Genomic DNA, 72,089 nt, shown 5'->3' with positions numbered 1-72,089 from the left:
GCAAACAACCAGCTCCGAGGTCTCAGGTCTTTGCTTTTTGCCAAGTAGGAATGATCCTGAATTACTGAAACAGGCCCAGAATTCTAATGCCATGCAAGAGTCCTTCTCCTAGGGCAGGAAATTAACCCATCCATAAAGTATCTCCAATCACTCACCGTCTTACCGGATGGTAAACACTCTCGCATTTTCCACCATTCAGCCCCAGCTCACAGTTTAGTCAAGGTGCCCTGTCGGAGGGCCAGAAGGAAGGACCCTGGACTGGGGATATACAGGTGTGTGCCCTTGGGGAAGACCCTCCACTTCTCTCTGTCTCAGAGAGAGCTCCAGGACACAGTAAACTTAGACCGCAGCTAGGATCAAAAAGATCAACCAAAGAGCAGAACCTCCTTTCAGGAATCTTTGCAAGGCTTTAGTTAACCAGCATCTAGTGATTCGCTCCAGCCCATCAGCATTGCTTTGGTAACAGTTTGCTCAGAAGACTTATGGAACAGCCAGCCCCTATCGAAGGGCCAAAGACCTAGACACCACTTTCAGCTGCACCTGACCCAATAAAAGCAAAATGGCCAGTGGAGAAATCTCAAATCATCAGGGAAACTCATGCTGAAAGACTGCAGAACCTCTAGAATCGGGCTGACACCTCAGCAGGGGCCCGGAATTTGCCACCCTCAGTACTTGAACGCCCGAAATTCTAAACGTCTTGTTATTAGTTTATTAGGTATTCGTTACCATTATCCCACTCATAGTGAATTCATTCAGGATGAATTTTGACGTCATATATGCTGTACTTTCATAAGAATTCACATATTAATTAATATACCATTAATTAATCATCTTCATTAACCTGTTATTAATTAATCTATCTTTAAAGTGAAATGTTAACAATCAATTCATAGTACTTGGATCCTTAAGCCACTGGAAGAGCCTTTATTATAATAATTTATGAACTGTGCAAGGTATTTTCAAATACATGTATTCACAGGTTTCTCCCTGTCCCCTATCTATACATCACTGCTGCCTTGCCAAATAGCTTTGTCTAATCAATACCTCAGTGTCCTTATCTTTAAAGATGTCACCTTGTGTTTGCAGCTGTTAGCCCATCAATACACATAAAGATTTCTGAGCTGCCTCTGTAGTGGTGAAATGGATCATACATTCATTTACACCACATTCATCTCAAGGACCATCCAGATAGGAAAAACACCAGGATCTTTTCTATTAAACCATGAAAATACTCTCTTGATTGCTTAACACACCTTATCTCTGAGTGGTCAATTCACCAATAAACAAAATCATATTTTAAAATGTGAGCCTTAGACTCAGATTACTGTGAAGGAAATGATATGTTAAGTCCTAGGACTTCGTATGAGCCTATTTAGTATATCACCTCAAATACCCTGATGACAAGTGAAAAATGAAAAACAATGCAGGTATTTGTCATATTCTTACCAGACAACGGATACTGTAAATATACATAGCCCACCAGCTCTCTGGCGCAAATGGTGGAGAGAGAAGCAACACACCAATGCTGGAGAAAGAGATTCAGAAAGGAAACCCAAAATGGTAAATCACTGGAGTGCTGACACTTCTTGAACTTGACTTTAAAGATCTCAACAGCAGAAGAGAGTTGTTTTTAAATGGGTCAAACTATAAACTTAATTTATGTGGGGTCTTGAGTTATGGACCCAAAGCAAAGGTGACATACATATATAATTATGAGTTAGATGACTCATTTTATTCATTTTATTAAGTCCACTTCAATTTCGGACATTTGATTAGCCCTCTCTGTATTTAATTCCCAAATCCCAAGAGCAAATGCCTAACATCTACTGAATTCTTTCTTATTCCATAGTGAGCGTATGTGTGTGTGTGTGTGTGTGTGTGTGTGTGTGTGTGTGTGTAGAACACAACCTAACGTCGGGTAGTGAATAGTTTACTATAAAGTACAGGATCCATATTAATGCACATCGTCGTTGACTTTTATCAGGAAGACAGTGTGAGTCTCCTTGAGATATTGTTTGTCTCACTCATGGGTGTGACAGCATGATATATACGATCTATCATGCTCATTTCCTTCATATGTTCTTTGCCCTACTGGAACAGGCACGAGATGATGGCAATCTCATGAAAATGCAACATGATTTGTTTATTACTGAAGGTTTATTTAAGGCTGTCACCATGACCTGTATCCATTAGTAACCTTACAGGTTCTTAAAGTGACACTAATAACAATACCTGATTTTTTTAAATTCTACTGAGCTTTCGGAAAAGCCCATGCAAAAGGCGTTTCTTTGCTCTACATCTCCCCTGCCTTCCCATCCCTTTTGAGACTCATTTTGAGTTTTATCCACTTTTCCACAAAAAGGCTTCAGGACTGTATAAGCCAGGGTTACATAGTGAGGCACACTAAAGGAAATAAAAATAAAAATGCTCTTCAGTTGGGCGCCTGGGTGGCTCAGATGGTTAAGCAACTGCCTTCGGCTCAGGTCATGATCCCGAGGTCCTGGGATCGAGTCCCGCATCGGGCTCCCTGCTCCTTGGGAGCCTGCTTCTCCCTCTGCTTCTCTCTCTCTCTCTCTCCCCCCCCCGTCTCTCATGAATAAATAAATAAAATCTTTAAAAAAAAAAAATGCTCTTCAGTCTTTTTCAGGGAGACAGAATTCTTGTGATTCAACTTGGTTTTGAAATGTTTTTTCACTAACATGGAAAAAAAAATAACCCCACAAATCCAGCTGAAAGTTGTTTTCTTGTTTTTTCATGTCTACTAAACCAAATCCACTGCATGTACCAGAGCAGTTGCTGCGTTTCCTGTGTCCCCCAGATTGCAACGAGTATAGTTTCTGGGGCCGTATGGGATAAACTCAATGCCCATGGCATCCAGCAAAGAATGAAGCGTTTGACCAATGGCTCCCTGGGAAAAACAGCTGTAGCTGCATGAATGAGAAGATGAACCAGGCAAGGCCTTAAAAAGCATTTATGGATGAAGGATGCCTCACTTTTCGGGGCACAAGCCAAAAGCTCTTACCTGAGCCGTCTGTCCGGCTGACATAGACAGGTGCATCAGTACCCGGGGATTGAATTTGCAGGCCCACAGAGTTTAACTCTGTTCAAAATCCTGTTAAGGGTCTGCAAAAGAGACACATTAAGCACTGTGTTCTTAAAGTGTTTTCATTTCAGCCTGAAAGTGTTTATTGTGTTCAGACATATGAAGCCAAATAGAAGACAGTTACATCCATTGTTAACCAGGGTTTACACATGGCAATAATGCTCCACAGACTTTAGTTCTACCTTATGATTTCCCCAGGATTCAGCAGTTAAGTGAAGATCAGGCCGGAGACCTCCAAGGGCCTCATTTTGTGTACCGTGGAGTCCTACCACCGAGCAACACACCAATTCTCCTGCAAGGGAAGACGAGCCTGAGGCTTTTCCAAATCACGGAAGTCATTCTGGAATACCAAACTACACTGACGACTGAATGAATTTTCTCACCTTCTATATGAGTTTGCAAGGGCTGCTGTAACAAAGGATCACAGACCAGGTGGCTTAAACAGTAGCAGAAATTTATCATCTCACCGTTCTGGAGGCAAGAGGTACAAGGTCAAGGTGTGGGCAGAATCGGTTCCTTCTGAGGACTCTGAAGGAAGGACCTCTCTCTGTGGCGTGTAAATAATGCCCATCTTCTTGGTGTTCTCACATGGTCTTCTCTCTGTGCATGACTGTGTCCTAACCTCCTGTTCCACCACTCCAATTGGATTAGGGCCCACCCTAATGACCTCACTTACCTTAATTACCTCTGTAAAGACCTTGTCTCCAAATACGGCCACATTCTGAGGTACCAGGGGTTAGGACTTCAACAAGTGAATTTGGTGGGGGGACACAATTCGGCCCATAACACCTTCCTGAAGGTATTTCGATGTCAGATAGCACAACCTTTTAGACGCTTTGTTTCTGGGTTTCTCCATAAAAGAATAAGACAAACAAATTAACAACTGGGTTTGGGGAAACTAGTCCATGCCTGTGTTTCTTTACCAACTCTTTTAAACTCAGTAGAGTTTTTAAAAACCCACCAAATACTGTATTTGACCAGCACTAGAAAACCACAGGACTAAGGGGGGATAGACCCAGGGGCAGGTGCTAAGTGCAGGACAGGGTTCCTGGAACCATGCGCTGGCTGCTTGGCCAAGACTTGCAGAACCTGGCACGAAAGCAGGACCACTCCCACAGGGACCTAGCCATGAAAGCCATCTTAATGATAATAATACCAACAAGACATGAACTACAGGGCCGGATATTCAGAAGAGCTTGCCTTCGGTTACCAGATAAAAGAAAGATGGCTCCACCTGGAAAGTGAACAACCTGACAAAAGCGTCTTTGGTTGTTCCTCATGCTGCTGACTGGCAAGGGGGAAGGCTCTTAGGCAGTCTTCAAGAACAGGATTTTCTGCATTAAATGCAAGCTCAGTAATGAGACCATCTAGCACCCCTCAGTCTGCTTTTCTTGAATCAAAGGAACAATATTACTTAGGTCTGACTCTTTCTCAGAAGATAAAGTGGTCTTCTAATCTTCAGAGATTTGTAACCTAGCCCACACAAAAGAGATATAAATTATGTGCTTTTGTTCCCAATCTGGTGAATTTTTCCCTTACACTTCTTCTCTGTACCCAGATCTGAAGAACATGCTTAGAAGCGATGGGGAATAGTGCTACAAGGGAGGCACAGAGGTTTCCTGTTAAGGGGAGAAAGGAGACTTCCTTCCGAAGATGGAGATAACACCTTACCACTGTTTGATCCATGGGACCCGGTGAAGTAAGCTCAATTTTTAAAAGAAGGATCTAATATCTCATTTGAATTTATTAATAGCAGAGTGGATTGACTGTTGAGATCTTCCTGAAAAAAAGCACAAAATAGACCATCCCAAACTCAGCAAAAAGCCTAAAACACCATCTGTTGCTATGTTGAACCGTTTTACTGGCGGGGGTGGGGTGGAGGGAGAGGAGACCGCTGACAAATTGGGAGGCGCTCTCAGACACCCAAATACCCACTCTGAGTCCTCTGCTTTGGGAACCTACCAGAGAAAAGGAACTTCCTAGATGCCTAGTCAGGATGCCTGGATCTTAAAAATGTGTGAAAGCGTGTGAATGGCACCCTTCCACAACTTTACCAAAGCAAGAGAGATTAAACAAAGGTGTCAGAAAAGTTTGGAATGAGGAAGATTTCAATACTGCTTTGAAAGGATTTTTCCCTCCTGAAACACACACAGTTGATTAGTTATGCAACTATTAAATGGAAAGTACATTTAAACCAGCCTCTAAAACAACGTATGGCTTGCGGTTGCCCCAGCCATGTCAGAATTCAACTCCACTGCAGAAGTGTTGGGGGGGCGCGGGGGAGGGGGGGAGATTTGCCTCCAAATAAAATACTTTCTTAAACTGCAACACATGGCAAAATTCAGCATTTTAAAGAAAATGGGGACTTGGCACCAGCCGCCACTGTCTCTCAACATCAGTGTCCTCTTCAAACAGGAACATGCATGAGCCCAGAATGGCTTTCGGTAATGAAGGAATGGCCTCCCAGATCCGTCGGGTAAACAGCCGTCTGCTTAGATCATCTGGCTTTTAATAAGGAAGAATGGGAGCCGCAGAACACCACCAGGCCCGAAAACACTTCTCCAGCCTCAACAGCAAATCTCTCTGGGTTGTCCCCGCGACTTCAAGTTGACCCACAACGACAAAGCCTAAGAGAGCCGTTAGCACTCTCGCTGAGAGCATCGTCCTGCCTGTGATTTTTACCGTGACTTGAGTGCCGTGGCCACACTGGGAACTGGTGGGAAGTCCGGGGCCGGCCGCTGTGTGCGAATGCGCCGGCAGGTGGCGCGCCAAGCTACCGACTCCTCCTAGCCAGCCGCCAGCAGCTTGGACCGGCGAGGCAGGCAAGGATTTTGATTCATAAAAAACATAAATTCTACTTGATGAACAATAATAATAAAGGAAATGGAGTACTGGGCACCATAGAGATGAAATTTTAGAGCCCCGAAATCAAGTTATTTGAGATTATTTAATTTAATTTACTAAATTTGAATAACTGTGTGATGTAATGATGCATGGCAGGGCATTTAGGTTTTATAGCTTCTAAATGCTTCTCTTTAGGGTGATTGCTCTCAGTTGCACGGTCGCCAGAGAACTCTGTCCCCATCTCCAAGCTGTGTAAACAAATTGAGGAGAGAATAATTACACATTGGGAGAAAGGCAAAGAGACTCTGTTGAGGGGTAGAGAGAGGAGAGCCCCAGCTACAACATTTCCCCCCTTTTTCAGGTTAATAAACTACCTCAGAAGAACTCAAAGACCAATGGTAAAGATTTTATTAATCTCAGCACAACAGCTAAGCCTAAGCTAAGCACTGTCCAGGTGCTTCTTGAAGTAAAATCCTCATTTCGTGATAAAACAATTAAGATCCATAACAATCTTTATATTCACATCTCAATGTTTTAAGTCGGTAAATGTACACCTCTAATAGCTTCTCAACCAACAAATTGGGACACTGCAAAATCTAGGAATTCTGTTCATCCCTTGATCCATGAACATTTTCTGCAAGCAGATGTAAAAAGTCCTTTGATAAAAATGCAGCCCCACATTCTCGTCAGCGTAGTTCCAGTGCACACACTCTTGTGTTTGCAAAATGTGCGTGTATATCTGCATAAACAGAGGGAGTTGCACACCCACAAGTATTAATTCAAATCTCTGTGAGTGTGTGCACATATATGGGTATATAAATGTTGTCTGTGCACCACTCTTCTCTATTGTTTTCAGCATAACTGATTTTGGCACCCGCTCTTTAGCACTTTGGAAGGGCCTTCATTAGCACTGGGATAGTATCCAAAAAGAATCCAGAAAAATCAACACATAGCTGCTCTTGTTCTCACGATAAATGACAGCTTTGGTGGAAAACAACAACAGTCAAGAAGCAAAACAAAAACCAAAAAGCAACAAGAGTAGCAATAACATGAATAGAGGAAGTCAGACATCACTAACTCAGATTTTTTTTTATTTTAATTTATTTATTTATTCCATTTTTACAACTTTCTTCCTTTGATACTAAGCCTCTGGGTACTTCCACGCAATTAAAAATATAAATAGGGAAAGTATCTTAAGGACCCTAGGGGGAAAATAAAAAAAACAACCATGCAGGCCTATGTCTCTTCATTGATACAGACATGCTTATTATAATCTTAAAAATATGTGAAAGCATGTTAAGTGGTAGATTTATGTAATTTTACTAATATGGTATGGCAAAGGCTGACCATTAAACTACCCCAGCCCCTAAACTGAACGCTGTCCCCTGAAACGTCTGCACCGATAAGCCACAATTCTTTGGAAACAGAGTTCTGAAGAGATGAGCCTTTCTTAGAAAACAGAATCTCCCTAATTACCTGAAAGTCTTAATCTCAGAATCACGAATAGGAACTCTTGGGTCATTCAGATGCCATGAGAATGTGTAGGGAAAGCAGTAATTTCTCAACTAGTCAACAACTCCATACTATCCAATGTCAGTGTATGTGAATATACCCTCACACGATACCTTCATAGGTAGATAATAAGTCACGCTTTAAAGAAAAGCAGTCATCGAGGCGCCTGGGTGGCTCAGTCGTTAAGCGTCTGCCTTCGGCTCAGGTCGTGATCCCAGGGTCCTGGGATCAAGCCCCGCATCGGGCTCCCTGCTCCACGGGAAGCCTGCTTCTCCCTCTCCCACTCCCCGTGCTTGTATTCCTTCTCTCGCTGTGTCTCTCTGTCAAATAAATAAATAAAATCTTAAAAAAAAAAAAAAGCAGTCGTCAAACTATAGAAGACTTTGATTCAAAGAGTTAATTCCTTTGCACTTCAGCTGTCAAAACAATAGTGGAAAACTGAAGTGTGCATTGCCCTTTAAGCCTAGTGGCTCTGCCCCGGAGACCAGACCTCCGTGGGTCTTCAGAAAAGAGAGGTTATGGTGCTATTCATTCCTCCATTAGCTCCTTGCCTTCTCTTTCCTCAGTTTCTCCAATTTTGTGAGCTGTTTATACTGGAGGGTTGCGAAATTTTTCAAGGAAAAGAGGAAAGTGGTGAAATGATACGAAGAAGAAGAAGGAGGAGGTGGAGGAGAAGGGGGGGAGGAGGGGGAGGAGGGGAAGGGGAAAGGGAAGAGGAAGAGGAGGAGCCCTGCACAATGCTGGTGGTGAGGGTCCAATGGAGGAAAAAGCTGTACAGGAGTAGATAGCAAGAGGAGTACCCAAAAGAGCCAAATCTTAAGCCTAAGACATCCTGGAAGTGTGGCTCTGGAGTAAGTCAAAACACAGGAATAGCCAGAGATCGTAGATCCCAGCAGACAGGAAGCAAAGCTCTCCAAATTAATCCATTCATTCCACAAATATTTATTAAGTGCCTCCGATGTGACTGGCACTGTGTTAAGCACTAGGCATATAAGGTAAACAAGATATTTCTTCTCGATGCCTTTCTTATGTAGAAGCACCACCACCATTTTGTCTGACTTTTAGCTGTGCAGTGCACGAATTCCTCTAATTCCGAAGGCAGAGGTTGAAAACCTTGTCTGTGCACAGAGAGGAAACTGAGCCCCAGAGCGCCAGAGTGGTGTGTGCTTGGCAGCACCTTCAACCGTCTTCCCTTCTCCCCCTGATCACTGCACGCCGAACACAGACCCTCTCAGGGGCTCAGTAGTTGTTCCGTATGTAGCCTAAGTATCTGTCGACAACAGTCATCCCTAGAAGCAGCTCCATTTCACCCTATTGCTGATAATTATTATGAATAAGCTAACACAATCTCATGTTTGACAGAATTGTCTCACTCCCCAAGAAGGGCCAGAAAGTCGATTGAAAGGTTTCCAAAAGGAGGAAAGATTCCAAGTAGAACGGAGGCTACTTCTCAGTAGCCTATTCAATAACCCTTCTCTCTTTCGTCTCCCCCAAGATGAGGAGAGAAGCAGCCTGGCGTTTGGCAGGGAGACCAGTGTCAACACTCTATATTTACTTATTTATTGGCAGTTTGGAAGGCAGCCACCATTTATGGTCCTTCATTCCCAAATAGAGGGAGCAATGATTCCTGCCAACAATGTCTCCACGCCACCTGACTGCCCTCGCTCTACACAAGCCAAGAGGGGAATGGGTCCAGGATGTTCACTGTTGGCCGCCATATTTATAACACTTATAATGCTGCCTGTACTCTAAAAGACCCCAACTAGAGAAGATAGTGGGCTGCAACTCCCTAACATGGTTTAGCTCTCACAGAAGCAAGGTTTAGATAGGCAGAACCCGACTCTATCCATACCCAGACACACAACCCCAATATTGATATTCTCTTTGGAAGTGTGATGTAAAGACCTTGGAGAGAGTCCCAGAGAGTTTCATGTACACCTGGATGATGATATGTTTGGGAAATTGTCCTTCTGAGAAAAGACCAAATAAATTGGGATTTGTTTGGGGAGCAAAAAGAGACAGCTAAGATGGGGGTGGAAGAACTAAAACAGTCTTTAGAACGATATTGGGAGAGTGAGATTGTCTTTGAATGAGAGCAAACAGAGGTTTTCAACTTCTACCACAGCTAGAACAAGAGAAATCAGAAAACAAAAAACCAGATGGGCCGTTAGCCGTTATCTGGTCTGACCTCTTCATTTAACAGATGATGCAGTTTATTCTTTAGGAAAAGACTCTGGACTAGATGTAGTTCCCCTAAGTCTAAATGCAGTGCTGGATTCTCACAACTGACTGACACCCACACCAGAAGGATGAGTTTAGACATTACTAAAAGCACAGACACATGTCACCAAAGGCACTCAAGCCACAAGTTAAATTCTAGACCAAAGTAAGCAAGTTTGTTCAATCAGGAGCACAGAACACCCTGGGGCCAGGAGCCCAGAGACCTCCTGAGATCTTTATGACAGATAAGGCAGCTCTTAGTGGACTGCCTCTATTACTGCTTTTGAAAGCAACCTGACTATGGCAATAGGAGGCAGGGCAAGTTCGACAAGTCGAGGACCTAGGAGAATGTGATTTTATTCATCGTTGGATCAAGACTAGTTAGGAAATCCAGGGACCCTCCTAGACAAGCAGCTCAGCTGTGGCTTCCCAGGTTGTCCACACTTATGGGCAATTTCATGGGAAGCAGGTTGTGGACACACGCGTAAGCTACGAAACCTCAGAAGGGCTCCACCACGGCTGCAGCATGAAATTTCCCGTTTGCGCCACAACCTCTGAATTCAAAGCGAAATTGCCACCAGCTGTGCTTTCAGCTTTCTCCTTTGCAAGTGAAGAGCAAAACATCTTTGATGATAATGTGGGTGGAAGGAGATTTAGGGAACCCTTCCTCTGCTGAGAGTTAGTCAAGGTTGACCAAAGTCAAAGTCAACCATACCACTGGAGTTGTCATCTGCTCTCCAAGATGACATCCTATGGAGTCTGATAAAGATGGAATGGTGAGACTGGACCGGAGGTCAAAAAAGATTGGAGGTCTTATCTTTCCGTTAAGACAGTATCCAATCAAGATATAAGTGTGGCCACAGGAGAAACGTGATCCGGACACTGTCAGCAGTTTAGACATTAATTAGTGTGGCAGAAATGAGGTAGGTGACAGACTTCCGGCTTCTGAAACACTTCGCTCTCCTTTTCACCCTGTGTCTTGTGCACACCATTCCCTCTGCCGTTTCCAACCCATTTTCCAACCCCACTTGGTCAACTCCTGCTCATCCTTTAAAAGCTGACACAAATATCTTCTCAGCGACATCCCCCAGCATCTCCAAAGCAGAATGAGGCACTCTGTCCTCCGTGATTCCAGATAAAAAATATTATGTATTCTACGTATATTTTTAACACTGATCACATGAAACTCTAAGAAATAGTAAGGAGGGAAGATAACTGAGCTCTGGGGCCAGGGGTAAGAAACTCTACACCCCAACTCTTCTATCAACAAGCTCTGTGTCCTTGAGCAAAGTATCCAATCTTCCTGATCCTTAGGGTAAGTCTATCTATACAATGGGGACAATAATGCCAACTTTGGAATGTTCTTGTGAAGATGACATGAGATTGGCAAATAAAGCCCCTAGCACTGGGCCAGTCTCACAGTCAATACTCTATAAATTAGTCCCCTTACCTCCCTCCTCCCTCCAAAGGCAAAAACATGCCTTTCATCGTGTGTCCTCAGTGTTGAGCACGGAACATACTAGAACATTCTAGGGACGTAATACATGCAATCATCAGTGAATATGAGAACTAAGGACAAGTAGGGGCCAGTTTTTAATCATAAAATGTCAAGCTTAGAAATGGCCCTAAACCAATAGCCTTTGACCCAATGATCACTGCAGAGGAAGCTCAGAAAGGGCAAGCAGTGGGGCCAGAATGAGCCCCCCTCCTCTCCTAGTCCCAGGTCAGGGCTCTCCCACTCTTTCCCGCTGCCAGCTCAAACTCACCTGCTTCTAGGTGACGCGGACCAGAAGCTGCGTGGGCCTTCCCGGGACAAGTTACAGCCGGCCTCTCCGCCCATAGACCTGGAGACCGGGGCCAGCCTTGGTGGCTGTTTGAATATGAATCCCCTCCAGCTATTCACGGTTAAAGGCAATTTCTCATCATCCACACTAACATGGCTTCATTCAAATTGGAAATGATAGATGATTAACAGGCATGAGAAACCGTGTTGTGCTACATTCAGAAAGGATGCAAATGACAAAAACATGTTGCCTTCTGGATAGGCAGGGAAATGGCGTATAGCAGAACGCACCCGGCTCCTTGCACCTCCATGTCTGGCTAGACGGTTTTATGGCATTTAGCAGCGCTGCGCGAAGGCACCCACAGCATACCATAACTCTCACAAAACAGCGTTTTCATGTGCTAATGGCAGCTGAATCAGAAACACATGGATTTAATTTCCTTCAAAATACCCCCGGGTATAAAAATCAATGCAGGCGAGCCATTTGGCTAACTGTACTGGGGGCTTTTCTGAGCCCAAAAATGGCGAGAAATTGTCGAAGATGGCTGGTGAGCCCCAAATCCCACCAGGCTCAGCCCTCCCCAAGCACAGCCCTGGCCCTAATGCGCTGTGAAGCCCAGGCTGTCTTTTTTGGAGAGAGGCAGGTGCTTGCTGCGTGGTACCTTGCCGGCTGCCATCTCTGCACATTTCCTACTTTCCGCTGTTAGTTCATTTGCTCAGCCTCTCCCGCCACACAGCCATCAGGGAGATCTCATTTTGGCAGCAGATCGGGATCCCTGCCTGAAAGTTGATAGAGGTTGAGCTATTTGCAGAAATAATGCTTTCCAGACGTACTAAACAGTACCCCTCTTTCCAGATGGAGTGGCATTAGTGTTGCTTCCAGCCATTTCCTCACCTTCTGGTATACTTGTCAGTTCTCCCATATGCACCACAAGCCTTCCGTATTCTGGGGAATCTCAGAAAACTGCTCAGACCCTCAGCTTCTCATCACTTGCACATACAAGCAAGCGCGTGCACGCACACACACACACACATTTACACAGGCTCGGCTTTTATGTATGCACATACAGTTTTCTCCCCCTCACCCACCCACCTCCTGGGAGTCAACGTAGATTTTCAAGAGAGCTAATCACTAAATGTGATAGTTGAGCAGCCCAGGGAATTAGACAGGCATGAATCGGTGGGACATCCAAAAAGTCCCTTGGCTTTCGGGGGGGCGGGTTTCCACCAGCACTAGTCATCAATGTCGATGTTATTCACATTGCCTTTTGGTGGCCTCTAGTTTTGAATGTCGGGGGGGGCGCCTTGGTGAAAAGGCTCCTCCCTAGAGAGGAGCCCAGAGGCTTTTTCCCCAAGATAAATCTGTTGAGAGTTGGATTAAGCCTCTTTGTGTGATGGCCGATACATAAGTCACTTTGTTTGGACTGTGGGACCCCAGAATATCAACCCCATGTGCATTTCCTTACTGAGAAATTGTCCTGCCTGCCATATTGTATTAGCTCTGGGTGGTTTAAACACGCCCAGGCCAGAAATCAGGTTACTTCAAACAGGCCGTATATCGAGCTCCTTCCCGGCTCTGAGATCTGATGCTCTCAGGAGTCTGGACGTGACTTTCACGCACTCGCATCTTCAGTCCGGTGGTCCGATGGAACTTTGCTCTGCACGGGTGGCAGCGCCGTATGGAAACCATCCTCATTTTTCTACATTTTGCCATTCTGCTTCCTTTTCTCCTTCTCTCCTGAAACTGAGCTTTCTTTTTCAAGGGGGAAAGCAGAGAGCGGAAGGGAATGGAATGTTTTACACACATGCAGAGTTTCCCTCTCCCATTGCTCTCTTTTCTCAATTTGGCTGACTTTGGTTCCTGAGTGTGTTCAGGATGGATATGCTCTCCCCCACAATCTAAGATCTGCTCTGTTTCCATTCTCACAGAGTAAAGACCCATGCATCCTGGAGTGGGTGAAGGATCAGGGTTAGCTTCTCAGAAGAGCCTGACATTGGAAGCTCTCAAAGCTACTACATATCATGAAAGTCAGGTTGAACAGCCAAGGCCAATTACTAAACATGACAAAGACAAGATACAACAGATAATGCATTAAAGCAAAATACAAATCATTAGATATAACTGATACCTTCCTCCTCAACTCTTCAATTATTACAGAGTCAGTATATCCTGTGTGACCTTGGGCAAGTTACTTAACCTCTCTATGCCTTGGATTCCTCGCCTGTAAAACACTAGTTAACACTAGTAAATCCCTCACAGGTTTGTTGTGAGGATTAAATGAGATAAGGCATATAATTTGCTGAGAACGAGGTTGGAGGGTAGTGAGTGGTCTCTAAGTGTAGGCTCACAACCAAACCATAAATTTTCTTTCTACCTCCAGGACACCTTCCTTCCTATCACCTTCCATGCTTTTTGAAACTGAAAAAACCTTGGCTGTCAACCTGGCAATTGCCACCGGTAGATTTGGTATTTATCACACTTCTTGGGTCATTGTCATTGATGCTCTTGTCTTTGTATGAGTTGAGTTACTCATGGTTAGGCTTGTTCCCGAGAAATACGGTCCTCAATGATGAGCTACTTCTAGAAGGGCACTGTCCTGGCCATCTCAAGAAAGATGGCACACAAAAGCAACAACAAAAAGCTTTTTACGAGTTACAGTAATTTTTCTTAACATTTCATTGCTTTTAGAGATTTTATTTATTCATTTGAGAGAGAGAGATACAGAGAGGGAGAACATGAGCAGGGGGAGAGGCAGAGGGAGAGGGAGAAGCAGGGTCCCTGCTGAGCCAAGAGCCTGATGCGGGGCTCCATCCCGGGACCCCAGGATCATGATCTGAGCTGAAGGCAGACGCCCAACCATCTGAGCCACCCAGGCGCCCCTTTCTTAACATTTCAAAATGCATCTTATTGCTTAACTGGTGCATCTGTACAGTTTACCAGTACAAGTCAACTAGTCCATGTTCATTTTCTTCATGCCCACACTCTTTCATTTTTGGAAGTCCCCAAAAGCAAAATATTGCCTTCTCTGATTCTTTTTACTACTGCTATTGATAAAAGGCAATGAAATGTATTAGTCACCACCCCTCAAGCCAGGCTTCTGATTACATTACGAGCCTTGCTCATTAATGCAGGGATGGGATGCAGAGCAGAAAGGAGGGGTATCCATTCAGCCTGCCATGGGAGTAACCAGTTGATCGGCAAGACACACCAGCTCCACGAAGGGGAATACCTTCAACAATTCCATCAACATTGATTTACTTTAACCAGGTGATATTTTAATGAGCCAACCGCAGCGCTCCCTGGATGACACGACTTCTCACACTAAGAGAGCACACCGCCTTTAAAAGAAAAAAAAAATCACGAAAAAAAGCCAGAGAGTTGACACTTGCAGATGAGTCTAATTCCCTTTGTCCTGTGGACATGCGCTGTGTTGGGAGAGCTCCAAGAGCATCGAGCTGATTTTTGCTGTCATCAGAACTGACCCTCAGGCCCCCAGGGGGCCCTCAGCCTGTCGGCTACAGTGACAGGGAAGGGAGCCAAGCTTCAACTTGGGGTCCTCAGATGTGTAGCACAACAGGCTACGTCCAACCCTGATGAGGGCAGCTGGATCACATGAATTTTTAAAGTAAAACAACTGATTTTGTTGGGGGGGGGAGTGGGGGTAGCGGGGCTTGCTTTTTCCCCCTGTGAATCCCCACAGAAGAAATGCACAGACCCAGCATGTTGATTTTGGCATCGGCACACACGGTCCCTCTGTTCTGAAGATGAGCTGACACGTGCAGATTTGCAGATCAGCCATTTCAAAAGGTTAATTAAATATTACCATTGTTTTCCGAGCTATTAATGTATGTTCTTTCTTCATGTGAAAGGCTTCTCCCCACTCAAAAATCAGAGTTTGGATTTGCTTCCCAATCCCTTCCCCTTTTAAAATCTGGAAAGAGAGTGACTGAGGGGCCTAGAGAGAGAGAGAGAGAGATCCCAGGCCAGAGGCAAAATACAGTTGGAGCTGAGGAAGGAGTGACTATGGCTGGCATTATCTGAAACAGAGCCCTTGAAACACATTCTCAGCTGCAGCTGGGGATTAGAATTATGTCATTCGAGGAAGGTTCTAGAAAGGGGCCAGGAAGGAACCCCTGCTCTTTCCACCTTTATTTATTTGCCGACAGAATTGACCACACTGGAGCTCAGGAACGTGGCAAGCTTTGGTCTTCGGTGTTTCTGGGGGAGGGTCAGCAGGTGCATCGGCCACAGGGCCAGTGAGGACCGAGGCAGGGACGCATCCCACTTCGCAACGTCTGTGTTTCCCCTGCCACCTCCAAATGATGTGGCTCTCTCTCTGCCTGAGGCATCCAGAGGTTGGCAGGACAAGGCCTTCGTGTGGACGGGAGAGGGATTCCAAGATGGACGACAAGGGATAATAAGACAGAGGTCAGGGAGAGGACAAGGTTTCTCTCCGGCAGGAAGTGCCACCCTCTGTGACTGCAGTTTACAAGAACCCCCGCGCCAGGATGAGCACAGCAGTCTGCAGGAAATCTCTCCAGACAACCCATCTTCCAGGGCAAGCGGGACATGTTTTGTTTGCAAAGTAATAATGCCTCCCTAGATGTGGGGAGGAGACAGCTAACCTAACAGTGTAATGAATGGAAAACAAAGGGGCAGAATGAAGGCAGGTGACGGAGGGATGCTGCAGGCAGGTGGGGCCTGGCACAGATGGAAAGAGGAAGGGAGACCGCCAGTCCCAAGTCTGGTCATGGATAAAGCTGGAAGCGTGTCTGCACAGTCACGCCTACCCCGAATATCGGTCCACCCGTCCATCCGTATACACACCATGCGGGCTGAAATTTTATCAGCAGAGGGCTACCTGGCGGTATAACGCGGTGCTTACGAATGCAGACTCTGCAGTCAGAAGACCTGGGTTAAAAGCCCATCTCCATCACTCTCTGGCTGGGTTTCCTTAAGGTTTTTCATTCCCTAATGTTTCCCTTTTTTAAGTACAAATTGCTATACTGCAGGGTTGTTAAAACGATAAAATGAACAAAAAGAAAAGAGTAGGGAGGGGGTCCAGTGTCCGATAAACGCTCTTGAAATAGGAGGAAAGAACGGGAGAGCAAATCCCGGACAAGCAGAGGGCAGAGGAGGAGAGCACCAGAGGAAGAGGAGGAGCACAGAAGGGGAGGACCTACATACCATTGCCCTTCTGGAACCATCTGTTAGCCAGCCGTCCCAGGGTGTCGTGGGTGCAGCTTCCCTGGATGAGCTCATTCGGATCTCCTGCAGTCTTAACCCAATGTCCTGCCCATTGCATCTGCCCCACGTGGTCTCCCTTGCTGGTAAGATCACCTTGACTCGCTACCCACACCCAGAGCTGAGCCCCTGCACACGTGCGAGGCTTGATGGTAACCAGGCAGGCTGGGATGGAAGGCACAAAGGGGAACGCACACTTGCATGGGCTGAAGCCATCAAAGAGGAAGGACAAGCACACAGGTCCTCGGCATGTTTAAGTGCTGCCGAGAGGCAGCCTCCAGAGAACAATGCTAGATCTCCTGGAAGATTGGTGCTTGGGGGACAGGTGTGAAAGGAAAACCATGTCACAGATAGGGGGATTTGGGGCTGTATTTGTTCCAACCAGGTACGTACTGGGACCTAACTCATGCTAGACTCTTAATAAAATGTCAGAACGCATTGGAGAAGCCCCTGACCTGATTCTGCTCCTCGTGGAGCTTTTATCACAACACAAAGGAACAGAGACTGTGAATCACAGGGCACTGTGCTGGAGGGTAGGGGATGTGATCAGGTGCTTAGTGCCAGGGAAGAAATCCAGCAGAAAGCCTGTTCCAGGCAGAAGAACAGCTAGTCCAAATAGGCAGGCATGGTGGATGCCTTCAGAGTTGTCTGCTCAGCCTAGTAACCACCCCCATCCCCATCCATGAGCAAGTGAGCAGCAGTGAGGACACAGTCTAGCCCACTGGCCACCACTAACTGATGTGAAGGTGGACAGAACCCCAATTCCCTGGCTCTGGGCCAATTGGTCTAGAAGCAGACTCCTGACCAGGGTTGCCATTAACTAATAAAAATATAGGATATCCAGTTACACTTGAATTAGTGTAAGTATATCTCATGTAACTTTTGGGAGATACTTATAACTTAAAAATGATTAATTGTTTCTCTGAAATTCTAATGTCTTTGGGCAAGCCCATATTTTATCTGGCAGCCCTACTCCTGACCCAACTGGGATCCTCAAGAGAGTGTCTTCTGTAGGATGCAATTAAAAGAGAACTGAGTCAGCCTCTCTCCAGCAGCTGAAAGTACAAGATGTTTTCTGCCATATGAGGAAAGCCAACCTACCAAAGGAGAGAATCAAATGAAGTCAGAAGTCAGTGAGAAGCAGAGACAAAGGGAGCAAGGATACTGGTGGCATTTGAGGCCAGATTCCAGTCTACTCCCTGCCCTTCCTACAGCTTGGTATTCTGCTCTATTTGGTGGACCCTATTCCCCACCCACCTCACCCTCACTCCCAGCTCCTATAGACAGGGAAGAAAGCAGAGGCATTTTAATTCATCAGCTCAAAGGTTATAAAGTTAAGCAAACGCACCTTTAGCACAATAAGGCCAGGGTTACCATGTTAAATGGTACGTGGTCAAAGCCATATTACAAGAAGAAATACCATTTCTTATATAGATAAGATGGGGTGTTCTTCAAAAGGAAATTAAATGAATTATCCTTGATTTCCAAATTTAAGGAAAACACAAACCAGAGTTGAAACACACACTTCTCCCCACCCCACCTTGTCTACAGAGCCCAAAGTTCTCCTGCAAACCAAGCAGAAAAACTCACTGACAGAGCATGGATACATAAAGAGCCTAAAATTTGTAAGACAAATTATTTGCCATAAATCATAGACCCTGGGTGTATATCCTATAAAGAGGTCCTACAAACCAGTAAGAAAAACATGATGGGCACCTCCCTCCAAAAATAGGCAAGGGGGTATTTGCAAAAGAAATATGAATTTTTAATAAAAATATGAAAAAAAATTCAGACTCATTAAGCAAATAAATATAAACAAAAACATCAAAATTCCCTTTTAGACTATTATATTGGCAAATTAAGTAAATTAGTTCTACTGAAAGCTAGCCAGGGTGTGATAGGGTGAGCACTCTTTTGCACTAGCGGTAAATCCCTAATATACAGTATACCAGTGGTATATCCCTAATGTGCAGTATACTCACAGTATATCCCTAATATGCAGTATACCAGTGGTGTATCCCTAATGTGCAGTATACTAACAGGACATCCTTAAGGTGCCATTTACTAACAGTATATCCCTAATATACAGTATACCGGGGGTATATCCCTAATATGCAGTATACTAACAGCATATTCCTAATATACAAAGGACTTCTGCAAAATAATAAATGACAAAGACCCCAATAGAAAAATGGGCAAAGGGTTTGAACAGGCAATTCATAGAAGAGATGCAAGTGGTCAGAGTAGCTTAGATAGAGACATACATTTCCATTTAGAGGGAATTGGATTTAGATAAGCGTTCCTCCTCACAGTCCAGGAAGGTCAAGATGAAATGAGATACCAGTTCTTGGCCTCTGATATCATAAGTACTGATAACTTCTATTTCTGGGAAGGGCTTTGGGGAATAGCCAGTCTCGCACAGGCTATTGGTAAGGGGCATAAATATTCCTACACCATTTTTAAAGGATAATTTAGCAATATCTATTTAAAGCACCTGAAATCTCTGACATCTCTCTGTTTCTTCTTTAAAGATAGAAAATGGCTGTTTACCCTCTGCCTCGTGAAAGGAAATTCCCAATTCTTACTATCTCGGGAAATAATTGTTACCCTGTGGTCCCCTCTTCTCTAATTTAAGAAACACGTTTTAAAATTTTGCAAACCATGGCGTTATTTTCCATTTTCTGTGTTTTGATCCATTTTATCTATATTCCGGGCAGTCTTTGATGAATCATCTCTCCTTTTTTTAACACTCCATTAAGAATGTGGGGACCAATGTTGGCACAATGTTATTCTAAAAAACAAAGCTTAAATGCCAAAGACCATACCAGAGTAACAGCGTTTTCAACAAAGATGGGGAAATAGCGATTGCACTCAAGTGGAAGCGGTTGTCCGACATCCTGGGCATGCAAGTAGCCCTGCTACTACATGGCCCTTTCCTCCTCTTCCTTCCTTGGAATTTTTCCCACTGCCCCTTCAACTAAGCACCATATTCCCTCCTTCAAGGTTTCCTTCGTTCCTGGGCAGGACGCCCTGTGCCTGGAATCCTGCCCCATCCCATCTCCGCAAGCTGTCTCCTGCAATCATTCTACCAGCTCCTGAGATCCTGCTTCCTCCACAAAGCCCTCCCCAGCTGAGAGCCAAGTGATTCTCCTCCAGCTTCCCACCTGTTCTGAGCCACTGCACACTCCATCTCTCTTCCTCCCATTGTTTGTACTGAATAGCAGTGGGCTCGGTGATGTCCTGTCCATGAAATGGCTGCAGTGTTCTGCTTATCATTTCCTATGCCCATCTGCATCTGTGACTGGCCGAGGCCGAGTTTATAAATGTGCCTTGCTCGGATCAGCAATGCGAGAAGCTGTGGAGTGACGGTTGGTGTTCTCCCGAGATCACCTTGCACAGCATCCCCAAGGATCAAAGTTCTGTGGCTTGGTAAACCCGGACTCACGTTTAGGATCAAGTGTGCCCCCTGTGAGACTTACTTCAACCTTTCTGGGTCTGGCTCAAGTGTCCTTGGAACAGAGTAATGCTGGCTTAAGCTGGCAAGCTCTGAAAATTAAACTAATGATTGAGAGTTTAGTGGAATGGAAGAATGGCTTTTTTTTAAGTGGTTAAAAATATCACTAACAACTGAATCTAAATATTAGAATCCTTCTTCCCTCAATTATATTTTCCTCTTTCATGATTCAGCATCATTTTAATTGAACTGGATCCCTCAAGACTAAAAATCTGGTATCTAGGACTATAACACCTTCAGTTGGTAAAATAGGTGGGAAGTTTGCTTTTAAATCCTTTTTTAGATTTTTGTCTCTACCCACCATTAAAATTAATTTCACACCCATTTTTCCCCTTGTACCTTTGGGAAAGAAGCTTGTTTTTATAGCTTTCTCCTAATGTCAAAACAAAACCTCCCTTATACTGCTTAGAATCTCGAGATCTTTTTCCAACAAAGAGAAAAACAAATGTGCTCGAATTAAGGCAACTGAGGACGTTACTGGATCACTGCAGAATACAGAACCAACCCTCTTCAACTTGTATGAACTGGTAGCTCCAACATTAAGGGACAACATGAGAGCGGAGAATGCCAGGAATCACACAATTTTCTCACTCACTTATTTTTAATTTTTTCCTAAAGTGTTGTATGGGTTTTTGTAAGCCACAGTTTGAATGATTTGCAGCTTAGAGTGAGACACAAAGATCTTTTTACAATATCATATCAAATTTAATTCTGTAGTCAACGATGCGGTGAAGAGCAAGGGATTTTTGTTTCCTTCCCCACACCCCCACCCCACCTCCTTTAAGGAAACAAGAGAAACAGAACAAGCTGTGGGTCCAGATCTCTGGGCCATGTGAGTAATGTTTTCTTATTTTATAGAAGCTCTGACAAAAAAACTCCAAGGAGGACAAACAATAATATATAATAAACTATAGGTGCTGGAAAACTGAAGGACATTATGCTTCAGCATTTCTGCCTTCTAATAAGCCAGTGGGATGAGATGCCCTTCTTCATCTGTCTGCTTGCAGAGCGTTTGTTCATTCACACCCACTGTGTCGTGGGTCACCTGCACAGGACCTCGGCAGACAGACTGTAAAAGGTGAGTGGCCGCTGACTGCTGAACCCTGCCTCCCTCCTCCTCGGGCCATCTGATTTGGTCCAAGGGCATCCTTGAGAGTGGGGACAGATGAGCGATGATTCTCCTCTCCGTTGCAAGGAGGGGCCGTGGAGACCCACGGGTCCCAGTCTCTGCAGAACCTTTGTCGGCATCAAGGTCTCAGTCCCTCCCACACCAAGCTGACAATCCCGTCCCCAAATCCAGAAGATCAGCAATAATTGATTTGGCTTCTGGCCCATACCCTTCTGGTGCAATAGCAACAGCACAGTTCACTAGCTCTTTGCGATTCCTCCCTGCCCTCCCTTAAAGGGAACTCTCATGTCTGATTAAAATCGGTAATGCGCTGGTCCTGGAGTGAAGAGGTGCTATTTATTTCTGTCAAGTTCTGCTTGGAAGGCTTGAGGCTTCCTCCTACCAGACATTTTACTAGTAAACAGAAAAGTTACCCATATTGTCATGCTTGCCCTGACCTGCAAGCTCGTGAACAATAAATCTTAATTACAGTTAAATGCCAAAATCTGCAAAGAATGAGACAGCACTAGTCAACTGTGAATTGGTCCGACTCCTGCCTCGGCTGGGGTGCAGCTGCAGGAATACATAAATTAGTTTGTGATTTGTTTGTGCTGGAACAATCAGTCGAGGCTGTTTCTTAAGAGGGTTTCCAGTATCAGTGGACGTACTGGCATTCATCCTGCTGCCATGTCAGATGCAGGTGGCATCTGGGAAGTTTTATTTTAAAGGACTTTCAGCATTATGCTTGGGTTAATAAGAAAGCGCTATTTCTAAATATCTCGGCAGTTTTCCAAAATAGGGCTCAGTCTCCTGACATCTGCTCTGTCCATACTTGGTACCTTTGGGTTTATTCGGGGAACAGCTGAATAACCTTTTGTTAGTAATCTCCTTTTTGCACCGTACTGGGCCACTAGAGCACGAGGCAGGCAACCCATACAGGAGCTTTTTAATTTTTTTTTCCCCCTGCTGCTGGAAAGCTCATGAGCTCCTTGGTATTCAAGTGTTTGCTTGTCATAATGCTAAATAAAGCCACCCTGTTGTCCCCTTGCCTGGGTCCTCTTGACATATTGGCACCTATATGCAAGAATTAGAAAGGTGATTGCAGACATAACTCTGTTCAATGGCTCCAGGCTGTTCTATCAATTCTGAGACTGACAGGAGATAGGAGATGGAACTGGGAAGAAAGAATGGAGTTTGGGCTGCTGGGTGCTTTGTCCCATGAATCAATCTGCAATTTACTCATTATTTTAGATGCAGATCCTGTTCTCATTGGGAGTCAGTCATCTGCTAGATGCCCTTACCAACCGTTTTCTAAATAATAAGGCAGGCCCTGCTTTCCTGGGACTCTGGAAGCAGCGCAGGGTAATGGCAAGGCCTCGCGATGAGGTGCTATTTCACTAATTAGGAGGTGCTGTGTAAGTGGGTAAGACGGAAGTAGAAAAACCCTTTCTCAACCGAGGTGGGCGGGGGGGAGGGTTACAAAAGAGGCAGAAATAGGTTCTTTCTGTTGTGTTTTTAAAAGAGAATGAAGGGGGGGCATTCCTGAGGACTGAAATGGCCATGTCGGTTTCACTTGGGAGCCCCGCTTTCCTGCCAGAGGGTCCTGCCCCCCCACCCCCACCCCCACCCCCACCCCCACCCCCACCACCCGGCCCCTCCGCGCGCCGGGCTCTTCCCGGCTCTCGCAGGGCCCCATCCTGCCACCAGCGGTCCTGCTTCCTGTTTGTGTTGCCGCTTTGTTGCTTCCTGGTGGTCAGCCGGAGCCGCCCTTCTGCTGAGCCTCCACCCTGGGACTGGCTCTCTTCCCAGCCCTCTCTTGCGCTGGCAAATCTGTCTCTGGCTCCACCGAAGCGCACGGTTGTTGTTGGTGTTTTTTTTTTTTTTTTTAAGATTTTATTTATTCATTTGAGACACAGAGATACAGAGAGAGAGAGCATGAGCAGGGAGAGAGGCAGAGGGAGAGGGAGAAGCAGGCTCCCCACTGAGCCAGGAGCCCGATGTGGGGATCGATGTGGGGCTCGATCCCAGGACCCTGGGATCATGACCTGAGCCGAAGGCAGACGCTTAACCATCTGAGCCACCCAGGCGCCCCGGTTTTGTTTTTTTTTTAAAGGCCCCGTCCTAGCACAGGAGTCCTGGCCCCCAGGCGCCCATCCCATCCCCGGGGCGAGGCCCCTCCTCTCACTCGCGCTACGGATCCTCTGTGGCCCTTTTCTCGGAGGAGCGGGTGCAAAGCATGATTGCATTTGCGACCCCTCACCTGCCCTTTGGCAGGCCTTTGAGGAGGGCGCAAGTGTTGTTGCCCCTTTTCACTGAATGAGAAAGAGACCCGGGGAGACTGAAGGGGAAGAGTGGGAGGCGCACCCAATCTGTTCACCCAGACTGCATGCGGGGGGCATCCATGCTCGCTGCTAGCACCCACCCCACACCCGGTCTCCACCGCGTGCCAAGCCTCCACATGCCTTATTGCATTTAATCTACACGAGCGTTTTGTCAAGTAGGTGTTAGTTTTATTTTAAACCAGGGAAAGGGAGGTTCGCAGAAGTTATCATCCCGCCCAGGGTCATGCCACTGGCACACCTGTCTGATTCAACTCTGCTCCACGCACAGACCGCGGAGCTTCCCCGGGTCACACCCTTATTTCCATCCTGGTTTCTGCTCCCGTGCCACCCCCTCGCATGAAGCTGCCTTAGATAGAGGGCTCTGTCTCACACAGCTTTCTGTTGCCGGCCGTCCCCTCACCCACCTTTAACTTCCTTTGGAGCATTTATCACTACCCCATATTATGTATATTTACTTGTCTGGCTGTTGCTAGCATATGCATGAAGTGAGGGACTTCGACTGTTTTGCTCACTGCTAGATACTCCTGGCGCAGGGCAAGTACTTGATAAATGTTTGTTGGAAGGAGGAGAGGGGACAGAAGGAAGGAAGGAGCGGAGGGAGGGAAGGAAGGAAGGAAGGAAGGGGAGGGGAGGGAGGGAGGAAGTGAGGGAGGGAGGGAGGATGGAAGGAAGGATGGAAGGAAGGAAGGAAGGAAGGGGAGGGGAGGGAGGGAGGAAGTGAGGGAGGGAGGGAGGATGGAAGGAAGGCAGGAAGGATGGATGGAAGGAAGGATGGAAGGAAGGAAGGATGGAAGGAAGGAAGGAAGGATGGATGGATGGAAGGAAGGAAGGAAGGAAGGAAGGAAGGAAGGATGGGAGGGAGGGGACTGCATTTCTCTCCAACTTGAAGCTGAAACAGTCATAATGTCTGGCCAAGTTGCCAGAAATGACAGGCAAACAGTCCCATCTACAGATGGAAACCTCAAGCTCAAGGTGGACTTGCTCAAGATTCTATAGTAAACCCCTGGCAGATCTAGGACTAAGCCATCAAACTCTAACAGACTAAGTCATTGCTAGTTACCCCTGCAGTGGCTTCCTATACCCTGCAGATTCCTTCCTCCACCCTGTAGCTGGGAGCTACTTTATTAAGCTTCTCAAAGTTTTCTTCTTGCTTTCCTTCCTTCCTTCCTTCCTTTCTTCTGGCAAACTCTTGCCTGCACATCACGAACCTGACCAACAACACTTTGGTGGCTCCCGGGAAGCAGAGGGCGGCAAGCCTGTTGAGCTGACCCCTGTGTCTTCCAGACAGAACAGGGGTACTTTTATTAAAAGTCAAAGAATTTAATTCCTGTGTTTGTCTGGATCCTCAGAAGTCAGGGCCTCCAGTGTTTCATACCCCTCATACTTAGAAGATCCAAGAGGGGGCGCCTGGGTGGCTCAGTTGGTTGAGCGACTGCCTTCGGCTCAGGTCATGATCCTGGACCCCGGGATCGAGTCCCGCATCGGGCTCCCTGCTCAGCAGAGAGTCTGCTTCTCCCTCTGACCCAACCCCCTCTCATGTGCTCTCTCTCTCTCTCTCATTCTCTCTCCCAAAAAAATAAATAAATAAAATCTTTAAAAAAAAAAAAAGAAGAAGAAGAAGATCCAAGAGGAGCTGTTTGGAGCAGGACCGTACTAGAGACCCCGTGAGACTCTATAGAGCAAGCCCCCCCATGCGCTGAGAAATCCTGTGAGTGCAACAGTCCCTTCAGAAACCGCTCCTTCTTCTTGGTCCTTCAACGTTCTGCATCAGAGCTGCAGAAAGCCAGCGAGAGAAGGAAAGCAGCATGTGTGCTAGTCCATTCGTGGCCTCCGCTTCTGGGCCCAGGAAGAAGACATCCTCAAGAGTCCAAGGGCAGCAGCCTTGCTGTGCTAGACTAGACCAACGTACTAACTGTTCGCTCTTTTTTTCTTCTCTCCTTTTTTTTTTTTTCCATATATAGGTCCTTTCCAGTCAACAGAAGTGAACCTAAAAAGAACTCATTCTGAACCGAATGCTTCCACCCTTCCTCAATCATGGTGGCCCACAGTTGGCAACTCAAGGAAACTTAATTGCAGGCGGTGGGGGTAGGGGGCTATAAAATGCGTGAGGCATAGCTTCCTATATTAGCACCAAGGGGACAAGCATTTGGGAGTAGACTAGAATCCACGTTAAAGTGGATTGATAGGAGGTACCAGCGTGACTTCAAGGATCCAAAGAAAGGAGAAATCACACTTGAGCAAATCAGGAAAGATTAGTGGAAGAAGTGGCTTCTCAGATAAATCTTGAAGAAACCATGGGATTTTAATAGGCAAAGATGGAGGGGGTGACATTTCACTGGAGACAAGAAGTGAGAGTGGGACAAAGCCTGGGCAAATTTGGCTGGAGTATGGGGTACATGCCCAGGAACTGGAAAAGATAAGGCTGCAAAGAAATTAGGGTGCAGAAAGCCAATCGAAGGCATTTGCACGTTTGCACTTAATTTTAAAGGCAAAGGGCTATAAGGGGTCCATTCCTACAGTGGGATACTACTCTGCGTTAAGAATGAGACTTTAAAATTTGATTCGAATTTAACCAGGATAAATTCAACTCTAAAAACCCATATTTGATTCAGTTATTGGAAGATTTTTAAGGTATATTTGAACAACTTTGTCTGTGAATCTTCTGTTACAACTGTAAATCTTACGAAAGCTAAATACAAATTATCTGATTAAATTTAACTTCCAAACTGAGATGTGCCGTAACTGTGAAGTACACACTAGATTTTGAAGCTCAGTATAAAGAAAGGCTATAAAATACCCCATTCATCATTCTGATGTGGCTTACACTTTGCTATGATAATATTTTGGATTTCTTGGGTTAAATAAAAACGGTATAAAAATGAAAACCAAAAAAAGACAAAGGAGAGCCATCGAAGGTCTTAGAGCCGGGCTTTCACAAGATTAAAATAATAATTTGAAGGAAGTGGATCAGGCAGATTATAAGGGAGGGGTGGGGGGAGAAGAGGCAAGAAAGTTTCACTGGAAGATTTTTTTTTTAATGGCTATGTCAGAAATAACCTAATTCAGAGACTCAGAAATACACCCTTCAGTCCCCAGAGATGGCTCAGAAGTGTACTCCCTAGTTTTAGGGATATTTCCACTGGGCTAGCACTAACCTTTAATCTCTCCCCACATGCTTCACAGTCAGGAAAGTTACGGGTTCTACTGGGAGGGGTCAGGTCCCATGAAGGATCAAAGGTCACCCTGAAGGGTCCTGGACCAAACCTGACCCCTGGTTTGACTTGGAGGAAACCCTGACAAAGTTTGTTATTGCATTTTGGGCAGGAATTTACCATTGGAAATGCAGCCTTTGTCACTGGCACAAGGAGAACTGTTTTGCATTTGATGACATTTTCAAAATGGTGTGAAAAAACCTTGACGTTTTTATTAGAAAATCTATAAAGCCCAAACAAATGGTTTCATGCTGCTTTGCCTCATTCTTCATAGGTTCATAGGCAATCCATCATCCCTCCCACCTCTCCCGTGCCCTCCCACTCCCCTTGAACCCATCGGCAACAACGTCTTGCCTATGAACAAAAGGACTACTCAGAGAAGCCCTTTCAACCTTAGTTGTCCTTTGCCTCTCAACTTTTACCCCTTAAATCAACTACAATCTTTCCATTTTCACTGGCTCCCTTCCTGAATGGCTGAACAGTGTTGTCACCTCCTTGCAGAAACTCTTCCCTTTACTTCTCATGACACTGAATTTCAGAAGCTTGACCTGCCTTCTCTTCAGTTTAGAGATGGGACTCTCTCTGGTCACCCTTGCATGTGATGAAACTTCCAGTTTAAACTAAATAATTGGATTTGGAGCAAATAAATGAAAGTGTTCTCTCCAAAAAAAAAAAAAAAACCCAACTATGAGTACCTATCTTGGATCGCCATTTTGAATCAAGATCTTATCTATCCTAAATCCTGAATAAGGTAACTTGTCTCCTTCTGCCTCGCTTTCAACTCTGGCCCGTGAGGGCTTACCCCGGGTATCAGCACACAACTTCCTACCCATGCCTCAACCTCCCGAAAACTAACTGAGGTTTGACTTTCTCTCTCCCACCTGTGGTTTCCTCCCTGCTGACCCCTCTTCCCAATCTCAGCCTCTCACTCATCAGCACATTAGCTGACACGTTACGTTCTCAAGCATGGGCATTGCTGCTCATTCTTTGGACCCTGTCACTCTTCTTGCATTTTTGAATAACTCTGATGCCTCTACCAACACCATCACCATTTGGTTACTCCTTGGTTCTCTGCCTAGCGCCCTCATGCCTACTTTGATTAATCGTCTTTTCTTCATATTCTGGTGTGGGCTCACCTACTTCTTTTTTTCTTCAACCAAATTTGTTTGATAGTCACAGTTGGCCAAGTAGTGTGTTGACATGAGTCTTGGCTTATGGGTTTTAACGTTTCCATTGGATTCTCACAATATCCTTGTGAGGTAAGAAGGGCGGAGGTTATCTTTGGCTCTATTTTAAAGATAATAAAATGGGGGCACCGGGGAGGAGCAATCGGTTAAGGGTCGAACTCTTGGTTTCAGTCAGGTCATGATCTCAGGGCTGTAAGATCGAGCCCTGCATGAGGCTCCACGCTCAGTGGGGAGTCGGCTTGAGATTTGCTCTCTCTCTTTCCCTCCGCCCCCACCATACCCTTTCTCTCTCTAAAGTAAATAAATTTTTACAAAAATAATGATAATGATAATAATAAAATGGTAAGATGGAGGCTCAAAGGGGGTAAATCCCTTTCCTAAGGCTCCCCAGCTCATAAAGGGCAGAGGTGAGACACCAATCTTCTGCCTCCAAACCACAGTGTCTTTTTGCCATACCCACTGTTTCACTTCCTCATTAACCGTCGTTCCACCTTCTCACTTGTGATTTCTAGCCTCTCGTCTCTCTCATCAGTCCTCTGCTTAGCTTGACTTCACTTACATTGCCTCCTCTCCCCTTCGTCCCCTACCCCCAACACTCCTTTGCCCAGGAACCACAAGCCAGTTAGCCATGCACGCTAAGCTGAGGGTGACAAGTCGGCTAGAAGTCCTGTTCTGTGTTAGAACTAATTCCTTGGTTTGGCTGTGAGCTCTTTAGAGTAGGACTGTGATCTGAAATGCTGTCATCAGTGGTCCCCACCCTGCTCTCTGTCCCCTCTGCCACCCTGACACCCCAATCTCACACAAGCCCATCATACCCCAGGATGCTGGCCGTTTGATGGCAGGTCTGTCCCCTGCATTCCCAAACCACAATGGACTATAAAACGCTGGAGGCTCACTTGTGTTTTCTTCTCATCCTCAGTGTGTTTGGTAGCACTCCCTGGGAACATACAGATACTAGAGGAAGGAAAGAGAAGAAAAACACAGCAGGAAGAGTCTCGGCAATACAAGGGACTACCTGTGCCAGTTCAACCAACACCAAGTGAGGCAGTCAACAAACACGTACTACACGTGAAGGGAAATGCCGCCAACAACAAACAGACTGCTTTGTTGTGAGCTTCTTTTTAAACTGAGACTTTGGGGGTCACATTTACTGATTCTCCTCCTAGACTAAGAGCAGACCCAAAGAGCAGAGAATGCAGTGATCCTCTAAAATACACAAATTAGCCAGAAGCCAGGGGCGGCAGGTGGAATTCCTCCAGTACCCCAAGCCATCTCCTGTGCCACCAAGTGTGACAGAAGCCAAACCAGGCAGGCCCACAGAGCCATGGAGAGGAAGTGACACCCCCATCCGCACCACCAGGGGCAAGCTGTCACATCTGCATCTGAAACTTCAGTCAGGTACCCCGGTATCGCACACAGCATTGGAATTAAGGTCACATAAGGCCGCACAACAAGACTGAGCAGGTTCAAGCTTGAAGATGTTGTTGGGATAAGCAGGAAGCAGGTACGTAGTGAGTGGATACCAGCCAGCCAGCAGCCCCAGCATGACATGGCGCCTGTTTTTTCCCTCTGCCTGTCCTCTCCAATCTCTACCAACTAACAGCCTCAGTACTGTCCGCAAAAGAGTAGGACAGCCCCCTCTCTCCTCGAGTCTGATGTCCTCCCTGAAAAAGCCCTCAATGAGGAGTCCATTACATGGGTTCTTCTTTATGGGGGATGATGGGCAAATCAAACCCTCAGTGCTTCACCCTTTTTTAAAAAAAAAAGATGATGTCTTCCTTCCTACCTATTCCTGAGCTTCTTACAAGCCCATGCACGTGCACACACACACACACACACACACACACACACACACACAAGCATCCTGAGGGCGAGTAAGAATCCCAAGAGTGCTATGAGTTCCTTTCCATGAACTCTGTATAAATATTAGAACATCTTCTTTGGACAATGACCACCTGGCTATCTAAGGTAATCCTGTACTGTTTTAAAGGACATGTCTTGGGCTCCTCTCAGCTCAAGAAGAGAGAGCTTGAGTAAGGTGACAGCCTCACCTTTCTTTGGTGACCCAGCTTCCACGGAAGGCAGAAAGCATGCGTCTGCCTGGGCTGGGCATCGCCCACCACTCTGGGAAGTCATTCCCTTCCCAGATAGGGAGCCGGGGACTTGTTCCCAGTAGCAACACAGGAGAGATGACCATAGCTGGAGACTGGGAAAACTTCCTCCCCATTTGATTTTATTCTAATCAGCACAGATTTAACAAATGTGTGGTGTGGATATGTGTGTGTGTGTGTGTGTGTGTGTGTGTGTATAGAACACGCATATAAATATATACATATAAGATATATATATATCATGCATATAAATAATACAAAATTCGTACACAGTTGCATACACATATATGCTAGATATATAATCTGTTTGTTTGTTTGTTCTGAGAAAATGCCCCAAAACCTGAGACAGGATTGCCTATAGGCCTGTATTTTAGGCAAGGATGTCCCACAGTCATTTCTAGATGCTAATTGTGATGGCTTCCAGGATTCCCAGCATGTCGGCCCGTTCTCTGAAAGCTCTTTGAGGGCTTCTCATCATTAGAATTCCCTGAGTTTTCGCTCCTTCCTTGCAAGCCATCTGGCCTCTCTGTTCTGCAGCTGCAGCCCCCCATCCCCTGCCACTCACACCTGAGCCTTTGACATCCCCCACCTGAAGCAAATCCATCCATCAAGAGAATCTAAAATTGCAACCAGACATTTTTCCCCCCAAATCTAGAAATAAAAGGGTTTTTTTTTCTTTTAAACCTCCGTTAGGGGCACCTCGGTGGCTCAGTTGGTTGGGCGACTGCCTTCAGCACAGGTCATGATCCTGGAGTCCCGGGATCGAGTCCCGCATCCGGCTCCCTGCTCAGCAGGGAGTCTGCTTCTCCCTCTGACCCTCTTCCCTCTCGTGCTCTCTCTCTCTCATTCTCTCCCTCTCAAATAAATAAATAAAATATTTAAAAAAAAAAAAACCTCCGTTAGGTTTCATGCTTAATAATTTTCTTCTCAAATTCATCTTCTATGGTCTTGGAATATACGTTGCTGTCTATTGGGGAAAAAAGTATCTACCTCCACTTAATCGGTTTGCCCAATTAGCTGAGGCCTCTTGAACGCATGTAATTGTCATTAACCACCGGAGCAGAGAAGGTCAGAGTGGAAAGGTCTTGGGGAGTCAGAGGTTGCTGACAATTGCGTGCAGGCTCAAAAGTCTCCATCTGCCTCTCTTCAGAAGAAGGTGGGTGCCAGCTAGCAAGTCCTCGCTCACAGTCATTAACCCCAGCCAGAGGGACACTTTGAGTGACAGAGATCCCCCAGAGTACCACTCAAGGGAACACATGACTGGTGATGCAGGAACCTGGAAACAAAAAGGAGAAAGTAAAGACCCAATAACAGGAGCTGCTACTGAGGGCCTGGTGATAGAATTTCCAAGAGATTGATCTGGTCAAAGAGGGCTTTTCACGTTTCTTATCTTTGGAACCAAGTCGCTCTTTCTACCTCTTTCTTCATTTTTGTGGTGGTTGTTTGCTTGCTTTTGTTTTAACTGAAGAAATACTGAAAAGCTGTTTTGTAAAGATATTGTAAGCAACCCAAGCGGTTCAGGACAGATTTCCCTTCATTAATAAGAAGACAATGGTGAGCTTGTGTTCCAGTGACACAGGGCATGTGACCATGAGAGCAAAATCCAGACATGAGAGATGATGTCCTAAAACCACTGAGGATATGTGGCCTGAGGAGATTCACCAAGTCAACTGACCATTCAGTAGCACTGAAGCCAAAAAAAATTCTTAGCCCTCTCCTCATCTGCCCCTTACCAGTGGTGGCACACTGGGGAGATGGGCCTAGGACATCAGGGACTTGGGCTTTGATTTAGAAGAAAAGAAAGCTCGATTACCAATTCAGCCAAGTAAGAGCAGCAGGACCACCCCCTCCACGAGCTACAGTTGCCTTAGCAAAGTGCAGCACAGTGACATGCGTCCACATATTTAACTAGCACTTACCAAACGCCTGCTCTATGCTGGGATTTAACATACAGTGTCTCATCTAGCCTTCTGTTATGGGCCTATGTGTGCTCCCGTCCCAAATTCATGCGTTAAAATCCTCATGCCCAGTATCGCAGAATAGGACTGTATCTGGAAAGGGAATGAAGGTAAAATGAGGCCATTAGGGTGGGCTTTAATCTAATCTGACTGGTGTCCTTACAGAAAGAGATTAGAACACAGACATGGACAGAGAGAAGGCCCCATGAGGCCACAAGTTGAAGGCGGCCATCTACAAACCAAGGAGAGAAGCCTTCGAAGAAACCAACCCCACAGACACTTGATCTCAGATCCTCAGAAGTGTGAGAAAAGGTACTTGTGCTGTGTAAGCCCCCAGTCTGTGGTATTCTGCATGGCAGCCCCAGTAGACTAACACGCCTTCCCAGCAGCCTGCAGGGTCAGTCCAGAAGCGAGGACACGAAAGCTCAGTGATGGGAAGTGATTTGTTCAGAATTCCCAAACTCTGACGTGGCAGAGCAGGGCTGAAAACACGTCTTCTGGCTTTGACTCAGGGGCCTTGAAAAGACAATGGAGTTTCCCAGCCCCCAAAGACAGGAGAAGCCCTGGACCAAAACATCCCTTCTGCATACATGAGCAGGCATCCCCTTCCACCTGCCACCCTAGAGTAGCTCTAGAGAGATTATGGATGGGGAGGTCAGCCTCATGGCAGCCCCATCTCCTCCCATTCAGGGAGGAGTCTCCTCCCAGCAGACTTCCAGCATGGCAAGGCTATTAGAGGAGCCAAATTTTAAGCAGCCTTCATGGGTAGGTTCCACTCTCAGGGTCATGTGTACTATACCAGCTAAACCTCACCACTGCCCCACGAGCCTGGGACTACTGTTAGTCCCACTTTATAGATCAGAAGCCTGAGGTGCAGAGGTGATTGGCTCAGGGTCACCCTCCAACTAGAAGCAGAACAAGACAAGAGCCCAGGCTTCTACAAGGGCCCAAGTGCCGCCCACTGCACAAAACTCCTTCTGGAGTGTACACTCCTGGAGTAGAATTCCATGCTTGGAACTTACCGAAAAGAAGCATAGACCATTCCAAACCAACAATATATAAGTTAAATGGGAAAAGATTCTGTGGTTTGGGAGGTGCTGTAAATCTCTGTTCATAGTTCGAAAAGGTCAATGAGGAGCTAATGACGAAGCTGGGCTAAGTTCCCCTCCCCACTGTTCAGAAGGACTGTAGTTATTTTCACACGAAATTTCATGGAAATTGCCTAAAGAACAAATTAAAGAGAGAAACCCCAAACACAACTTTCCAGTCGTTAAGAGTCTTTCTTACCCGCTCATGACACCCTTATGAGGTCGACGAGAAGGTATTTTTGTAATGCTCCCCAACCCTTCCTTCTCCTACCAGTGAAAACGAGGCTCAGTGAAGCAAATGATGTGCTCACAGTCCAGACGGTGACGGTGACAGGGCTCCACCACGGGTTTCAGTGACCTTCAGTGACCTTCCATGACCTTCCCTAACTCCGCTCCCCACCCACCTCCCCGCTGGACACTGCTGTTTATGTGAAACACATCCAACATCCACTTCCTGGTTCTCTCCTACGTCACAGTCAGGCTCTTATGACCTCATGGCTTCCTCTTCTCTTTACTTCATGGTTCGTCTAAGCCTGACAAGATCGTTAGTCCATCTTAGATCCCCAGACTTTCAGGATCCTCAAAAAACTATGAAGTTTACTAGAGGGTATTATGCTGAGCGAAATAAGTCAATCAGAGAAAGACATGTATCATATGATCTCACTGATATGAGGAATTCTTAATCTCAGGAAACAAACTGAGGGTTGCTGGAGTGGTGGGGGGTGGGAGGGATGGGGTGGCTGGGTGATAGACATTGGGGAGGGTATGTGCTATGGTGAGCGCTGTGAATTGTATAAGAATGTTGAATCACAGATCTGTACCTCTGAAACAAATAATACATTATATGTTAAAAAAAAAAGATAGTAGGAAGGGAAAAATGAAGGGGGGAAATTGGAGGGGGAGAAGAACCATGAGAGACGATGGACTCTGAGAAACAAACTGAGGGTTCTAGAGGGGAGGGGGGTGGGGGGAGGGGTTAGCCTGGTGATGGGTATTAAAGAGGGCATGTACTGCGTGGAGCACTGGGTGTTATGCACAAACAATGAATCATGGAACACTACATCAAAAACTAAGGATGTAATGTATGGTGATTAACATAACATAATAAAATTAAATTTAAAAAAAACTATGAAGTTTGCTCAGAAAAAAAAAAAAAAAATGCACATACGATCTCCATGGAAGTTTTCCTGCAGTTGCTAGAGGTTCACACACCTCCAAAAGCATGGACGTGGAAACCTGGCTAACGATCCTGCCCTACATGTTTCCCTCTCCTCTAATAACTCTTAAGTCTTTTCTCTTCATCCATTTTTCCCACAGCCTTTTTCTTTCCAATATGTTTGCTGTCCTCCATTATACTGACCCAAGGAAGGTCCACACTTTGTCTCTTCCTGCCCCACTGCTCTATGCCACTTTCTGTCTGATCCTTCCAGTGGTCTTTCTCTTTGCCTTCACTTCTCATGAAAATTCTACTCAGACGCCTGCATTCTAGCACACACATGCAAACTGATTGTCTCTTTATTTTCGATAACTATAGCCCCCTCACTTAAACATACTATGTTACACCCCCACTCACTAGGAGGTCTGGAAATAGGTGATGGAACACAAGAGAAAATGCAATGTACTTACGCTCTCATAGAGTTTACAGATGAGTGAAAAAGATAAAAATCAGACCAATACCTACCAGTCAGACCAAGACCTATGACATTTTACCTTACCAACATAGAGATGTATGGGGTTCTTGGGGGAGCATACAGCAAAGGATCCTAAAGCAACTTGCTGAATGGGCTCTGGGGATTTGAGGAGGGGAGGGGAGGCTGCTGGGAAAATGGCATCTCCAGCAAAACCCAAAGAATGAGCAGAGGCTGGTCAGACCAGTTGGGTGGAGGAGACCAAACCAGGCAGAGCAAAGAGCTTGCTGGCGGCCTGCTTCAGAGTGAGCTTGGCTGAGCTGAGAGCCTACAGAATCCCATATGGCAAGCTCAGAGCCGGAGGAGTGACAGGCATGGGGCGGGAGGACACAGCGGCCCGATCAAGCCATCCTGGAAAGCCACCAAAAGGGCTGCGCATTGTATAGCAAGGGTAATAGAACCTGAGAAAGGGTTTTTAATAGACGAGAGACATGGTCTGCTATGAGGGAGGAGCTGAAAGCTTATTTCACTTTTTATATTAAATTTTTGGTTATGCAAGCTTATGCAATACATTCCCATGTTTTCAAAAACAAGAAACTAAAAAAAATTAAAAATAAATAAATAACCAGAAACTATGAAAAGGCATTCAGCAAAAAGTTTTCCTGGCCCCCAGTTCACCTCTCTCCTAAATAGATGTCAAGTTTTCATAGTTCTTATGAGTCGTTTCTCACTTCTTTGTGCTTATACAAGCTAATATGACTAGAAAATCTTATTTTTCTCCTTATATATTCAAAAAGTAACATACCATGCAGTGTTCTGTGCCCTGATTTTTTTTTTAACTACAGATTCAGAGCCTCACACCCACAGTTTTCAATTCCTAAGTTTTGAGAATCTACATTTTTTTTTTGAAGGGGAGGGGCAAAGGGAGAGGGAAAGAGAGAATCTTAAGCAGGCTCCACGCCCAGCCCCGAGCCTGATAAGGGGCTAGATCTCATGACCCTGAGATTCGCGACTCAGTCAAAATCAAGAGTCAGACGCTTAACTGACTGAGCCACCCAGGCACCCCTGTGTCTTGAATTTTTTGAGAGAGTTTTTGACTCTTCTGCATATTGTCGATTGAGCTCTTATATTAGTATTTGTATTATTTACCTTTAACAAATGTAGGTCTCTCCTCCCCTACCAGACGGTGAGCTTCTGAGGGGCAGAAACTGTACCTTATTCAATTTTGCATGAGGTAGATGTTCTGTAAAAATCTGTTGAATTGAAGTAGGTGATGAAAAAGTATCTTCGGTGAATAACTCTGTTACTATTGGAAAGAACAAATGCTTCATCTGGCTCAATCTCTCAAATTTTTTACATTTAATTATGCCACTTCTCCAACATGCATAAAAGTAAACAGCATACAAAAGGAGCCTCCACATACCCATGCCCAGATCCAACAATTGTCAACATTTTGGCGACCTTGATTCTCATCTATGCCCACCACCCATCCACTTTGGGGAAGGAGGGGGTTGCGGTATTTTAAAACCAAATGCAAGACATCACGTCATTGCCTCTGTAAAAACCCAAGACTGCACCTCTTACTGATAAAGCCTTTGCTTTAACAAGATAAGCACATGCCAACAAAATTAATAGTAGTTCTATAGTATCCCCATCATTGCCTGATTTTCTCCAAAATGTCTTTCTACATTTGGCTTCCCAAATCGGGAGCCCCACAAAGCCCACAGATATTTGCTCATTGTGTTTATAGTCCTTACATCTCTTTGATTCCATCACAGCCGCCTCCTCTCTTCTTCCCTCTCTCTTTTATGCCATTGATTTGCTAGAGAAACCAGGTCATTTGTCCTGCATCGTGTCCCACATTCTGCATTTGGCTGATGGCTTCCTTGCGGTATCATATAACTTGCTTTCCATCCCCCATATCTTCTTGGAAGCTGGCAAGATTAGTGTTTTGAAAACTTCATCCTGGCTGCTTGCTATGTGGAGCACTGAATGAGGGGTGGGAGGGAGGAGAGCGAGAGGCTGTGTTGGTCACCCAAGCAGATGATCTCGATGGCACATGGCTTCGGGGGCTGCACGGACAGAGGGAAATGGGCTCGTTCAACGGACGCTTAGGAGACAGGACCAACAACAGGACTTGTTGCCTAATTGGAAAGGAGGCACGCTTCTCAATGCTCTATTAAGAATCTGGGCCTCACCATGAGACAAACCAAAAAGGCTGCTTTCTCCTGGAAAAACATTTACATGTTTACTGACATTCTCCTCACAATTATCATTTATGGCAAATTTTAAGGGCATACAAAGTTGTAGTATTATCGTTGGTATTAAATTTTATTGCTGTGGCTTTAAAACATAAACAAAAATAATTCCTTAAGTAGTTGGAAATTGTAATGATACTCTTGGGATTGGATTTTACTGCCATGGATACTGTAAAGCACAAAGATAATAAATTTAAATTGCAGTATTAGTATTGGGAATATATTTTATTGCTTTGGCCAGAACACAAAGAAGCAGGATTCATAACTCTTATATTTTTCCCAGCAGCAGGTTTATATGCAATGACACCCGGGTCTGGTGTGGGGAGGATCGGAGGTCACCAGCATCACAGGTCACGTGACGAGGTAAGAAGCCTGGCCAGTAGGATAAGGTATAGAAGAGCTTGATTCTTACAGGTGGTCAGGGCACTGGAGAGAAGCAGGTCACGTGAGGAGGAGGAGGTGCAGTTGGTCACATGGCATCAAGAAAGGTTCGTCTGGCAGGAATTGCTCTGAACCCCCACCTCACCAAGATGGCTCTGCATCCCACCCACCAGCACCCCCCATGGCTTCACACGCTCCTGATTTGAGTCCAGTTTTGAAAACAAGTTGCTACAGACTAAGGACCGCTTTGGGTTTGGGTGTTATATGGTCTTGCACTCTGTGGACACGGCCCAAGTCTTCCTCTGTGTCCATTTCAGTGGAAGGGCCACCATACACCCAGCCAGAAACCTAGAAGTTGTTCTTGATGCTCGTCTTCCTCACCCCTGCACGTTGTCAGTCATCAGCCCTCTGCATTCTGCCTCCCCGGTATCTGTCCCATCAGTTGCTGTCTCCTCACCCCACCTCAGACCACCATCAGCTCTCACTGGCATCTCATTCTAGCCACGGTACTGCCCCGGACCCCGCCCCTTGAGGTCCACCCTCCACGCTCATTGCAAGAATAACGACCACCATTTATTAATCATTCATACCGTGCCAGGGATCGTGCTAAGCATCTTACAGCGGTACCTCATGTGACCCTCAAGAGCTTCCCAAGGAAGGAGGTTTAGCTCTTTTTTCATAAATGATTAAACTGAGTTCAGACATTAAATAATAAAATACATCATATACTTATGAAAATCACCAGACACAAGCAGAAAAGAAATCGTAGGTCCTTTCTTGGTCTTCAATTCTCCCTCTTACCATTTCTTCCTCCTCTCCTCCCTTCCCTCCTCCGACAAATAAACCCCTTAGCCTGAAACACAAGAGCACGGCCAGTGTCTCCAGACTCATCCATCACCTGGAGCCCGAGTAACCACAGTTCTCATTAACAAAGTAACTTTGCGTTCTTGGAATGCCATTTACTCTTGTCCTTCCTTTGACCTAGAACGTAACCTCTTTCCTTGTCATTGTCTAACTACCGTTTGTCTTTCAGGATTTATTTTAGACATCATCTCGACCAGGAAGCCTAACTTTTAAACCATGCCCTTCAAAATACCCATGAGCATGCAGCCTGTGTGTACGCCCCACATGCGCGCACATGCACAGACACACACACATATGCATGCACACAGCTGGATCCATGACTCCCCTCTCGGATCCTACTGCACCCTGCGCGTCTCCCTATCAAGGTGCTTATCATACTGTATTAGGACCATCTACCTCATCTTTTAGCCTGCAATTTGCCTGAGGGCAGGGACTATGTCTTTTGTCTCTGAACTCCCAGAATCCAACACCTGAATTTCGGCGCACAGTAGGTGCTCAGTGGCATTTGCTGAATGAATGCATGAGCAAATGAGCACAGTATAAAATACAATGACTCCAAGAGTAATTATTAGAACAATAAGATATGGGCCTTTTTGAACCTGAAAGAAATATTGGGCTTTTATTTAGTTTCAGGAATTATATTTATATACTATCTTTCAAATTCATTCTGCAATTACTCACCTGTTTTCATTCTAAAACCCAGCAAAAGTTTACCTATAAACTCATGGCACGGTGTAATTGATGGAGCATAAGCAATTCGTTTCTGTGCACTTTAGTGAGTGCGTGGAAAATAGCGCCCGGGCAATGACACAAATAAGTATTGGGAGTGATATTTACCAGGCTACAAAAAACTCAGAATGCAGCAAGTAGTTAAAGAAATTAGAAGGTGTAGTAAGTTTGAATCCTCCCAAATGCCAGTCCGCCTAACTTCTCTGAGCTTCTTGTTTGGGGGGAAAACTCCTGAATTCTCAAGTTATGTGAAGCTTTTTTCTTTGTTGCTCATCCCCACGGAGGTAGGTCATAGACTCCCAGAATCAGCGCATGGAATTTGGGAATATGGAAAGCGAGAGAAGCTGACAGGAACCAGGCCTCTGACCATGGCCCATTCCTGCCTCTGTTTCCATAGAGATGGCCATCTGATGAGCCAAAATAAGTTCAAGACTCCTCTACTTTGTTTTCCTTTCTTGTTCGTTCGAGATAACCCCACAGGGTTTGGCTAATTGGAGAAAAGTGGCTTGTGGCTACCAGTGACAATGTCTGAGAAGTTAAATATTCTCCCAATAGCAACAGCAGGTTTCTACTGCATCCCCATGTTGGTGTGCTCCCGGGACGGTTGCCCACCACCCCCCTCACCTGGGGTGAGGTGCTCACAACCTTTGGATCACCAATCATCTTCCAAGTCACTTCCGGCAGTTGGATAACCTTTATGACTGCACGCGTTGCTGGGTATTCATGACGGTCCCTATCAAACTGAGATGAATGTGTTCCATAATGTCTGTTTTTATTACATTAGGCTGGGAAGATGAAATCAAAAGAACTACTTTCAACAAAAATGTCCTGTGTGGACAGTTCAATACTCTTTCTACAGGCCCCGGTGATTGCCTTCATTGTATGCAGGATAAAGGCTAAACGTGCAGCTACCTGCTAGTTTGACAAGGCTGTTCTCCCGCCAGCAGGTTGTTCAGGCTTTTTTTTTTTTTTTTTTTTTTTTTTTTCAGAGCAAGCCCTCTGATTCCACCAAACCCACTGGATTAACAAAAACCTGAAAGCAAAATAACACAAAATGATATCCCCGCATGAGCTACTATTAGACTTTGCAACCTACAATTACACCAGTTCAATCTAAATGCCCCCAAACATAATTTCATTAATGCAAGCCGTGTCAGAACTGGTAAATATTTTCTCTTCTTGGATTTTCTGTTATTATTAGTTTTCAGCCGAGAATGATGAAGCAGGCACAGGCCACCCGAACAAGGTAGGGGGGAGCCCACCACCCAGTCGAGATGACAGGCAAGGGAGGGGCTGTCAGAGGAATGAAGTGGACAACTGGAAAAGTCGATTTGGAGAGAAAAAAAAGAAAAAACGAGAAGGAGCAGAGAAGAGAGAAGGGGTTCAAGGAGGAATTCCGCAGGCAAGTATGTTGAGCTGTGCCGGGGGGCGCACGCCTGTGGCTGGTACCCCCTAGGGAACTGACAAGCGGGGTCCCCACAAAGCGGAGCGCCGTCTGCGGGCGCAGGACCTGGACCTCAGAGCTGCTTGAAAGAGCAGCGTGCAAGACATCCGACTCAAACCCTTTAAAGAGATTTCCTCCTGTGACAGAATCCTTGGGCCGATACAGATGCACAGTGTGTAGTTAATTTACTTTATCAGAGAGAATAAAATTGTCCTAACATTCTTAGCTGGTCCAAAATCTCCCTTCTGTCAAATGGTTTTCTGGGCTGGCAAAGAGGACTAGGAGGAAGACTGCGGAGCTTGGGCTCAGACCAGCAACACGTGTGCTCCTGGGCAGCCCCGCGTCCGGAAAGAGAGGGCAGAACATTTACAGAAGAGATCTCAGGGGCTGATTCATTTCGGGGGCAGTACGATGGTCAGGAGGAGGGATTGGGGAAGGAGAAGGACCTTGATTTTAGTAGCAGCTTGGCCACTTATGAGCTGCGACATGGGGTAAGCTCACGTGTGGGAGCCACCATTCCGTCAGCCATAACAAAGAAAGAAGACTGGCACCTGCCTCGTAGAGTTCCCGAGATAACGAAATGCCCCGGGGCAGGTAAGGTGCTAGGCACACGTCTGGAAACACATCTGCCCTCGACTGAAGGTTAGATAGTATGATTCGAAGTATAATGAAGGATGAAATGAATAGAACTAGGCTTAGGCGTCTATGAGAGTAAGGGAAAAGGATTAAAACCAATTTTAGGGTTTTAATTCTCATTAGCAAATACTGAGTGGAACGTGAAGCCTCATTTTGGGGGGTAGCATCTTTCTAAAAGGAGGTGCTAGAATGGGCAAGGTGCTCTAGGGACGTGGGGATTCCATCTGTACGGCGTGTTCATGCTGCTCAGGATGGCTGTTTGCACATGTGAGGAAGGGAGGCACCCAGGCAGTGTTTCAGGGTGGGCAGGGGCGGCTGAAGTCAAGGAGCCGGGAAAGAAATGGCTGGAAAGCAGGTTAACCTGGAAGCTCTTTCCAGAGCAACAAAAGTCTTCTCCTGGAAAATGTCACATTCTAACCTCGGGGGCGGCTCTGCCGGGAAGAAGAGCACCTGTCCACATGTCCCTTGCGCAGAGCACCAGGGGAAGCAGGGGGTCTTCAGTTATTGTGTGTGCTGAGTGGAGCCACCAGCTGGAGCTCGTGGGCATTGTGCTAGCCTGGATTTCACACTGTTTGCACAATTATGAAACAACAGACAACAGAAAAGGTGCCAATTCAGTCTTCAAAAGCGCATGGACACCCCTCGTTCCTAGGGCTGGTGTGCCGCACGCAGACACCACAAACACTGCTCCTGCTTCCCTCTCTCTGGGGAACCTCATTCAGTGCGTAGAGCCCTCCTGAGGGGCCTCCCCACACACACACACCCCTTTGGATGGAGAAACAGCTCCTGGCTGGTGAGCCATCTCGGACGGAGGCTCACCACACATGTTTGTGGTAGCAGAGCCTTTTCCAAACGCTGGCCCCTTGGTCTCTTTGCCCTCCCTGGCTGCTGAGGAAGGAAACCAGCTGCATCCCGGAAAACAATTCCACTCAACAAACAACGTAGCGCCCCGACTAGTCATAATGAGGTCTGGTTCAAATGTTGGCACACACACAAAATATTAATTAAAATAACATGCATGATAAATAATATTGGGATCCAAAGCACAGGCTCCTCTAAAATCACAGTTGGTAATTGTGTGAGCGCCTGCTAACACACACTCAGAATTCCAGTGTTGCTTACATGACAAAATTAGTCGCAGGGAGGTGACCTTGAGAGGTCGTCTCGTGTGAGTATCCTCCCGCTTAGAAACTGAACAACGTCTAAACAACACCGCAAGAAGAGCATTCATCCTCATTTCCAAGGGCTAAGGGAAGAAATTCCCTGAGAACTCAAAAATTCAATTTAATAATAAATATTTGAGCACCGGCTGCTGTAAGGCTCTCTCTGTTTATCACTGGGGATAAGGGATGGGGCGCAGGGGGGACGCATGGTTCACATTTTTAAGAAGTAACTGGTTAAGTGGTGCCTGGATGGCTCAGTCGGTGAAGCGCCCAACTCTTGGTTTCAGCTCAGGTCATGATCTCAGGGTCGTGAGATCGAGCCACATGTCTGGCTCAGCCCTGGAAATGGAGCCTCCTTAAGAGTGTCTCTCTCTCTCCCTCTCCCTCTGCCCCTCCCCTCCCCCACCTCTCCCTCTCTTAAAAAAAAAAAAAAAAAAGGAAAAGGAGAAGTAACTGGTTATTGGTCAACAATACCTGTCTCAGATAAAAAGTCCTTCTATATCCCTCACCTAAATCTTTCATGCTGCTATTAAAAACCCATTGCCACTTGTTTAACTCCTTGACTGAGGACCTCGTGATTCTAGTTCTAGAGCTTCTAGGGTCTTTACCAGGTACCACAGACTCTGGGGTAGGGCTGACAACAGGTAAGTATCCCCAGTAATTCTGCTCACTACTGAGATACTGACCTGAAGTTTCCCACCAATTCCCAACATAATGAAGCAATTGTGCACCATCTACTTTATCTAGATCTTTTAAATTATGACCAAATTTGACATTTATTGCCCCAGTTAATACAGAAGCCTAACTGGGAAAGGAAAAGACCTCATTATCTTAATTCCAAAACCATTTTCTATTTGTGGCTCAGTCAACATTTCGGCATCTCGTTAAACGTATTTAATTTCATTCCCTTAACAATAACCCACGTACCACACCAGTGACCACAACTTCAGTGTCCCAGCCCCTAAATTCTATTAGTGTTCAGGAAGCCTCATAGTTGCAACATAATGTTCAATCAGTGCAGAGAAATTAATTAAATTAAAATTATTTTTATTGTGATTTAATTAGCTTGATTTAATTACTTTGTTCACGGACTGAGCATTCTGTTTACAGGCAGATCCCAGCTCTCATTCGTGGCATGAATGTTCCCATAGAATTACACATTTTCTCTGTTCAGCCATTGGAGTGGGCTGGGGGAGTTTGCCAGAAACTCACAATTTATCACAATCAGCATCATCACAAATTATAGGAAGCATCCAGCAATATGATAACTTCTAAATGAAGTGTCTGAAAGCAGGTCATACCACCAGCCTCGGCTGTTGATCCGTCATATTTCATAGTCAACCTGACACCCTGTCCAATTTGCTGTGCCTGCTTTATCCCCGGGCAGCTCCTGTGAGCTGCCGCCTCTCACAGGGCCTGGCTGGGGGGCCCAGCTCCCACACAAGCCAAGGGCCTGCCTGGTCCTCCTCGGCCCCCCTCCAGCCCTGGCTCCATGCAGTGGCCACTCAAGCTAGGGCTCCTGCTTCGTCTTTCTGTGAGCCAGGGGTCCTGTACCTGACGTGCACCATCTGACATTCAGTATTTCAACCGGGGAATATAGGCAGCAAACCACAGAGCATTAGCAATTCCTGAGGCTGGGTCTCAGTGAACACAGGCTATTTACATGATGCCATTGCAGTTACTTTTCATATCTTGGCACACTTGCCTTTGAACCCTACTTCAAAACAATAGCCGGAGATCATGTGTGTTCTCAACCTCCTTTACAGCAGGCCACTCCACAACACAATGTGTGACTCCAGCCAGCCCGACAACAGTGGCCTTCACTGGTTCTCAAAAACAAAATCAGCTCGGGCGCCTGGGTGGCTCAGTCGGTTAAGCATCTGCCTTCGGCTCAGGTCATGGACTCCTGGGATGGAGTCCCATGTCGGGCTCCCTGCTCCATGGGAAGCCTGCTTCTCCCTCTCCCCCTGCTTGTGTTCCTTCTCTCACTGTGTCTCTCTCTGTCAAGTAAATAAATAAAATCTTTAAAAATAAATAAAATAAAATCAGCTCTAACTTGTCTATCTGAAATGTGTCATCTTGATTAGCGCACTCAAGGCTGTATGGAGTTGTTTTCCTATGTTCTAACAACCATATTTCAATATATTTGCCTTTCTGCATGGTCTTACATATTTTATTTTATGATCTGAAACCATTTTGCTGAGAAAGGAGCCATAGGCTTTGCCAGACTGTTCCAACAATAGAGGCCGGAACGTTTTTGTCCCTGTGTGAGTTTTCTGTGGCAGATATAACAAATAGCCACAACCTTAGTGGTTTCAGGCAACAGAAATTTATATGCACTTATGGTTCTGGAGGCAGAAACTCAGCCTTAGTCTCACTGGGCAGAAATCAAGATGTCGTCAGAGTGGTTCTCCCTCTGGAGGCTGTAGAAGAAAGTCCATCCCTTGCCTCTTCCAGCTTCTAGTGGCTGCCAGCATTCTTTCGCTTCTGGCCACATCCTTCCAATCTCTGCTCCTGTCTCCACATCACCTTCTCCTCTTCTGTGTGTGTGAGCTCCCTCCGCCCCTCTCTTACAAGGACAATGTTGACGGCATTGATGGCCCAAGTGGATAACGTAGGGTAATTTCCCCATCTCAAGGTTCTTAACTTAGTCACATCTTCAAAGGCTATCTTTTTTTTTTTCCAAATAAGGTAACGTCTACAGATTCCAGGGATCAGAGCCTGATCTTCTGGGGGCCACCATTCAGCCCACTGGTCTCTATGCTTCTTAACTCTTCATTGGCCTTCAGGAAGGGACATAAAATGATTTTAAAGATGTGACAGAAATAGCACCAAATTAAAATAGACGTCCATGCCAAAGCCCATTAAAATAATCAGATAAAAGTTAATGTGACGGTTAAAGAGAAAGCAAGGCCTTTGAAAAATGAAGTTTTTGCCAAGGCCTGGGAGAGAAACAGGGCCTGTTCCTTCACGTCCAGGTGAAGAAAGTACAAGCTTTGCAAACCTTGCCACCAGAACACGCTTGGTTCTTGAGCCCTGACTGTCCCCGAGAGCTTGGGTGAGTTGCTCTGCTTGCCCCTCCTAAGCCTCTCATCCTGCCCCAAGGGTGCCGTATTTATGTGTTGTGCAAAGTGTTGAATGAGGAACTTCTGTCACCGACCAGAAGTGAAAAAGGGCAGGGACTGTGTGTTTTTCAATTAACTAGAACAAGAGGAAATAAGTGTTAACTTCAACGTGAGATACTCAGGCTACCGATCAGAGCTGAATCCCTACAGGCAGGTGTGCCCGACCTGATTTATTTCCAAAAGAAGTTCAAGAGCCGCCTCTTCCGGAATCAAGAAAATGGTGGATGAGCTAATCCAGTGGCAGCCTGATGCCCTTTCTGGTCGAGAAATCAGGCCTGGCTTCCTGCCCAGCTCTGCCTCTTCTCATGTGATGTCATTCACAAAACCCGGCCTCACTAAGTACCAGTCTTCTCCGTAGATAGACTACACGGGCTCCTTAAAGGCAGGGCTCTTCTTCTTCCGTGTGCAGGTTTGAGCACATTACCTGGCACACAGAGGACCTTCAATAAATATTCCTTTACTTGAACTGAATGTCTGCCTTACCTGACTCACAGACTCAAAGTGATATTGGTCATGCTATGATTCACACCCTGGAGCTCCTGGCCAGGCGCCTGCCAGGGCAGCTTCAGTTACTGCTTTGCCCTGCCCGGGGGCCTCCCCCTCGCCCTGGCCAGTGGTGGCATCACCACCCGCCTGCCAAAGCCAAGAGTGAGGGCCCACCTTGCCTTGCCACCCTAGCGGGCTTCCAGCCTCTGTTCCCAGCATTCTCCAGAAAATAAAACTGTTTAACCACCAAAATAATAATAATAATAATAATAATTAATTTAAAAAAATATATATATATAGGGCATGCTGCTTCTGGAGGTAACTCAGAAATGCTACACAAACAGAAGGTATCAGTATTGTGGTGGATATCGTTCCTCTTCCACTAAGTCCTTTAGCAAGGTCCCTTCCAGCCATATGACACTTTCACCCCTTTAAAAATTAGCCTGAGGGTCGCCTGGGTGGCTCAGTTGGTTAGGCATCTGCCTTCGGCTCAGGTGGGATCGAGCCCTGCATCGGGCTCCCAGCTCATCGGGGGAGCCTGCTTCTCCCTCTCCCTCTGCCTGCCATTCTGCCTCCTTGTGCTCGCTCTCTCTCTCTCTCTCTGTCAAATAAATAAATAAAATCTTTTTTAAAAAATAAAAAATAAAATTAGCCTCAGAGAATGCACATCTGCACTGGGGATGAGTAGAAAGAAGTCTCCATTACTCATGCCCTTTAATTCAGAGGGCATGCCCTACCATGCAAACCTTGGTGCTCATCAGCAGACTGGAAAGACCTTTGAGATTATCTAGTCCAACATCGTCTTCTTTAGGGAAAAAGAAAACTAAGAGTTTTCTTTTGTCATATGGCTTGTCAGCAGCAAAGAACACAAGCAGCTAGAACCTACCTCTACTGTCTTCTAGTCCAGTGTGTTCTCCATTCTCTTGTGCTCTTTCTTTAACCCAAGGTTTTCACTTAGCCTTGTAAATCTGGTTCAGTGCACTATCTCACAGCTAAGTGTTCCAAGCTGCCTGAGTAGAGTATGTTACTGACTCCCCTCACACAGGTTGGGTTGTGAGAACCTACATAGAAAAACCATTACAAGGTACTCTGAAAAAAAAATGTAGCATGTTTTGGTAGTGTTTGATTTTGTAGTATGCCATTTTAATTCCCTCTTCTTGCCTTTCCTGTATTTTTAAAGTTATTTTATTAGTCGTTATCTTGGAAATTACAATTAACATCTTAAACTTGTAACAACCTAGTTTGAGTAATACCAACTGAGTTTCAAGTGTGCTCTGAATAGCTCCATCTCTCCCCCTTTACATTGTTATTGTCACAGACTACAACTTTATCCATTATATGCCCATTAACATAGACCTATAATCATTGTTTTATGCATTTGCATAAAATTAAATCACAGGAAAAAGAAGTTATAAACCATAGCAAAAGTACAATGATACTGGATTTTATACTTACCTAGACAGTTACCTTTACCTGTGTTCTTTGCATTTTTTTTCTTATGGCTTTGATTGATTTAAAGTCTCTGTCCTTTCATTTCAGCCTAAAAGACTCCCTTTAACATTTATCATACAGCAGATTTACTAGTACTGAACTCCCTCGGCTTTTGTTTATCTGGAAATGTCTTAATATCTCCTTCATTCTTGAAAGATAGTTTTGCCAGATACAGGATTCTCAGTTGGTGAGTTTCTTTCTTTCAGGACTTTAAATACGTCATCCCCCTGCCTCTGGCCTCCATGATTTTTGAAGAGAAGTAAGTTGTTAGGGACGCCTGGGTGGCTCAGTCGGTTAAGTGTCTGCCTTCGGCTCAGGTCATGATCTCAGGGTTCTGGGATCGAGCCTAGTGACAGGCTCCCTGCTCAGCAGGGAGTCTGCTTCTCCCTCTCCCTCTGCCCCTCCCCCCTCTGCTTGTGTGCTCTCTCTCTCTCTCTAAAAATAAATAAACAAATATTTTTTTAAAAAGAGAAATAAGTTGTTAATCTTATTATGGATTTGTCAAATATGGTAAGTCCCTTTCCTCTTGGCACTTTCAAGATTCTCTCTTCATTTTGGGTTTCAGTAGTTTGACTATAATGTCTCAGTGTGGGTCTCTTTATGTTTATCCTACATGGAGTTCATTGAGCCTCTTAGACATGTATGTTCATGTATTTTTTCAGATTTGGGAAATTTTCAGCCATTATTCATTCAAATTGCTTTCTTCCCTTTTTTTTCTTCTCCTAACACTCCTTCCCAAAATGTGTATGTTAGTATGTGTCATGATATTGCACACATCCCTCATGCTCAGTTCACTATTCTTCATTTTCTTTTTCTTCTGGTCCTCACACAAGTTCAGTGTCTTACCTACAAGTTCATTGACTCTTTCTTTTGCCTGCTCAAATCTTTTTTTTTTTTTAAGATTTTATTTATTTATTTGACATGGGGCGGTGGGGAGAGAGCAAGCACAAGCAGGGGGAGTGGCAGGCAGAGGGAGAAGCAGGCTCCCCACTGAGCTAGGAGCCCAATGTGGGGCTTGATCCCAAGACTCTGGGATCACGACCTGAGCTGGAGGCAGCCACTTAACTGACTGAGCCACCCAGGCACCCCAAGCCTGTTCAAATCTTCTGTTTAACCTCTCTAGTGAGTTTTTCATTTCAGTTGTAGTACTTGCCTCCAAAATTTGTTTGGTTCCTTTATTTAATTTCTATTTCTTTGTTGATATTCTCATTTTGTTCATACATTGTTTTCCTGAGTGAGTTTAGTTCTCACTGAACATATTGAAGACAGTAAATTTAATGTCTTTTACTAATCTTTCCAATGTCAGGGATTCCTCAGGGATGATTTCTATCAAATTCGTTTTCTCCTGTGAGTGGGCAATATTTTCGTGGTGTTTCTTTAGATTTTGTCTGTTTGTTTGTTTGTTTTTTAGGGGGGTTGTTTATTTGTTTGTTTTGGTAGATTTTGTATGTTGTTGTGAGAACTGAACACTGAGTATTAAGTTATGGTAATTCTAGAGATTTAACCCTCCTACACCTCTGGAATCTTACTTGTTGAAAGCTAAAGCCAACTGTTTGTTACTTTTCCAAACTATTTTTGCAACATGTTGTATTCCTTCCTTTGTGTGGTCCCTGATGTTTCTGTTCTGTTCTATGTAATCAGCCAGTAACCTGACAAAGATTTCCTTAAATGTCCACCTTGCAAAAGGGGTGTAGGGAAGAAAAAAAGTAGTTCCTGTCTGTTTAAATCCCTTCAGAAGCTGCTTTGGTCCATGAATGGGCTGACAGTTCCTGCCAATTCAATCATTGTTTTGGTGAAGGGACAGATTCCTAGAGCTTCCTACTCTGCCATCTTTTTGTGATGTCATCCAGTAGTGATTGATTTTAATTTAGAAACAAGAGAGAGAAAATAATAATTAACTCAAAGTTCCCAAACATGAAAAAACATTTCATCAATGTGGATCTTGACTGTCTCATGGTCTCTCATGAGAGATCAAACAACACAGTGATTTTTGTCTGCCATCTTTAAGTCATAGATATTCTAAACTTTTTTTTAAGATTTTATTTATTTATTTATTTATTTATTTATTTATCTATTTGAGAGAGAGAAACAGCATGAGAGGGGAAAGGGTCAGAGGGAGAAGCAGGCTCCTGGCTGAGCTGGGAGCCCGATGTGGGACTCGATCCCAGGATTCCGGGATCATGACCTGAGCCGAAGGCAGTCGCTTAACCAACTGAGCCACCCAGGCGCCCTAAGTCATATATATTCTAAAAATCCCTTTAGGAAGCAGGCAAGTATAAAATTTGCTGGAAGCATGATGTAGAAAAATCTTTGACCTAGAAGAGTCTAGGAGGGTCAGAATTGAGAGATCAAGGTGATATTGCTAAATAAAAGAGGCATCTTCTGGAGCATGAAGAGGAAAGCCAGTTCTCAGGATCAAGGAATGTTTGATGAAGAGAAACGTTGAGTCTGACCACAAAAGAGTCCCTGACCTCCCTGTCCTTACATGCACTCTACACGTAACACTCAGCCACCTGGTGGCTTCTGGCATCCCCGTCTGACGGTCCTGTTTGGTCACTTGACTTGGATGTCATATGCTCTCACACAATTAGACCTCTCTTGAGAAGAAGAAGAATTTCTTAAACGTTATAATTAAGCTAAAGAAGGAAGAAGGAAGAGGGTATGGGGAAGGGTGTATTCATTTCCTGGGGCTGCCATAACACACTACCACAAACTTGATGGTTCAAAACAACAAAAATTTATTCTCTCATGGTTCTGGAGACTAGAAGTCAAAAATCAAGGTCAGGGCGCCCTCCAAAAGCTCTGAATCTCTCTTTGCCTCTTCCAACCTGGGGCCTGGTGACTCTAAGCATTTCTTTTCCCATGGTAGCATAACTCCTCTGTTGTCTCTTGTCTTCGCATGGCCTTCTCCTCTGTGCGCCTCTCTCCATGCTGGACCTCTCATACAAATACCAATCACTGGATTTAAAACCTCCCCTAAATCTCAGATAATCTTATCTCAAGATCTTTAACTTAATTGCATCTGCAAAAACCTATTTCCCCAAATAGAATCACAAGCACAGGTATCATGGGTGTGGTATAATATGAAATATATTTGGTCTTTGTCCCAGGTTCCTGACACAGGGCTGTTAAAACCCTTGGGTTTTCCTGAGTGATAGGAGTGTCTTTTGTTATTCATAATGTGCCCCTTTCAATGACACTGGAGTTTATGCTAATGAGGTAACTTAGGAAATCTTGATACCCTCAGGAGAGGGCTGGTCACCAGGAAGACAAAGTAATTAGAGGGTTGGAAGTTTCAGCCTCACCCACCAATCTCTGGGAAGGGGAGGGTAGGAAGCTGGAGATCCGAGCTCTGTAAAAACCCTTGACCAATGCAATTCAGAGTTTCGGGTTGCTGAACACACTGAGGTGATGGGAGGGTGGTGCTGCTAGGGAGAGCGTGGAAGCTCCATGCCCCTGCCCCATACTGCCCTGTGCATCTCTTTCATCTGGCTATTCCTGAATTCTATCCTTTCTAATAATCCAATAGACATAGGTAAACTGTTTTCCTGAGTTCTGTGAGCCATTCTAGCAAATTATCAAACTTGAGGAGCGGGTTGTGAGTACCCTTAATTTACACCTGGTCAGTCAGAAGTCTGGGTGGCCTGAGACTCATGACCAGCATCCAAAGTGGGGCAGTCTTGCGGGACTGAACCCTTAACCTGTGGGGTCTGGGAGTGCCTGGGGGGCTCAGCTGGTTAAGTGTCTGCCTCAGGTCATGACCCCAGGGCCCTAGGATCGATCCCCGATCCCCAAGTCCGGCTCCCTGCTCAGCAGGGAGTCTGCTTCTCCCTTTCCCTCTGCCTCTCCCCTTGCTTGTGCACTCTCTCTCTCTCTCTCTCTCTCTCAAATGAATAAATAAAATCTTTAAAAAAAAAAAAAAAGAAAAGAAAAAAGCCTGTGGGGTCTGCACTAACTTTGGATAATCCATATCAGAATGTAACTGAATTGTTAGACAACCAGTTTTGGTGTTGAAGAATTAGAGAATTGGCTGGTGCCAGAGAAAACACCCCACAAAGGTTATGATTTGGATGTGGCCTTTGACGGGGATACATAATTCAACTCCCTGTAAAGGGGAAGGGAAAGAAGCAAGATTCTCGTATTCTCACAAAATCTGTAGTACTGAGTATATATTAATTAAATGTATAAAGGTGTTACTTATGGAATCAACTTAAGAAGGCAGAGCGGTTAATGGTGCTTCATGACAGAGACTTCTTTTGCCCCTAGTTAGACATGAGGTCTTTGCACAAACTTTACAGAAAAGATTATAAGCCTCCTTCAGTATCTACTCCCCCTGCCCACTAATCCTGAGTTTACATTACAGGTGGTCTTTTGGGAGGATAGGCAGGAAATACAGATAACATTTAATGAGGGTGAAATCTGTGAGCTCATCACTGGAATTATGACCACTGATAGAGCGAAGGAAGCATTCAAAGATTGGGAGCCCAAATTTAGGTACCTTTGATTCCTTTCCTGGAATGTCCCCGACAGTTAACTCACCATTAAAAAGGAAGTGATTTCAATTCACGCCAAGTCCAACCACCAGTGGAAGGGATACCATCCATTGTTCTCAATCTTACAAATTTTTCTTTTCTTTCATGTCACTTCTCTTCCTTTTCTAGCACTATATTTTCTCTCTTTTTAAAAAAAAAAAAGTAACAAACATTTGCTTTCACAAGCATGCAGTTTCGTCTTACTTCAATGCCATGAGGCAGGTATCATTATTGCTACTTTATAGAGAGTGAAATGGGGCCTCAAAGAGGTAATATAAGGTTAGGCAGGCACTAAAACCCTACGATGACTCCCTTTCTACTCCTATTTCCTTTTCCTCCTTTTCCCCATTCCAAAGGGCCTCAAAGGCTTAGCACAGGCCCCCAGTATTCTAAGATCCATGGTTTTCAGCCCGCTGAGTATCAGAACCACCTGGGGAGCTTTTACAAAAGCTGATGACTGGCCCCATCCCAGGTCATAGGAATCATAGCATCTGGTGGTGCAGCCTGGACATCAGCATTTTGTCGAAGCCCCCCAGGCGATCCTAATGTGCGGCCAAGATTGAGAATCACTGCTATTACGTTTGCACCTCTTATGAGCCAGAGAAAAGAAAATAGTCACTCTCAGGCAGAAGCAAATCTTCGGAGCATGTCCCAGTAAACCTGGTTGATAAAAACCAAGGACAAAGTGACCAGTGAGACTTACAGATGACAATCCGAGCGGACACATTTAATGCCCCTCCCTTCCCCAATCCCACTGGAAGAATCATAGAATCATCCTGAGCAGGGAGAAAAGTCTTTAACATTCATGTAAAATAAGGAAGAATGGTATTGACACGCTAGAAACTTTGAGGAGGTAGGCGCGACTTGGTGGAGGTGAAAGCAGAGGGGTCAAAGTACTAAGAAGACCTATGCAGCACTGACAAAGGCCACGTTGGGAGTAAGTGAGTGAAATTTCCCGCAAAGACCCGGGAAATTCTCACCCGTGAACTACAAGAGAATAGGACTGTGAGACGGTCGGTGGGTGGAACTTAGGGCAGTTTGAAAATTACACCAGTGCCTCACACACAGAACTGCTGGCCACCTGGAGGGATTTGGGGAAGGCCCCCATCAGTTACCAGAGAAATAAAAACTTAAAATTTTCCCTCTGGGACTCAGAGAACAGAACAGGAACAAACACAATCACTGACAAAATCATCTCAAATTTCCAAGCCAGGTAAATATAGATCTCCTTTTGAAAGAAAAAGCAAATCAAAACAAAATAAAAATCCCAGAATACAGGAAAAGAATTGGTACACAAAAAAGGAAAGAAAACTACTTTGAAGAATCAGAGCAAATGGCTCTGATTTGGAGTAGCGTGGAAGCTCCAAAAAGCAGGGATTTTTGATTTGGATTTTCAACATGTTGGAAGGACATTATGGAGAAGGGCTACAAAGAAGAAACAATTGATAAATATTTCTATTGGCGAAAATCATGCTCACTAGAATTTTGTTCAAAACGACTTTAATCTGGGCAGGGTGGCAGGTTAAAACTTCCAAAGATGGCAAATTTCCCAACCCACAAGCTCATATACAATGTGACCTGCCTCTTTCATCAGGAAGAGGGGTCTATTGCTCCACATCTTTGAATCTAGGCAGGAGGCAAGAGGATCAGTGTGACTTCACTGACCAATAGACTATGCTGGAAATGACACTATGCCGGGTCCGGTCACAGCTGGCCTGAAAGATTTGCTCCTGCGTATTGGAAGTCAGCAGCCATGTAAAAGGTATGACCACCTAAGACAACCAAGCTGGGAGAAGCCCAAGCCATGCAGAGAGACCCCAGAGAGTGAGACACCATGGAGAGAGAGAGAAAGAGAAATTGAGAGAGGCTATGCCTGGGGAGTGAGAAGACAGAATGGAAGTGGGCCACCCATCTCAGCTCCACCAGCTAAGGCCATGTGATCAGAGATACACCACCCAGCCAAGCTACCAAATTCCTGACCCTCAATATTATAAGCAAAATAAAATGGTGGCTCCAAGCCACAAAGTTTCAGGTGGTTTGTTAAAAAGAAATCAAGAGCAGCAAAGGCAACCCACAGCAGCCTGGAGGGCATCACAGAGACAGCAGGGTTTGGTGAATGTTGAAATCCCAAGCCATCTTCCCCAGCTCAGCTCCCAGAATTCTGGCAGCCAGGACATGACCCTAAAGGCAAGACATGGGCAGATTTCCTCTGCGAATTCTGACCAGCTCTAGGGGAAAGACCTAAAGCAACTCACTGGAGAGCTCCCCACAGTAGCCCTACGGGAGAAGTTGCCTTTCATTAGGACCCTGCCCACAGGCAGCCTCCAATCACCTTTCGGTCCCCTGTCCTAAACACACACAACCAACCCAGGATTCCTAGGCCTGTGACAACACTTTTAATATGAAACACACAGAGGAAAGGAGATTTAGAGGAAACATTATGAGGGGAGGAGAAAACTAAAAAGCAAAATGATCATTTTTGTCCATAAGGAAGGAGATATAGGAGAAAACATTGCATCCATAAAACAAGAACAGGATGCTGTTAAAAAGAACGAGTAGTCCAAAAACAAAAAAAAGAGCTTTTGGAAATTAAATAAATGACAGCATGAGTGAATAACTCAGCAAAAGGGTGGGACGATAAGTTGGGGAAACTTTCTGGAAAAGAAAGCAAACATCAGAGAAGAAAAATAAAAGAGGAAAGACAAGAAAACCAGAGGACCAGTACAGACCAAAAATGAGCTGTTCCCTCCAAATAACAAAGAGTTCCAAAGAGAAGGAACAGAGAAAATGAAGTGGAGGAAATCACCAATAATGTAATTCAAGGGAACTTCCCACACTTGAAGGGTATGACACACACCAAGTCACATCATCACGAAACCTCCTAACATTACTTAGAAAAAGAAGATTCTGCAAGGAGGGGGAGGGAGGAAAGAGAGGGACAGAGTTTGAGAGAGAGAAAGGTCCCATACAAACGAGAAATCGTGGAATGACTTAGAACTTCGCCATAGCAACACAGGGCACGAAAAGACAATGGTGCAAGGCCTTCCAAATTCTGAAAAAATCATCTCCACGCTGAACTTATCCAACCAAATTATGAACATGTGCAAAATGAAGACATTTTCAGACATATGAAACATGACTCTCCCACACACTTTTTTTTAGGAACCCCTGGGAGAGTGTGCCTCATAAAACAAAGGAATGAATCAAGAAGGAAGAAAATATGAAATCCGGGACACAGGCTTCAACCCAGTTGAACAATAAAGGGAATTCCCAGAACATTAGTGAAGGGGGTTCTCAGAAAGACAGCTGCCAGTTCAGACAAGAGCTGGTCAGAGGACTTCAGTAAAGATTCCCCCAGAATACTGAAGAGACAGAATGTCTGATGTGAATGCACACCTCAAGAGGCGATCTAGAACACTGGTAGAGAATTGGGGCTGACACGTGTAATGCAGATCCAAGAAAGACACAAAACAACTATAATCCAGAGCAGCACTCTCCAGTAGAAACAAAGTGTGCACCCCACATGTAATTTTACATTTATTGCTAGTCACATTTTAAAAAGAAATAGCTGGGGCGCCTGGGTGGCTCAGTTGGTTAAGCGACTGCCTTCAGCTCAGGTCATGATCCTGGAGTCCTGGGATCGAGTCCCGCATCAGGCTCCCTGCTCAGCCAGAAGCCTGCTTCTCCCTCTCCCACTCCCACTGCTTGTGTTCCCTCTCACGCTATCTCTCTCTCTCTCTCTCTCTGTCAATTAAGTAAATAAATAAAAATCTTTAAAAAATTAAAAAAATAAAAATAAAAAAAATAAACTCATGCATGCATGATTTTGATTTTTGAAAAGATCTTGACAAATGATCAGTGGACAGTCTGTCCACAAGTGTGTGGGTTAAGAATTTTCTAATATTCTCGCTCTCTCACTCTCTCCTTCTCTCTATAAAATAAATAAATCTTAAAAAAAACGGGGGGAGGGCGCCTAGGTGGCTCAGTCAGTTGAGCATCCGACTCTTGATTTCGGCTCAAGTCATGGTCTCAGGGTCATGGGATTGAGCCCCATGTTGGGCTCCACACTCAGTGGGGAGTCTCCTTCTCTCCCTGCCCCTCTCCCTCTGCCCCTCCCGCTACTCTCACATGCCATTATCTCTCTGTCTCTCTCTCTTTCTCTCTATAAAATAAATAAATAAACCTTAAAAAAAGTTTTTTCTTTGTAATATTGCCCATGTAGGATTGTCACTTTAAAACAGGCCCCCTTCCCATCGTCCTCTGTAAGGAGGCGAAGCTAGGAGGCAGCCCCAAGTGTCAGATGGAAAAGAAAGCTGACAGAGAATGCAGTGCAACACATGCGTCCCTGTGGCCAAATCTCAAGTCCCACTCTCAAGGCACAAGAGAGGCTCTGAGGAAGTCACACAAAATGGCCTCCTGAGGACCCCAAGGGGACAGAAGAGCCAGGGGAAAGGAAGCACAACTCTCAAGAGATGAATGCCTGAAGACAGGGTAAGGGTGCAGCACTTCCCACCTTCTCCACACCTCAAACCTTCCCCTTTCAGGGGGGTCTAGCTACGCCACTTGTGGTTCCATTGGCACCTCCTCCAAGCCAAAGTCTACCGTCCTTCATGGCCCAGGGCAGAGGTTCTCCCTCCTTTAAATGTTCCCTGACTATTCTTGGCCTCACTTTTTTTTTTTTTTAACTCACGTGGTAGGTCTCAAACAGCTTGGGCCTTAATTATAAACTGTGGAATTGCACACTATAATTTCATGCATAATTTCCAAGCTGCATGATAAGAACAAGGACAATACCATATGCTTCCGCATGCCCCATCATACTGAGCATAGGATTAAACCCATAGCATAGGTTTGAAGACTATTTGATGATTGATTGTTGACAGTGATATTGAAATGTGTTTATGCATTTCTGTAGTACCTGTTATGTCAGAAGCTATGGTATTTTATAGGTAGGTAAGAGAGGATTTTTAGACATAGGAACTCAGGTACAGAGCTGAGTTCATTTCCCCTTCAGTTCATGACACAAGATTGTAATTGGTCAATACAAAACCTCTCCCTTCAGAAGAGATACGTAACCTACAATGGTAGAAACATTAGATGGGCAACAGACCTGTCCACAGAGACCTGGCAGGCCAGAAAGGACTGGCATGATACCTTCAGAGCACTAAATGAGAAAAATATGCAGCCAAGAATACTCTATCCAGCTAGGCTGTCATTGAAAATAGAAGGAGAGATAAAAAGCTTCCAGGACAAACAAAAACTAAAGGAATTTGCAAACACGAAACCAGCCCTACAAGAAATCTTGAAAGGGATCCTCTAAGCAAAGAGAGAGCCTAAAAGCGGCATAGACCAGAAAGGAACACAGACAATATACAGTAACAGTCACCTTACAGGCAATACAATGGCACTAAATTCATATCTTTCAATAGTTACCCTGAATGTAAATGGGCTAAATGCCCCAATCAAAAGACACAGGCTATCAGATTGGATTAAAAAACAAGACCCATCGATATGCTGTCTGCAAGAGACTCATTTTAGACCCAAAGACACCCCTACATTGCAAGTGAAGGGGTGGAAAACCATTTACCATGCTAACGGACACCAAAAGAAAGCTGGGGTGGCAATCCTTCTATCAGACAAATTAGATTTTAAAACAAAGACTGTAATAAGAGATGAGGAAGGACACTATATCCTACTTAAAGGCTCTATCCACCAAGATCTAACAGTTGTAAATATCTATGCCCCTAACATGGGAGCAGCCAATTATATAAGGCAATTAATAACAAAAGCAAAGACACACATTGACAACAATACAATAATAGTGGGGGTCTTTAACACCCCCCTCACTGAAATGGACAGATCATCTAAGCAAAAGATCAACAAGGAAATAAAGACTTTAAATGACACCCTGGACCAAATGGACTTCACAGACATATTCAGAACACTCCATCCCAAAGCAACGGAATACATATTCTTCTCTAGTGCCCATGGAACATTCTCCAGAAGAGATCACATCCTAGGTCACAAATCAGGTCTCAACCGGTACCAAAAGATTGGGATTATTCCCTGCATGTTTTCAGACCACAATGCTTTGAAACTAGAACTCAATCACAAGAGGAAAGTCAGAAAGAATTCAAATACATGGAGGCTAAAGAGCATCCTACTAAAGAATGAATGGGTCAACCAGGAAATTAAAGAATTAAAAAAATTCATGGAAACCAATGAAAATGAAAGCACAACTGTTTAAAATCTTTGGGATACAGCAAAGGCAGTCCTAAGAGGAAAGTACATAGCAATACAAGCCTTTCTCAAGAAACAAGAAAGGTCTCAAATACACAACCTAACCCCACACATAAAGGAGCTAGAGAAAAAACAGCAAATAAAGCCTAAACCCAGCAGGAGAAGAGAAATAATAAAGATCAGAGCAAAAATCAATGAACTAGAAACCAAAAGAACAGTAGAGCAGATCAACGAAACTAGGAGCTGGTTCTTTGAAAGAATTAACAAGATTGATAAACCCCTGCCCAGACTTACAAAAAGAAAAGAGAAATGACCCAAATCAACAAAATCATGAATGAAAGAGGAGAGATCACAACCAATACAATACAAACAATTGTAAGAACATATTATGAGCAACTCTATGCCAGCAAATTAGATAACCTGGAAGAAATGAATGCATTCCTAGAGATGTATCAACTACCAAAATTGAACCAGGAAGAAATAGAAAACCTGAACAGACCTATAACCACTAAGGAAATTGAAGCAGTCATCAAAAATCTCCCAACAAACAAAAGCCCAGGGCCAGATGGCTTCGCAGGGGAATTCTATCAGACATTTAAAGAAGAATTAATACCTATTCTCCTGAAACTGTTCCAAAAAATAGAAATGGAAGGAAAACTTCCGAACTCATTTTATGAGGCCAGCATTACCTTGATCGCAAAACCAGACAAAGACCCCATCAAAAAGGAGAATTACAGACCAATATCCTTGATGAACATGGATGCAAAAATTCTCACCAAAATACTAGCCAATAGGATCCAACAGTACATTAAAAGGATTGTTCACCATGACCAACTGTGATTTATCCCCTGGGCTGCAAGGTTGGTTCAACATCCACAAATCAATCAACGTGATACAATACATTAACAAAAGAAAGAACAAGAATCATATGATCCTCTCAATAGATGCAGAAAAAGCATTTGACAAAGTACAGCATCCTTTCTTGATCAAAACTCTTCAGAGTATAGGGATAGAGGGTACATACCTCAATATCATAAAAGCCATCTATGAAAAACCTACAGTGAATATCATTCTCAATGGGGAAAAACTGAGAGCTTTCCCCCAAGGTCAGGAACGCGGCAGGGATGTCCACTATCACCACTGCTATTCAACATAGTATTAGAAGTCCTAGCCACAGCAATCAGACAGCAAAAAGAAATCAAAGGCATCCAAATCGGCAAAGAGGAAGTCCAACTCTCACTCTTTGCAGATGATATGATACTTTATGTGGAAAACCCAAAAGACTCCACCCCAAAACTGCTAGAACTCATACAGGAATTCAGTCAAGTGGCAGGGTATAAAATCAATGCACAGAAGTCAGGGGCATTCCTATACATCAACAACAAGACCGAAGAGAGAGAAATTAAGGAGCCGATCCCATTTACAACTGCACCCCAAACCATAAGATACCTAGGAATAAATCTAAGCAAAGAGGCAAAGGATCTGTACTCAGAAAACTATAAAATACTCATGAAAGAAATTGAGGAAGATGCAAAGAAATGGAAAAACATTCCATGCTCATGGATTGGAAGAACAAACATTGTGAAGATGTCAATGCTACCTAGAGCAAGCTACACATTCAATGCAATCCCCATCAAAATACCATCCACTTTTTTCAAAGAAATGGAACAAATAATCCTAAAATTTGTATGGAACCAGAAAAGATCCCGAATAGCCAGAGGAATGTTGAAAAAGAAAAGCAAAGGTGGTGGCATCACAATTCTGGACTCCCGGCTCTATTACAAAGCTGTCATCATCAAGACAGTACGGTACTGGCACAAAAACAGACACATAGATCAATGGAACAGAATAGAGAGCCCAGAAATGGACCCTCAACTCTATGGTCAACTTATCTTTGACAAAGCAGGAAAGAATGTCCAATGGGAAAAAGACAGTCTCTTCAACAAATGGTGTTGGGAAAATTGGACAGCCACATGCAGAAGAATGAAACTGGACCATTTCCTTACACCACACACAAAAACAGACTCCAAATGGTTGAAAGACCAAAATGTGAGACAGGAGTCCATCAAAATCCTAAAGGAGAACACAGGAAGCAACCTCTTCGACCTCAGCCACAGCAACTTCTTCCTAGAAACATCGCCAAAGGCAAGGGAAGCAAGGGCAAAAATGAACTATTGGGATTTCATCGAGATAAAAAGCTTTTTCACAGCAAAAGAAACAGTCAATAAAACCAAAAGACAACCGACAGAATGGGAGAAAATATTTGTAAATGACCTATCAGATAAAGGGCTAGTATCCAAAATCTATACAGAACTTTTCAAACTCAACACCCAAAGAACAAATGATCCAATCAAGAAATGGGCAGAAGACATGAACAGACATTTTTCCAAAGAAGACATCCAAATGGCCAACAGACACATGAAAAAGTGCTCAACATTGCTCGGCATCAGGGAAATCCAAATCAAAACCTCAATGAGATACCACCTCACACCCATCAGAAAGGCTAAAATTAACAAGTCAGGAAATGACAGATGTTGGTGGGGATGCAGAGAAAGGGGAAACCCTCCTACACTGTTGGTGGGAATGCAAGCTGGTGCAGCCACTGTGGAAACCAGTTTGGAGGTTCCTCAAACAGTTGAAAATAGAGCTACCCTACGACCCAGCAATTGCACTACTGGGTATTTACCCCAAAGATACAAATGTAGGGATCCGAAGGGGTACGTGCACCCCAATGTTTATAGCAGCCATGTCCACAATAGCCAAACTGTGGAAAGAACCAAGATGTCCATCGACAGATGAATGGATAAAGAAGAGGTGGTATATATACACAATGGAATATTATGCAGCCCTCAAAAGGAATGAGATCTTGCCATTTGCAATGACGTGGATGGAACTGGAGGGTGTTATGCTGAGGGAAATAAGTCAATCAGAGAAAGACATGTATCATATGACCTCACTGATATGAGGAATTCTTAATCTCAGGAAACAAACTGAGGGTTGCTGGACTGGTGGGGGGTGGGAGGGATGGGGTGGCTGGGTGATAGACATTGAGAGGGTATGTGCTATGGTGAGCGCTGTGAATTGTGCAAGACTGTTGAATCACAGACCTGTACCTCTGAAACAAATAATGCAATATATGTTAAGAAAAAAAGAAAAAGAAAAAGAAGAAGATAGCAGGAGGGGAAGAATGAAGGCAGGTAAATCGGAGGGGGAGATGAACCATGAGAGACTATGGACCCTGAGAAACAAACTGAGGGTTCTGGAGGGGAGGGGTGTGGGGGGAGGGGTTAGCCTGGTGATGGGTATTAAGGAGGGCACGTTCTGCGTGGAGCACTGGGTGTTACGCACAAACAATGAATCATGGAACACTACATCAAAAACTAATGATGTAATGTATGGTGATTAACATAACAATTAAATATTTAAAGAAAAAAAACCCTCTCCCTTCTTTAATTTTATTGGGATTTTTCTCCTTTATCCTTGATCCGCATGACCTGTCTCCTTCCTCTCTCCCCACCCAATAGATAGCCATCTAATGTATTAGGAATTTGCCCTTGGAGATGTACATATCTTAAAAATAAAGTGTTTGTATACGTGTGCTTTTCTAAACTTTATTAAAATAATATCAGGCTATAGATGTTCTTTTTTTTACTTTTTCATTTAGCATCTTTCCAAAAACCTGTTTCCAGGGGTGCCTGGGTGGCTCAGTCGGTTGGGCGTCTGCCTTTGGCTCAGGTCATGATCCCAGGGTCCTGGGATGGAGTCTCGCATCGGGATCCCTGCTCAGTGGAGAGCCTGCTTCTCCCTCTCCCTCTGCCGCTCCCCCTGCTTGTGCTGTCTCGCTCTCTATCAAGTAAATAAATAAAATTAAAAAAAAATAAAAATAAAAATAAAAACCTGTTTCCATTGCTTCAACTGCTGCATAGTATTCCACTATCAGCTTCTATCATATTTCATCCATCCATTCCCCAAAGGATGGATGCCTACATTGCCTCCAACTCTCTGGGACCCAAAATAATGCCATGAGGAAAAACATCCCTACACATCTGTTTCCATATGGACATATGCAAGAGTTTCTCTGGCATATATTGGGATAGCTGTGTTACAGAATATAAAAATATATAAGCTGGCTAAGGATTTTGGAATTGCTCTCCACAATGGCTACACCTATCTCACTTCTACCAGCTGTGGATGAGAATTCGCTGCTGTGTGATTCAGAAACAGCTATATAACGACATGTGACAGAAATAGCTTCGGGAGCAGAGTTGAGGACCTCAGCAGATGTGATTCTCATCATCTCTATGAAAAGGAGAAGACAAAAGAAACACAAAAAGAGGCAGTTGCGTGCACGTTCATTTACCTGGTCCACTTCCCTTTAAAGTGGGGGGGACAGGACTAAGCTCTGTTTAAGGGATGCTGCCTCCCTAATCTCCCCATTCTCTGTTTCTGACTCTTGGCTGTAGTAGTTAAGGAACCACTTATTTGAGACAGTTCTTTTGATTTGTATCTCAAAAGATTTTCTACCTTGGGAAAAGAAAGCAAGAGGAGGGAGAAATAAGGCATTAGTTAAGAAAATGGAACCCACAGATTCTGAAATGGTAAACACACACGATTAACTAGAAGTGATAAGCCTCTGAAGTTGACATTTATTCCTATCAACAGGGGAATTGATGAATCCCTTTGCCAGTGGGACTGAGTCAAATATCTCTGTCTTTTCCTGCCCACATCCTTGTGTTTCATCACCCAGGGCTGCAGGGACCCAAGACATGAGCTCTCTTGTTCACCCTCTTCCTGCCCTGCATCCGGGGGCTACCTAACCGTGGCTCCTCGTAGGACTTCCCTACTGTTGTCTATCCTCCCCAAGTGTGTCCATGTGCCCACAGACAATGTCAGGTCCCCCTTCCCGCCCCCCACCCCCCGCCATTGCCTCAGCTGCCAAACCTAGAACGCTGGGTGGCAGGACCGCAGACCAGACATGGGGACGGGGGAAGACCAAGTGCCCCAGAAAGGGCACACAGCCTTCTCCCTCCCCGGCGCCTGTACCCCTCCACGTGCCCCTCCCCTTCCTTTGCCGGATTCCCACCATCTGGGGTCCACCCCTGACTTGACAGACTCCTGTTGGTCACATCTGGCTTCAGAGAAAGAAACAAGGAGTTAGAAGTCCTAAACTAACAGGCAGCACTTGGCACACACAATAGAAGCAGCTGCTGTTTATAGCCCTTTTTAGGGTGGCCTCAAGCTGGACCTCACACTTCCCCTCCCTGGCTTCCCCCTGTGGGGCATTGTTTTACACCGAGCATCTGGAACCTCACAATCTTGCAGCTTGGAAGGTGGAAAAAAAAACAAAAAACAAAAACGCACAAGTCCCATGAATCTGTGAAACTCTACCGAACTCTCTTCCTGGGGAAACTTCCCCGCCGGGCTCCTGGCTTACCTCTCCGGTAAGGCAGGGCAGGTCCCTACCATTCCCGACCCTCAGACCCTCACCTCTCTATCCATTACGTGGCAATCCAAAGACCAGCCGGCCAGCTAACCAGTAAACAAGCTAGCCCTCGAAGTCTTTTTTTCTAAATAGCAGTCTAGTAGGCCTGAAACACTTCCAATTTCTTAAAGGCGAAAACACCCAGCCTGGACTCAGGGGTCAGTTCGAGACCAGCATCGCATCGAAGGAGGCCAGTAGCAAGGCCCTTGCCAGAGCCTTCCTGCTTGGTACCATCATCCGTGTGCCTCTTCTGACCCCAGGGCTTCTCTTCTCTGGTCCTGTCCCCATAGAAACAAGCGCGGAGCTGGCAGGCGCCTTGAAGGCTCCGCACGCACCACCTGACTCGGCGCGCGCCCCACCAGTACGCACGCTTGATTTCAGCCGCCTGAGCGGGCTCCGCTGGGCAGGGTGGTGCCTAATTACCTCCCTTCTGTTTGTTCCTCCTCTTGTCCTCTCCCCTCCCCACCCCTCAGAGGACAGACTTTCCAAGAAATAACACACGCACGCACCTGGCACAGTGCGATAGGGAAGCTCACCATGGATACCGGGCTACCATTCCCACTCCGGCGGTGGCTCCTGGGAATAAGTAACTATCTCTAGAATGCTACGAACTCCAGATGTGCACCGACTAATGCCTCGAGACCCGGCTTCCTTGTCTCATTATGCCTCGTTTTTTCCCCAAGTTTCATATATGCATATCGAGCCTTCCAAAGGGGGGAAAAATGGGAAATGGTAATCTTCCTTTTAATATGCTACCACATGCCAGCCCCTAACAGCTGTGCACACACAACACGATGGACTGGACATGAAATATTGCCCAGGACCATTTTTTCAGCATTCATTCCCAGGGCTTACAAAACACATTTACTTGGAGGGAGGTCACACAGTCTTCCTTCTGCATAAAAAGGTGGCTTTGAAATAGGTACAGCCATCTGGAAACAGCCTCCTCTGCCATTGATATGTAAAATGCACATATTACACCATCTTGCTCGGGACTCCACAGCCGGACACAGAGCCACACAGAGGCCCGTGATTGTTCAAATAGACAGTCTCGGGTTCTCCACAGTGCTTACCTTGCTCTGCAAAACCATTTGCCCGCAGTCTAGGTGACTCTGGACAGGCTGGGGGGCATTCATCTGTGGGCAGGGGGAGTGTCCTGGAGTCCAGATTTGGGGGGGAAATGATTTGAACACTCTCCGCCACTGCTGCAGCCTTGCTAATAAGAGAGAATATGTCAAGTGTGTGACTGGGAGTAAATAGCAAACACCCCATCGAAATAATGACCTCTGCTCTTTGGCTCATTATAAGCAGCGTTTGCTTCCCTCCCTAAAAGACTTAGATCCCACCTTTAATAACTGGTTTTGTCAGGCATTTAAAGGAAAAGAGCGATGGGTCTTATTTCACTAATTGATCTCGGTGTAGTCAGGGGGTTGCTTCTGTATGTTTATTAACATTTGCTCCTTAAAATGAGTACACCCCCCCACACACACACACCCAGAAAGACCTTCACAAATAAATTCTTATCCAGATCTTATCCAAATAAATTCTTGACCTCTCAAGCGATTGAACTTGGTGTTGTTTCTTCCATTTTTATTTCCTGGGCTTGGTTTTCATCTCTGTTTATTTTTTTTTAATATATACACGATATGGAGAATATAAATCAGCTGCCTTAAAATTTAAATGCCAACCCAAAGCTAAACGCTCTCCCTCCAAAAAAAAAAAAAAAAAAAAAAATCCCTGAAAGAATACAGAGCTCTGGAGCAGCTCAAAGGGTTAAGCTGTTAAATGCACAAATAGCAGAGCTCCCGTTACTGAGAGGAGAGCGAGCCCACTGGAAGGAGGAGATCACTCTAGGTCAGCCTGTCCTTTACATTGTGAAGAGCTAGAAAGGGGCTAATAAACCCAGCAGCCTATGGCAAAGGTAATTTATTTTATATTCCTAGTCATCACATGCAATATTTTTTGGAGGGGGAGAGCAAATATAATTCAAAGAAAGTGATAAACAATAAAATAAAAAAAAAAAACAATGTCTAGTGAGGCTTCCACCCCCAAGTTAAGAGAACACTTGCCTGTCTCTGCTTTTGTGGTGCATTTCTCATCCTGTTTGTGTGTCAACATCTTCAAAGTGCCTAAGCGGCTGGGGTGGGGGATGGTGGCTCTGCCTAAGCCTGGGGTCAGGGGTCCTTCCAGGGGAGGACAGGAATCCCCCCCCCCACCCACATAAGCAACTCCCAGGTGTGGGCGCACACATTTCCGCACAGGCACCTCCCAGCCCCACTCCCAGGAAGAAGCATCCCCTTGACTTATGAATCGGCTCCTTGCCCCGGAGTAATTACCAAATGGACAGTTCTCCGGCTGATTTCCTGAGCCAGCGTGGAGGACAGCTTCTCCTGGGGGTGCTCCGGGTGAGGAGCTGGGCCCTTTCTGCTCCCGTCTCGTACTTGCCACATTTTACGTGGATGAGGTCATTGGACTGCAGATGAGGTAACCGTGCAGCCTGCCCAGGAGCTGGGAGAGGTTACCATGTGACCGTGCATGTAAACACAGGGAGGTTGGGGGGGGGGGAGGGGGGCTGCCGACAGCTGGGCTCTGCTGCTGGCTGCTGAGGGGTGGGAGCCACAGGACTCTGGGAGCTTGTCCCAGGCTCTTAAAGGAGCCAAATCGCTGCCTGAGCTGGGGTCACAGCCACCTTGGACAATGGCCTCCGGGCAGAGCAACATCCTGCAAGAGGTGGGGGTGGGTGCTGGTCCTGTGGCAGGTTTGGGTGGGGTGGAATAGACAAATAAGGAACACTGCCCTGAAAAGAGGAGCTTCCCAAGGCAGAGACAGATGCTGCAGACAGGGCTGTGGGGTGCTCTTGTGGCTCAGCTCTAAAGCCCTCTGCCCCCCGCTGGTAAAGGTGGTTCCACCATGTGAACATTCAGCCACATCTTCTAATAGTCTCTAAGTTAGAAACATGGCTGGAAAAACAATCATTTTTTAAAAAACAGTATAGAGGGGCACCTGGGTGGCTCAGTCTGTTAAGCATCTGCCTTCAGCTCAGGTCACATCTCAGGGTCCTGGGATGGAGCCCCGCATGGGCTCCCTGCTCGGCAGGGAGCCTGCTTTTCCCTCTCCCTCTGCCCCCCCCCCCATACTCACGTGCGTGCACTCTCTCTGTGTGTGTCAAAAAAATAAATAAAATCTCTTTAAAAAAATATGGAAATACATTTTTTTAAGCTCTTCTGTACTATAGAATGACAGAGTGCATTTCCAGATGTGGAGCTGTCCTGCTCAGGTATTACACAGTCCCGTGATTCTCCGGGGCAGAAAGTTCTTTCCAGATGTCACATCAGATGAACTAAATTCTGCATCTATCCCATGCATTCCTCAGGTACTTTTTTTACTGGGCCCTACTACATACCAAGCTATACTGCACTGTGTACTATACGGAACACTGGGAATTTTTAGGAAACAAGAGGTTGGTCTCCTGCTCACAGTGTTCACACACCAGCAGACAATTACTGTTACTACATACTAGCACCCATCAACGAATGACCACAAGAAAGGAGATGCATGCGTGAAGGGGAAATGTGCGAGCCATGAAAACAGAGGGCTTCTCAAGGATAACCTCCCTGAGAGCCTCATTAAGCTGGGACCAAAAGCGTGAGAATCGCCGCTGAAGTCACACCCTAACAAAGATGCACTCCTGGGCAGGTCACATGTCTTGTAACAATCTGTGAAGTAAGTTCACTGTGTTCCCCATTTTACCGATGCTCACGTCAGTAGCTTAAGAGAAGCTAAGTAACCTGCCCAAGGAAGTGGCAGAATCAGGATTTGAACCAAGGGGTGGACCTGAGGCCTGCATTCTATAATCACTCTGCCCCAGTCACAGTCAAGAGGACACCAAACCAAGCAGACGCTCACAGCCAAGTGTGAGGCCCATAACCTGCCAGCGACACAGGCAGCCGAAGTCATGGGAAGAATGGGAAGACCCCAGGAGAAGAGAGCCAGGTGATGGGGAGAACATTCTGGAAAGAGAAAGCAGCATATGTGTAGGCTCATGTGTGTTCACGCTCATGTGTGCATGCGCACACACACGCATGAGAGAGAGAAAAAGAGAAGGACTTCCTCAGCCACACTGAAGAGTTTGAACTTTTTCCTAAGGGCCACGGGGAGTCATGGACGGGCTCCAGGCAGATTAATGAGATGATCGGGTTTGTTTGTGTGAAATGTTGCTCGGGCTGCAGTGTGGAAAATGGATTGGAGAGCAGGGAAGGGTGTGTTGGAATAAGCCAAGTGAGCAATAGTGGCCGGGACTGCTGCAGAGCAGTGGGCATACTACCAATGTGGGGAGTTGCATTCTGCTTAGAAGGCGGAAGCAGCAGGGTGAGGTACCTGATTGGACGTGGGGTGGTGTGTGGGTGGATGAGGGAGGAAGATGTTTTCTGACAGAGCTGCGGGATGTGGAAGATCAGGTTTAGATATGCTCATTAGGCACTCAGGCATGCAGGTCTCAAGCTCAGGAACCAGATCTGGTCTGAAGATAAAGTCTCAGGAGTCACCAATATATACAAAGCAACTGGACCTTGAGAGTTGCTCAGCATGACTGACTAATACGCCATTTCTTTAACATGGGTCTATTTGATCCTTTTAGAAAGGCACATTCTCCCTCACTGTAATATAAGCTACATGAGGACAGGGACATTTTTTGTCTTGTTCTGCAATTGTTACCCAGTACTTGGTGTATAGAATACAGTAAATATTCCATAAGTATCGTGGAATAAAGGAACTGAAGGATAACTCTTTCTAAAATAAGTTATGAGGGACGCCTGGGTGGCTCAGTCAGTTAAGCATCTGCCTTCGGCTCAGGTCATGATCCCAGGGTCCTGGGATCGAGCCCCACATCGGGCTCCCTGCTCAGCAGGGAATCTCCTCCCTCTCCCTGCTCCACACCCCACCCCCACCCTCCCCCAATGCTCCTTCTCTCTCTTTCTCTCTCTTGCTCACTCTCTCAAATAAATAAAATCTAAAAATAAAGATAAATAAATAAAATGCCAAGTCCAAGAGAGCAGGACATTTTCTGTCTCATGCACTGGTAAATCTCAGCCCCTAGAGCAGTGAGAGACAGATAGAAGCTCAATAGACATGGCTGAAAGAACTTTCGGAAGGCCACATCCATATATAACACCCAAATTTCTGCTACTCTATCCTCCGACAGGACAGAAGAGAGGTCAGAATCTTAGTGTAACTCTTCTGAAATCTTTTTGTCTGAGACTATAAGCTCTCAGACAGAAGAGGAGCTATAAATCGGTGCAACAAGACTCGAGAAAACTGGGGCAGATGCTTCTGAAAAAAATCGATGGTTGTCTCTTGTCAACTTAAACCAGCTTTTGTTCAGGTGAGAGCACATGTAAGCTAAAGGGGAGAGACAAATTGTTGGGTTTTGCTATAAGAAGGCTAGGTATTGTGAAAATTCTTCCATTGCAAAACACTGATAGGTTGGATAAACTGCACTATTAAATGAATTGATTAACTCGCAAGATACTAAGGAAAATTCCTATATGTAACATCAAGGAAGATAAAACCAAACAAAATAAGCATGAACAAAAAAGTAAGACGTTCAGGAGCTGGGGCTGCTCAGGAAACAAAGGCCAATACCAGGAATGCTTTAGGATTCTAAAGCAGAGGTTGACAACCCATAGTATGAAGTATGAACCCATACAACCCATAGTATGAACTACCTGTTTTAGTAAACAGTTTTACTGGCAAATGGCCACGCCCATTTATTTATGTATCCAGCAGAGTTCAATAGTTGCAACAGAGGCCATACGGCTCATAAGCCTAAAATATTTACTTTCTGAACCTTTTAGAAAACCTTGAATGGGGGCTCCTGGGTGGCTCAGTCATAAGCGTCTGCCTTCAGCTCAGGTCATGATCCCAGGGTCCTGGGATCGAGCCCCGCGTCAGGCTCCCTGCTCAGCGGGGAGCCTGCTTCTCCCTCTCCCTTTGTCTGCTACTCTGCCTAATTGTGATCTTTTCTTTCTCTCTGTCAAATAAATGAACAAAATCTTTTAAAAAGGAAAAGAAAACCTTGAATGATTGTGCAGGGAAATGGGTTCTCTGGGCCTGCACAAAGTAGAGAGATGAACCTGAGTCTCACATAAAGCTTGAACCTTCTTGAAAGGAGCTCACGTTCCAGGAAAAGTGAACTAGAAAAACATACCTGCTGGCAAAATAAGTCAGAGGGAAATCTGTTCCTGCCACAGCTCCAGGTGGAAAATACTATCAATAATAGTACTAATAATAACAACTTAAAATAATAATAATGGTCTCCCTGGAAATTTGTAACTACGAGCCTCCTGTCACATGAATCTCAGGTTCACTATCTCATTACCCACCTAATCTTTAAAACCCCAAACAAAGAAAACAAATTAAAATGGTCCCAGTTTGGTAACACCTGTGTGCCTGGCAGATAAAAATGCAAATCCACTCCAGAGCAAAGCCTTCTTAACCCAGGCACGTGGGTTTAAATATGTTTTTAAAAAGAGAAAAAATATTTCACACCACGAAGTAACCAACCCCCATAAGTGAAAGTCAGCAAAAACAATAAGCATGATTTAAACCCCCAAGAACTTCAAATATTGGAATTATCAGATATAGAACATAAAATAACTATAAATAAAATGTTGAAAGACATAAGGATAGAAAGGGAACAAGGGAAAAGGGAGCTATCAAAAGTGACCCCAAAAAAAGTTTTGACAAAGAACCAAATAGAACTTATAGAAATCCAAATAAAAATATATTTAATTAAAGGCATAGGTATTAAAATGTGTGTGTATGTGTACACTAGTGGCTAGGTGAACCGGCCAAATAAACATGGGTAAAGATAGAATTAGTAAACTGAAGACCAATCAAAAGAAAATACTTAGAATGCAGTACAAAAAGATAAGAAAATAGAAAACAGAAAGAGAAAAGGAGGAAAGAATAAGAATTTCTAACATACATCCAGAGTTACACAAGAGTTACGCAGAAGAGAATGAATGAAAGAGAGAGGCCTTGTTTGAAGAGATAATAGCTAAGAAAATGCCTGATCTGATGAAAGACATGAGTCCTGAGAGATGGGAAGTACAATATCTCTCAAGCAGGGTACATTTTTGTTAAATGAGCACTGATGCGAGGCACATGATGTGAAACTGCAAAACACCAAAGCTGAAGAGAAAATTTTGAAGGCAACAAGAAAGAAAGGACAGCTCACCTACCACAGAATGACTGTGGTCTGACAGTGGACTTGCAACAAAAATGAGGAAGCCAAAAGACAGTGGAACCATGTTTTCAAAAGATGAAAAGAAAGAACTGTCAATCTAGAATTGTATTCTCAGAAATACTATCTTTCAAGAATGATAAGGAAACAAAAACATTTTGGCCAAACAAAAGCTGAGACAGTTTACGATTAACAGACTCTTATCAAGGGAACATCTTAAGGACAAATATCTAGGGGCACCTGGGTGGCTCAGTCGGTTAAGTGTCTGACTTGATTTTGACTCAGGTCATGATCTCAGGGTCCTGGGATCGAGCCCCTCACTGGGCCCTGTGCTCAGCGGAGAATCCGCTTCTCTCCCTCTCTCTCTGCCCCTTTCCCTGCTCACTCTCTCTCTCTCTAAAATAAATAAACCTTTTTTAAAAATAAATAACTAAATAAAGGATGAACATGTAGAAGAACAAAATGATCTTGGGATAGAACAAGAAATGCTGAGCTGAATTGGTCCAGAAGATAGAGAGGATTTTGAGGCAAGAGAAAGAAGGAGACTAGAAAGCTGGCCAAAAAAAGAAATAATTTGTGGGAGTCAAAATTAATGTCTCAAAGGATGTTTTATTATGCTTTCGCAGTATGGAATACATTGTGAATTCCTCCTCTTGAATTTCTACAATATCTTCACTAAAATATAGATTTCTCTTAAGTAGGGCTGAATTTATTTCCCAAGATAGGATGAAGAGCCAGATATATGCTCAACATACGTGCAAGGCAGGAACAGGTTTACACACGAAGTGTTGGCAGGGGAGAAGTCACTCTAGATGTGTTCCCCAGCTCTAGTGACCTCAACCTAAGTATTTGCTGGAAGAATCTAGTGGTATTATTTCCACAGTGCACTATGGTAGCTTTTTTTCTCCATACCACTCATCATAAGCACAAGGGATGGCTTACCAGGACTGGGAAGTCAAAGCACCCTTCTTATCTCAAAAGTTAGGGCAGCACCCCCATTTTCACCACACTCAGGCCTCAGTGTTGTAGATGACAGGTTCCAAGCACAACCTGAAGTGAAAAGGGAAATCAGAAAAGGCACATTGACTGAGTATTCACATGACCAGGCACTGTGCACCACTCTGTTCCCCTATTCTGCCATTCAACCCTCAAATATAAAG

The 72,089-nt window shown here is 45.0% G+C and overlaps 2 long non-coding RNA genes across 2 annotated transcripts; both read right to left on the bottom strand.

Annotated features, from left to right (window-relative positions):
• Nucleotides 1-28,894: 28,894 nt before the first annotated feature.
• On the bottom strand, nucleotides 28,895-33,656 carry LOC113912507. The gene is made up of 3 exons (XR_003516860.1): nucleotides 33,427-33,656; nucleotides 32,101-32,232; nucleotides 28,895-29,024 (listed from the first exon to the last, which is right to left on the bottom strand). It is a non-coding gene; the product is annotated as an uncharacterized LOC113912507 (long non-coding RNA).
• A 9,648-nt stretch (nucleotides 33,657-43,304) lies between these two features.
• On the bottom strand, nucleotides 43,305-66,151 carry LOC113912508. The gene is made up of 3 exons (XR_003516862.2): nucleotides 66,023-66,151; nucleotides 64,760-64,902; nucleotides 43,305-45,113 (listed from the first exon to the last, which is right to left on the bottom strand). It is a non-coding gene; the product is annotated as an uncharacterized LOC113912508 (long non-coding RNA).
• Nucleotides 66,152-72,089: the final 5,938 nt, after the last annotated feature.

This window comes from Zalophus californianus, chromosome 4, assembly GCF_009762305.2.
Source record: "Zalophus californianus isolate mZalCal1 chromosome 4, mZalCal1.pri.v2, whole genome shotgun sequence".
Lineage (NCBI taxonomy): Eukaryota > Metazoa > Chordata > Mammalia > Carnivora > Otariidae > Zalophus > Zalophus californianus.
This window is presented reverse-complemented; position numbering and strand designations above follow the sequence as displayed.